The sequence below is a fragment of the Heptranchias perlo genome, chromosome 6, assembly GCF_035084215.1.
Source record: "Heptranchias perlo isolate sHepPer1 chromosome 6, sHepPer1.hap1, whole genome shotgun sequence".
Lineage (NCBI taxonomy): Eukaryota > Metazoa > Chordata > Chondrichthyes > Hexanchiformes > Hexanchidae > Heptranchias > Heptranchias perlo.
Genome location: NC_090330.1, coordinates 97,089,497 through 97,161,585, shown reverse-complemented (window position 1 = coordinate 97,161,585; position 72,089 = coordinate 97,089,497).

Here is a 72,089-nt window from a genome sequence, read left to right as displayed (position 1 = left end):
CAAAGCAACAGTTTATAGATGATGTGGTTTCTGCTTCAGATTCTGTATCCACCGTTAAAACTCAGTCATCGTCCTGTTCTTTTTATTTATCATACCTATTACCAGGCTAGACAAATATTTTTCCTATAAAAAAAGCTGTAAAAATATTTTAAAAACAGGTAAGATTCATCCAAGTTTTTTGGCATGATATTACAATATTGAGACATAATGAAGAGCAGAATAGTTTTACTGTAGAATTGTCAGGGTTTTTTTGTGTCAGTAATAAATATCCCAAGAGTGGTATGAACTTTCCATGGAGTTTTTAATAAAAGTAGCATCTATCCTTTACTCAAACTGCACTTTGATGTTTTGTTTCATATTTTGGCTATATATAAACAATAAAGAAAGCATTAAAATACTTGGGGCTTTCAATGTATACTTTGTAAGGATTTCTTTTTTCAAATAAAGTTCAAATGCTTCATAAAGTAATGACTTCAGTGCATTGTACTATTTATTTTCCAAGCATAATGCAAACTGTAGAAAACTAAATTCACTTTTCCAATAAATATCAATGTGTTCTTCATTTTGCCAGTTCATAGCTACCTTGTGTAATAAACTGCCAAGGAATAACATTTTGGAGCTTTTTTCTTTATATCTATTGCGGCACTCCTCTGCTTTAATTTCTACACGTCCATGGCTCCAAACACTCTCCATTAAATTTCTAGACAAAGACCAAGGGGCTATTTTTAATACTTTGAGAAGCAGATTTACTGCAGCATGAAATCATAGAATCATACAGCATGGAAGGAGGCCATTTAGCCCATTGTGCCTGTGCCTACTCTTTGAAAGGGCTATCCAATTATCCCACTCCCCTACTCTCTCTCCATAACCCTGCAATTTTTTTCTTTTCAAGTATATATCCACTTCCCTTTTGAAAGTTACTATTAAATCTGCATCCATCGCCCTTTCAGATAGTGCATTCCAGATCGTAACAACTCGCTGTGTAAAAAAAAATCCTTATCTCCCCTCTGGTTCTTTTCGCTGCCGGATTTCCTGAGCCCTGGGAAACCCATGCAGCAGCTGTTAAATACGTTAATGAAGTGTCCTACCTCTCCAAGGTGGTACACTCTTACGGCACATTACTCGCTGCTGTAAAAATGCCGACAGACATGTACACGGCGGGTTGGGGTTGCGTTTCTCTATTTTAGTGTTAACACCCACCCCCCCAGCCCAGTCCTTCTCCCGCCCATCGTTGGGGGGGGGGTTAATATTCAGGCCTCTGTCTCCATTTATAAAGCCCAGGATTCAGTATGCGTTTTTAATAGCCTTATCAATTTGTCCTGCCACCTTCAAAGATTCATTGATGTGAACCCCCAGGTCTCTCTGTTCCTGCAATAAATAAATATTTTCACTGAAATATGCCTTAGGATTTGGTTGTGCAAGATTGCACAACCAAGATTGGTTGTGTAAGATCTAAAATCATAACTTTGGAGAATGCAGTTAGCTGGACCAAAGAGTAATGGATATGCAGCGGACCAGGCTGCATCCCTGTTCCATAGACTCCGTCTCAAATTGCAGCGATGGAGTCATTAGCATTGTCAGGGTGGGCTGCAAGTCCCTGCAAGGATACTACAGCAGTGTCTGCTCTGATCAACCCTTAAAAAGCAGAGAAACCCACAGCCAATTTGCCATATGTCTCCCTGAGGCCCTCCCCAGGCCAAAGAACCTGCCAGCTAAAAAAATCTTCAGCTCGCAGCAAAGGCCACTGAATTCCTCCAGATCAATTTTCATTGTCTTCACAGCTTCAATGGCCTTTCCAAAGGTTTTAGCAGAGCTCTAGCCAGATTTCTGCAGGCAGGAATTCTGCTGAGGTCTCATAAGGGTGGAATAGGTAAAATTTCTGGGCTAGTTCAGGAACACTCCCGGATATACTTCTTGACTTGGGGGTTGTGGGCGAAAGATCCGTCCATGCCACCACCTCCGCACTGGAAATTAGCAGGACCTAAAAAACAAGGCGGATTGCTGGCAGGACAGGGCACCCCATTTTACGAGGATTGGAGATTTGTTGGCTTTCAACCTTGAACCTGACCAGAATTTCAGGGCCACAAATGTAAGGTTCAGAAAACTAATTTCTAAACACACTATACTTAATGGAAATGAACAAATTCAAAAATTTAGACAGCAGTATCAAATCATGCTGCATAGTTGCTTTTCTCAAAGATTAAGGGTGTGCAAAATTATTCATACAGGATATTTAAGTGGTACATTTGGACTAACTTTTGAATTTTAATATTCTAATCATATTAAAGTAACAACTTTACTGTGCCAGAGAATTGAGGATAGGGAGGTCAATTACAGAATGAGACCTTCAATCTTCAATCTGTATTCTCCTTCAATTCCTAGAATAGAACATAAGGGCCCTGAATTTCCTCGGGCTATCTGTCACTGTGCCACCGTCATTCTATCATCCAGTTAGATTTATTTATTTTAACAGCATTTCTATTTACCAACTTGGCTGTCTCAGCAATATTGATTCAGATCATGCTTTGATGTTAAAATACACTCCATTAAAATATTATCCTAAGTGGAACACAAAATCACCATATAGACAATTGGCATTATGTTTGATCATTTCAGCTGCTCTGAAAACAAAACTTACATCTCTGCTGCATTTTCTCTCTGTGTTTGCAGAGCTGGAAATTCCCTAGTCTTATCACATCTGCAAACAATGCCGCAGTATGCTGAAAATATTTAGAAGGTCAAGCTATTTTTACAACAAAAAACAGGAATGATTAAGAAATGGTGCACAATTAGAGTTCATTATCTTATTCTGGGAATGCATCTTGCTAAATGAGTTAAGAGGTCAACTTGCCTGATTTGTGAGGTACCAAATTCAACAATGTTAATATTTTCTAAGTGTTTGGAGATCTTCCTACCAGCCTTCTTATGCTCCCTGATTTGAAACAATCGCATGCATCTTAGGCCTGTACTGATGAGCAATATTTTTTTCATCTGTTCACTCCATTACCACCGCTCATCCATATAAAATGGACATGGAGGAATTTAATGGTCTAGTCTTTGGAAATTGGCTTCTTAATGGTGTGTTATTCTTGCTACTGTTGGTTATAAACTTTGATATTTTTTGTTGCGTTATTGAATAACTTGATGTGCATTTTGATTATTGTATTATTTTCTGCAATTATTCCACCCTGATTTTTGCATTGCAAGACTTTCTTTTACCACAGCCTTTCCTTCAAAAGTCTTACTCTTGGCTGCTTACTTCAGTTGCAACAAGCAAAATGGGTCAGCATCTCTACCAGGAGAATCTCCAGGCTGTCAGCAGTTCTGTCCATGTTCCCTTTTACAACCTTTATTCTTCTGCTTGCAGGTTTTGAGCCAAAAGTATGGATTCGCTTTAAGTGAGAGCAGTTAACAGTTGATGCCCTTTGCCAATCATAGTGCACTCTCTGCTCATGAAAAACGTACGGGGAGTTTATTCCAATTATATTCATAAACTCCTTGCAGATTCTGCTAAGTGGTCATTTAGCCACTTCTGTTGCATGAAGTACTGAGAGAGCACAGTGATCAGGGTGACATTTTAGCTGTGATCATTGAATCAACCCTGACATTTATTTAGTTCAAATGTTATAATACAGTGCAATCCATTAATTCTATCCATCAGAATACTTAAACCATGTACCACTTCAACATAGACCTTTAGATATCAGCATAATTAAACGATGAACAAGTAAGTAGCAATTATCAAATTTCTAGGTTTAAAAAGTAATCCTTTAACAGATGAAGGCTGGGTTTCTCTTTGGGGCAAAGTTCTGGTGGGTCAGGACTTCTGCTCGCCCCTCCGAATCCACTCCAACTTCGCCTATTTCCCTGGGTCGGTGTTTATCTTGTATGCACAGTGGGCTGCTGGAAGGATTCCTGCCGCTAAGAGGGAGTCCACCTGTGCTTTGGGATGTCACTGCTGCACCAGAAGAGCTGATGAAGGACCTTAAAGGGACAGGTGCATCCCGAAGTGCAACTCTCCCTCCTTATCCTCTCATAACAAATTGAATGTCCTCAGAGGGATGAGCTATCTTCCACCAGTTGCATTATTACTAGATAAAGAGCACTACCGGCATCTACAAAGCAACATAGGCACAAGGTGCGAAATATGTGACTTTCATGGGGAAATCATGAAGTACACACAGTTCCATCTGTAAAATGTTCAAATCCCGTCACAGCAGCTGGGGAATTTAAATTCAGTTAATTAAATAAAATCTAGAATACAAAGCTAGTATCAGTAATAGTAACCATGAAACTACCGGATTGTCGTAAAATCCCATCTGGTTCACTAATGTCCTTTAGGGAAGGAAACCTGCCGTCCTTACTTGGTTGGGCCTATATGTGACTCCAGACCTACAGCAATGTGGTTGATTCTTAACTGCCCTTTGAAATGGCCTAGCAAGCCACTCAAGTTTACAAGAAGATGGCTCACCACCACCTTCTCAAGGGCAATTAGGGATGGGCAATAAATGCTAGCCTTGCCAGCGACGCCCACATCCCATGAATGAATGAAAAAAAATGTACTATAGGCACGGGGCTATAGGAAGGAGTAAGTTCAGACAATGGGGATGGGTACTAGTACAACAAAACAGAAAAGGCAACCTGTCTTATAGCAGTTAATTTATTTTATCTTGCAGTCATTATATACAGCATGTATATACCAGCCAGATTGGTTTCTCGTTGTTACACAGGAGATTCAATTAACATCGGTGGGTTTCAGATTGTTCCTAACATTCAGTTTATTCCATTCCTCCTTCAAAAAGACAACACAAAAGAAAATGGCCTGTTGCTTATCCTATGCTGTATTTGATCAATTGTGAAGTTAGCTGTGGAGCCAACTTCTGCTGTTTTTGTGTGCAGGCCATTGCAGGAGTTATATAAATTATTATTTGAAAACTGCATTGTGATTGCAAATAATTGGATCCAGCTACTGAATAATGGCCCTAATTGCTATTTTTGCAACACCAGGAAATCCTTGTCACTATTTTCAAATCCATGTTTGAAGCTGGCAAGCTCAACCCACACCAAATGACATGACACTGCTTAATCCAGGTGTCAACTGGTATCACTTCAGTTGTTGATGCTTCACCCCCACAGATGTGACCAGTTTATACTCTTAGGCCTAGGGTTTCCAATCGAGATACCATTTATTTAATGGGTTCCCATCAGCATTATGATCAAAAAACCTAGGCCTTAGAATATATTATATGGTACAGTATGACTGTATTGTGTATCAGCTAGTTCACTTGATGACATATCTGCTTCTGGGCCAGAGTTGTGACTTCAAGTCCTACACCACGACAGCAATTCCTAGTCTAGGCTGACAATCCAGTGCAGTATTGAGGGGATACTGCATAGTTGGTGTGCTTTCCTTCAGATGTGACTTTAAACCAAAGGCCTGCTTGCTTGGTCAGGGGGGATGTTAAAAATCTGATGAGGTTATTTGAAGAAGATCAGGGAGTTTTTCCAATGCCCTGGCCAACATTAGTCCCTTGTGCAACAGTACCAGAACAAATAGATTAACTGGTCACTCAAGGAATTGACATTTGTGAGATGGTTCTGGCACAGAACAGCTACCAAATTTGCTTACATAACAACACCCACTGCACTTCACTAAGTAATTCAACGTGTGAAGTGCTTTGACATGTTGCGACAAGGAGTTATGCAAATGCAGTTCTTTCTTCTTTGTACCAAAATATGCTTCCGCTATTGAATCTCCCTGAGCTCTTTTGCATGGAAATTAAGCAACTAAGTAAACTGACACTGCTCATAATAGTTTTGGCAAAGTCAGCTTCACATTCTATTCACAGGTGCTTCAGATTATGGACTAAATACCTTCCTCATTCAGATTCACATTGATGGGTCTGAACACACAATTCTGTTTGATTGCTACACACTAATTAATGCAGAAATAAAATATGCCATTTAGGAACAAGAATCTTTTCCCTTTGTTTGGATCAGAGAAGGGTTATATATGGATAAGGGATAAAAGAAATATCTTATATAATGCTGATCAAGCTTCAACAACTCTATTTACCAGAAGTGGCAACACTGGTGCTGGAAGGCATATTATACAATGGTTGGCTCAGTAACTGGAGTGTTTATGATGTTTAATATGGCAAAGTATCGCAGAATGTTATTTTTGATTGTGTTCCCTGATTTTTTATTTTTTATTTTAAAATGCTGCGCAATAGGATGCTGCAGAGACAGTTGATATCATGATTCGTGGCGTTGATGCCATCTCTGCTCACTGAGGAGAAATTGTGAATTGTTAGCACTTCATGTTCTGTACTTACAAAATTACATTCATAGCTGCTGAAGAAGTTGTCAGTGAGTGAGTCACAATCAAGTGGATTTTGAACTGTTGCCTTATCATTATGTTTGTGATGAACCAGCAGTTCAAGATGATTACATTTGGCATGGTTTTCTCCATTTGATAGTGCTGCCTTTGTTCAGAAGAAGATTATTGATCTTATTCATGAAAGTCACTATTGTAAGAACAAAGCAAAGACATATCAATCCCCTAGAACCAATGCTCACATCAAAGAACGTGTTGCTTGTAGACCGTGATAAGCTTGCAGCTACTCCATTTCTCTCTCACTCCCTCTCTCTTCCACTCTCCTTCACTTCTGTTTCTCTCTCATTCTCCTTGTACTGTTTTGCTCTTTCTCTCCTCCTTCATTTTTCTCTTGCTCTCCTCCTTATTGCTGTTTCTCTCTTGCTCTCCTTTTTCACTCCTATTTCCCTTTTGCTGTTATCCTTCACTTCCTTCTCTTTCTCTCTTCCTTCATTTCTGATTCCTTCTCACTATCTACCTTCACTTCTATTTCTCTCTCCTCCTTCACCTGTGTTCCTTCTTGTCCCCTTCACTTCTGGGTTCTCATGATCGCACTCACTTTTGTCTCTCTTTCCTTTTGCTGCTCACCTCTTTCACTTTTGTCTCTTCGTCTCTCATTTTTCTTCTCCTTTTATGGACTATTAATTTTCCCTCTTGTTGCCTTTTCACTCAACTTTCTACAGCACTGGAGTTGCCACATTTTTGTTATTCATTCATGGGATGTGGGCGTCGCTGGCAAGGTCACCATTTATTGCCCATCCCTAATTGCCCTTGAGAAGGTGGTGGTGAGCCGCCTCCTTGAACCACTGCAGTCTGTATGGTGATGGTACTGTCACAGTGCTGATAGGTAGGGAGTTCCAGGATTTTGACCCAGCGACGATGAAGGAACATAAGAAACAACATGGGAAAAATGAGAGAAACAGCCAGGGACTGATACTTGGAAAAAGGCATAATTATTGGGAGACTTAAATAAAGCATGGGGGAAACAAAAAAATATGGGAAAGAAAGAGACTTCAAAAATCATGGGCAAAGGAGGAATTTAAAAAAAACAGGAGATGGAGACTTTATAGAAAGAGAGAGGGAGTTTTCAAAACAAAAAGCATGCACAAATATGACTTTTAAAAAGCACCCGAGATGAAAGCATGGAAGAGAGACAAGCACATTCTCTGCCAATTATTGCTGGAATTGCCCAATCATCCCAGGGGCTGTGTGCACCAATGATTACATGAAGTGTTTAGTCATTTCCTGTGTTCTGTCTTCAACAGAGAGGGATAGCCTAAGAGACATTAAAGGCACTACATACATTCAAGTTGTTGTTGTTAGGCTATAGGTGTCAATTTGGACTCAGAGGTAGCACTCTTGCCCCTGACCTAGAAGTTCATGAGTTCAAGTGCACAATCTAGATTGATATTTCAGTGCAGTACTGAGGGAGTGCTGCATTGTTGGAGTTGCTGTCTTTTGGATGAGACTTTAAACCGAGGCCCAATGTGCCCTGTCTGGTGGACATAAATGATCCAATGGTACTCTTTGAATAAGAGCAGGGGATGCCTCCCACTATTGTGGTCAATAATTATTCTTCAACCAACCCACAAAAAACAGATTATCTGGTCATTTATCCTATTACTGTACGTGGGACCTTGCCATGTGTAAATTGGCTGCCCTGCCTCTCTACATTACAACAGTAACTACACCTCAAAGGTATGTCATTGGTTGTGAAGCACTTTGGGATGTCTTGAGGTTGTGAAAGGTCTATAGAAATGCAAGTTCTTTCTTTCTATTGCAAGCTGTTTTGGGCATCGTAGGAAGGATGTGAAATGTATGGAAAGGATACAGCAAAGGTTCACTAGAATGATACTGGGAATGCAAGATTATACTTATGAAGAAAGACTTGAACATTTGAGACTTTTTCACAGGAACCGAGAAGGTTATGGAAAGGATCTAGTAGAGTTTTTCAAAATTATAAAAGGTTTTGAGAAGGTAAATAGTGATTTGTTTTTCTCTAGCTGGTGAACTATAGACTCATTAGAACAACAAGTGTTGAAGTTAGAAAGTTTTTTCACACAGAAGGCCATTAGAACCATATGTAACTATTGAGGCAGAGACTATACCAGAATTGAAAAGAGAATTATTTGAAAAGAATATAAAATAATGTGGGAAAGGACAGGGAAATATAATAAGAGTATTTAGTTTCAATTGAAGAGCTAGCACTGGCAAATATATCCTTCTGTGCTGTCATTTCTATGTTTCTATGAACGGTCAATCTTAATTGTGCCTAAATACTGGATAGCAACTAAGAAATAGTTTTCTACAAGTATAGATATGCGCTTAATCCAGAATTGCTATTGTCATAGTGCTGCTGCTGATCACAGAGAAACTGTACAAGAACTGGAAAACAAGACGAAACATAAACAGTGCTGGTCCAGTAGAATTGGAAGGCCTGAGGATCACCGTTCAGGCCTTTTCCTAACAGCTTCCTTGTACTTACGACTAGGTTACAGTTCGTAAGAAGAATGAATCTCTTATAAGCTGAAACCTGCATCTTTATTCTCTGCTGGGTAGGAGCTAGCCCAGATTTAACAATTAATCCCAAATCATGGTAAATTGCTCACTGAAGAATGAGTGCATTGTCCGTCATGTTCTGCCATCATCTCAAAAGCAAAGAAGAACCACACCACTAGATTACCGTGCGCAGGCTAAATCTACAGAAAAAAATATTTACAGAGGCAGAAAAATAAATAAGATATGCTTTGGGCAAAAATAACAGACTTGTGTTAATATAAACTAGATTGACCGTTTAAATGGATAGAATAGTTCTTTCAGATAATCTCAACAAGTCCTTATAAATGCAAGATTGATTTCTTATGAAGTTGCTAGAGCCCTAGCACACCAAATAGAAAAACTGAACTATGAGAGAGTCCCTGGATTATAAGTGCCATTTCTCTTGAAGGGCAAGCATAGCTCTTGAAGATGACATTGCCCATCATCTTTGATTGGATCAGCCAACAAAGCAATGGTGGCATATTACTCCACATTAATGCCACCAATCCTAAATCACAATACATAATATATTATCTAATTGCTTGGAACACAGAGCTATCTATATCCAGCAGTTAATTAATACATTTGAAACCCATCGCCCGAACCATCAGAAGAGATCCTGTTATCAGCTGTTTTCCCACCGACTGTCTGCTTCCATTATGTAACTTAGCAAAGAGAGAACTGTCTCCATTCTAGATCCATCTATTTAAAAAAAGACAGAAATTTGTCACACTAAGGAGATTTAGGTGCAGCAGACGTTTTAACTGAAATTTGTCAGGAATCAAAGTAGTATTAGTTAGATACTCAATTTGTAATTACTATCAATTTGGCAGTTGCAGTGAAACTGACAGCAGCTGTTAAATTCTATGACACTGGCTCCTTTCAGCCACTGTCTAAAAATTGTGCAGTGATCAGTCAATTATGTTGCATTGCTTAGAGCAAGTTGCAGACGCCTTATTCAAAAGACAGATCACTACATACAAAGTAGGAGCAAACGGAATTTCAGGGTGTTCTATGACATGGTTGATTTAGCAATGATGCTGGGTCCTGCCCACTGCAAACAAGAACAAACATAGGCAAATAGTCACAATATTTTTGCATACCTAAATAGGAAAGCATTTGATTCAATTAAGATCCAAATTCTGTTAAATGCCAAAACTGTAATCACACATGTGTATGCCAATTACCCTGGCCTCTATGCCTGATTCTTCCATTTTAAATCAGTCATTTGTGATATATGAATGTTTGAGAGAGATAAAACTGCTTAAGGTTTAATTTGCTCTGAGGGTTAAAGCTAGCTTTGCGCTAATTTTATGTTAAGTTATAGAGATTTTGTTAGCATTATTACAGTGCCAGCTAAATTTAGGCCATGTTCTTAAATTTAGCTCCTGGGAGTGAACTGTTGCAATATGCATTAATGCACTAACCCAACATTTTTAAAAAAAATTGTTAAGTGATTTGTGAGCAGCAATTCATGGTAAATGTACATACATAGTCAGTATTTAATTAATTTGCATATTGTAGCAATTTATCACAATTGAACCTGCCATTAAATGCCAGAGAGAGCAGACAGAGTTCGAGAGATGCACAAAGCAGGAGATAGGCTGCAGAAGTCTTTCCGTGAATGCAATGGGTGTTGAATGAAGACTGTTTTTACTGAAGATTTTGCAGGAAGGGTAACAGGAGTAGATCACAGGCCAAGTGTTTGAGGGCATAGGAAGCAGACCTTCCTCAGTAAAGAGACTGTACCTCAACAGGAAATGATCTCTGACCTGTCTCAACACTAAATCTGCAAATAAGGATCAACACCCAGATGGCAATTTCAGTGGAAGTGAAACTGACCGCCATATTAAACTTCTACACCACAGGATAATTCCAGGCCTCAGCACGATATCCCACTTGGATAAGCCACCAGATAAAAGAAATAAAGTAGCTGACAAGGAGAAATAGTGTGAAAGAGATGATCGAAAGCCTGTTTAAAAAGATGGGTTTTGAGAAGGTTTTTCAAGGCTGAGAGAAATAGAAAGGTGGAAGGGAGTTCTAGAGAGTAGGCCTGGTGGCTGAAGGTTCTGCAACCAATTTATGGGACAAAGGGAGGAGAGGGTGATCATAAGGCTAAAGTTGGAGCACCAAAAGCTGTAGGGGCAGATATAAGGCTTGAAGAGGTTACACAGACAGGGTGGGACAAGGCCATGGGGGGATTTGAATATGAGGATAAAGAAGCAGGTAGGTCTGCAAGGATGGGAGTGATGAGCAAGCAGGACAGGATTCAGGAAGCTGAGCTTTGAACAAGTTGGAGCCTATAGAGGGTGAAGTATGGGTTCTGGGAAGGAAGGCATTGGAGAATGCAAGTCTAGAGGATGACAAATGCATAAACAAGGATTTCAGCAGCAGTGGGGATGAGGTAGGGACACAGGCGAGCAATATCCCAGAAGTAGCAGTCACATAGTCTGGTTCAACCTGAGTAGGTAGAAAGGAAAAGGGATGGAATCAGTGACAAGGGAACAGAGTTTTTATATAGCAGGAGCTGAAAATTATGGCTTTAGTCTTTGAGCAGAAATGACTTCTACTCACTTAATATTCAATTGTAAACAATTTTACAACACCAAGTTATAGTCCAGCAATTTTATTTTAAATTCACAAGCTTTCGGAGATTTTCTCCTTCCTCAGGCAAATTGTCAACCCCAGTCCATCACCGGCATCTCCACATCATGACTTAATATTCAGATGGTAGATAACTACCAGCAAAAATAATTATGCAAGTTAATGGTTTGTTTTCTGGGACATGCTCATAATGTATATATAAAGTGAAGATTTTCTCTGTTCATTAGTTGTGGCAAAGTCAGAAACCCGTTCTTTTTAAACCTGTTTACAATTTTGCTACAGAACAGAGGAAGTCTCCTGTATTGAAGGAAACAAGAAGTTCTCTGCTGTTTAAACAGAATGGTCCTGACTCCTGGGAAATATGGACAGCCCACCACAAATGCGACTGCTGACAGATGCTTTTCTGTGGAAATAAGAACAGAAGGAGGCCATTCAGCCCCTCAAACCTGTTCCACCATTCAATTAGATCATGACTGACCTGTACCTCAACTCCATCTACCTGCCTTTGATCGATATCCCTTGAAAACCTTATCAAATAAAAATCTGTACATCTCAACCTTGAAAATTTCAATTGACCCAGCAGTGACCCAGTGTGGCTGAGTCAATCATGAACAAGACTCTTGTATAAGCTATACTGGGTAGGGGTGGCTGGTTCCCTTCCCTGAAGGATATTAGCAGCTTTCATGGTCCCTTTCTTGTGATGCCAGTGGACAAATTTCCAGATTTACTGAATTGAACTTGCCACGGTGAGATTTGAACTCATGATCTGTGGGTTGCCAGTCCAGTACCATAATTACTACACAATCAAAATTACTGCTGAAAATATTAGCAGACAAATGTACAATGCACTCATATGATATTCTTCTGCCTGCTATTTTAACAGAAGCATTAACCATTTAAAACAGTACAGAGAGGAATTTCAGATGAACACGTTAATCGTTTGTGGCAAATATTGCCAACACCAATTTCTAGGCTTATGTTAGTCGCATTGTAATTGTAGTAGTAACATTTCCTATATTCACTACACAGTTCATCCTTCTTGTCCAGCTAGGTTATAAATGCATTCTGAAAAAAACCGGTGTTACAATTTCACTAGAAATAGCAATCAGAGGAAATCTTCCCCCACTGTGCTCGGTAGAGAAGTTGACAATCTAGTTCTATCCTTACACTCGTAATTTTCGACCCTGTTCTTAAATAGACATTTTTACAGCTGTTTTCAAAGCGGTAACGAACATAACATTAACTATTATTGATAGGAATATATAAGTGAGAAAAGTATCTAAAGGTAAATTTTATGAATTTGCTCTCTTGCTGTGGAGATTTGTGCACCAGGAGCACACATTGGGATTTCAGGCACCGAGGTCAGTAAGTCCATAGGATTTTCCGTCCATTAAAATTCATCCCAGTTCAGGTCAGTGCATGAATATCCAGTATCTACAACTTTTCCAGTTCAGGAAATTAGAACCCATTAACTCGCTTGTTATCTCCACCCATGAATCTTGTACCTGTGCATCAACAGGACCTTCTAATCTAAAGATAGCCAGCCTCCTTTGTTGAAGCTCTGGCGGCAGGTTCTCCAGCCACAACTCTGAAAATGAGGGCATCTTCATGTCGCTTCCATTGCACATATTTTCATTGCTAAAAAATTGCACACTCTGTTCTCATACCAATGATTGGTATCATTGGATTTTACATCCCCAGTTAATCAGACCAACCTCTTGAAACAAGGAGGAGGACTAAGCTTGCAAATTCAGTAAAGCCCACTCTGCCTGCTTTTGGCACTGGCAGCAGGGCAATACAGCCCCGACTTTGCTGCCCTCACCAAATTGGGGCTATATGCTGAGTTGCATTGGCTAGTGTGATTCTTATTAATCAAGTTGGCCTTGATACCAACTGGTGATCATTCTGATCTGTCTTTGCATAGGATCCAGCATTAGCACAGTTTCAGTTTGAGGCAGCAAAGCCATTTAGTCCTCGATCTCAGTCTACCAACGAATAGTGGGGAAAGGAAGCAAAAACCATAGCAGGTCTACCCAGTCATCTGCTTATTTTCTAAGAAAAAAAGCATTTTTTTAACACATTGTTACATCTTTTTAAAGTCTATCTTTACAGGTTCTGTGTAATGTGGGCTACTGGCTATTTTTTGAAATATTGCACATAGCATCATTGAAAATATAAGACAAATAGAAGCATGTCAAGTGATTCTGACTGATAACCAGATGCTCGATATAGTCAGATTTTAGATGTGGTTCCAATGAGGCATTCTTTTTTATTATTATTCACCATATTGTATTGTCATGGTGGTGCACTCTGATGATGTTTGTTTTCCATGACACACTCCAGAGATGTTCTATCTTGAGTCATAATAGCCAAATAACAAGATAAACAGCTGAATGCTTTACGGGCGGCAGCACGCTCCCAACTTTGCCAAAAAAAAGAACACTTAGCACTTGGAGCATTGAAGCCTCACACATGATAACACAGTAGCATACATCAGTTTCTGAAAATGTGCAAATGGCATTTTGGTTCGAGGCATAGACTTGGGCCTCGAAACAGAACAGATCAGTGGCGTAGTGCCAAGGGGGTATAAGACAGATAAAGTCGGAGGGTAATTTTAACTTTTACGGCCTGGCGTAAAATCTGTGATAGCAAATCAGCAGCACGTTTTACATTTCGCCCGATTTCCTTTGAAGTCACTGGAAAAGAAAGTCGGGCGAGATTTAAACCGGGCTGCCGATTCGCTATCACTCATTTTTTGCTCAGCTATGAAAGTTAAAATTACTCTCAACATTTATTGCGTAACTGTGGTAGTATGTATTATTTTAATCAACATTCACATGTGTGTATTATTTAACCAGTGTTTTGCACTCCTCGAGACATATATTGAATAACAGTGGAAATCGAATCCAACAACTAACCATGCAAGATCAAACAGACCAATGCTTGAGAGTATGTTACAGTTGAACATTCAACTCTGATATATTCTTTAACTGGAGATTTAGGACAAAGAAGTCAAAACCGTCCAGGAAAAATCCAAAACATAAATTGTAAAATTACTTAAGGTTTTGAATAATAACATCTAGCGACAATAAATATGAAAGCATGTATTGAAATAGACGATGCCAAGTGATTGGATCTGGGCAAATAATCTTTCTTGCTCAGTTCTGAAGAACATAAAGAGACTCTGCCATAATTTACATCTTTACCACCCTGAAACACTTTCTTTTTTTTTGAATTTGGAAGACAGTTTATGGCTTTCCAAAAATACTGCTTCCTGTCTGGAGAGAGTAATGCCAGGAGATTTATGTTCCTAATTATCAAACTTTTAGGAATTCTGAGATAAATAATGCAAGGATACTTGGATTTAGGAAATTAAATCCATTATATAAATAAATGATATAAGTTGATGACAAATGCTATATGTGATATTGTATAATTAATCATCAATCAGTATTCCTATCTTCAAAAGCTTAAAATTCAATCAGTTACAACTATTACAGACCCCCTGCAAAATGAGCAGAAGACTTCAGGTAATCAAAGCATTCAGAGACATTTGGGGGGAATTTTAACCCCCCAGGACAGGCGGGAGAGAGGTGGGTAGGGGTTAAAATTTCAAAAATCGGAAACTCAACCCCGACCACTTCCAGTTTTAACAGAGCCCTGTTGGGAGGCGGGTGATCAACCTGTCTCCAGAGGCGGGTCTGTAATTTAAATGTTTTAATGAAGCTGCGTGCCTCAAATTTTAGCAGGCTTTTAGATTTAACGCCTGCAGGCTGGGTTTCCCAAGGCTCAGGAAACCCAGCAGCCGGAGGGAGGTGAGAACAGTCGGATCCTGTAGTTTCTGTGACAAACCTTTAGTCACATCACTTCTGTGATGTCAATGCACAAATCCTTATATCAACAGTGTGATTATGACGTCAGCTTCTTCTGAAATTCATCTCAATAGCGTTGCCAACTCATCTTTAACACTGGACAGAAACTTTGAGGATATGTCTGAGATTCTAGAAGTGTTGAATTAATACTGATTTGACTGTTTTCTTCCATTAAACATTCTTTTAGGGCTCATTAAACTCTCATTAGCCTGCCATGTACTGATAGTTGTGCTCGATTATGACAGTTCATCTTGTGTGTTTAGTTTTCTTTTAACACTACATTCTTTTTGATTTATTCTCTCTCTATTTATAATTACTTCCTCACTGAAACATTGGGCATAATTTTAACCCCAAAGAATGGGTGGGTTGGGGGGTTGATTGGGCGGTTAAAATAACAGCTTTTTCCAGCGCGACCGCAACCCGGCTCCAACGCGCCCACTTCCAGCTTTAACACGGGCGCTTTTTGATGAATGCACGCAGCCAAAACCCGAAAGCCGGGTCCCCAATTAATGCCAGCAGGCGGATCGTTATCGGGGCAATTTACCTACTTGAAATACTTGAGGTAGGTCATTTTTAGTTGATTCTAAACCTGAAACGAATTTTAGTTCACCTGCATGGGTTTCCCGTGGCTTCTGAACCTCGCCATTGAAATAGAGGCGAGATGCAGCCGAAATTGATTTGGCTCTTTAAACCTGTGATTGACACACCTGTGATATAACAGCTCAGGTATTTCAACTGGTCTCTCAGTTCTCTCAGGTAAACATTTGGCTGAGAGTTCTTTGCGTTGGGTCTCTATTCACTTTTCCAGCCATTTAGCACCAACGTTCTGGCCATTTTTATGAATCATATTTTAAATCCAATAGCCCCCAAGAAAGAACTGTACTGTTTGGCAAGCTTGTGGGAGTGGTTTAGGGAATAGGATTGACTGGCAGGAGTTTCGAGCCAGGCTAACCTGACTAAGGTGCATTCACATACAAACGGGCATTTCACACTGACAGACTGGGTGGAAGGGAACACAGGCCGATTGACATCATCACCATTTAACATGATTACTGGGAACAATACTCCGAGGGGTAAGTCAGAGACTCTCAGTCCCAACCGAAACTGGTGGAAGGCAGGAGATGGCCGGGCCATTGTCTTCCAGGTGAAAAGTCAGTTAAACAAAATTGATTTGAGATCGAAACCCATTATCTGCTAATGGGGGCCATCAAATCAGGAAACGACAGACACCCAGTAATCAACATCCATTGTCTCTCCAGGTGCAATGCCTGGAAAAATGAAATAGCATTTTTCACAAAGATTTCAAAGGTTATGAGTCACTCCAGGCCACGGGGGGGGGGGGGGGGGGGGGCTCCCGAGACAGATCACCTGAATCAATACATCGATCAGTATTGGTGGGAGAAAAGGTGATGGGTTTTGGGGATATAGGGAGCTGTTTGGCAACGTTTCCTAGCTCGGCTCTGCACTCTGCTCTCTTCTCTCTTCTCCTCGGCATCAATCTACAGCGAGTCTCCCAAGTGGGGCTCAGCTCAATTCAACGGAACACCATCAGAAGCTGAGTGCTGCTCTTCATCCCTCATCAACGGACCTCGACTCAAACTGGAACTTGGATACTGCGTCGGCGGTACGGAACCAGGAGCGAGACGTGCAGGAAGAAACTTCAAGCAACAACGGGCAATCGGGGTGAGCGTATTGCCTGCGCCTACACATCCACAAGACCACTTAGCTGTGTGAGGGGGTGATTGTAAGTCCCAACCAAACCTTAGAGGGTTTTAGTGCTGGGGGGGTTGGGGGGGGGTGGTGTCCTGTGTTAGTTTATTTCACGGGAAGGTTCTCTTATTAGGCTGTGGTAATTTAGCACGGTATGGCTTATTGGACAAGCCAGGGTTGTACTGTTTGTACTATTTACTAGTGTTATTGTTAATCTTATTAAACACAATACGGTTGAGCCCAAAAACGTGTGTCCAAGTCTGATCTGTCCTTATAATCCCTATCGTTCCAGAACTTATAGTAAGAGTTGTGTTTTCGGTACGCCTGAGAAAACCACTTACAGCCATCACTCAAATTAAATATTATGAAGATAATCAATTTTTAACATCCTGAATCAATCTTGAGTATGTGCACAAGCTTATATTTTTAAGAATGATGACAAAATCTGAAATATTGGGTTATTCTTCAGTCAAGTTACTTGAAAGAATCATAAAATTTTATAAGAACTTGGCTCTTTTGCTAATATAAATTATAGCACTCCAAATATGTTTCCAATTCTCATCGATTCTTTACCTTTGTGTGGTCCATTTCTTCCTTCTTTTTCTGGCTTTCTCTCTCACCATCTTCGGCAATAGGCTTTCCATAGATATATATTACAAGCTTGGACTCCCACAACTATTTGGATTGTGTTTCTTCCCACCCCACTTCCAGTAAATTCTTCATCCCTTTCTCTAATTTTCTCCTTCTCTGTCATATCTGCTCTAATAAATCTACTGTCCACGCCAGAGTTCCTGAAGTTCCTTCTTTTTCCTCAACTGAGTCTTCCCTCAGCAGTGGTTGACAGGCCCTTTGATTGAATCCACCACATTTCCCATATGCAGCAGAAAATAACTGCCAGGGACATCTGTTATGCTTTTCATCTTTTAATGCTAATGCTAGTGCTGGTGCTGTTTGGAAGGTCAAAAGATGAATGTCACTTATATTGCTCGGATCATGAAATCACTTCTCTCCTGCTCACCCTGGTTTATGTTCCTTAATCCTGGCCTGAATCTGGAGCCAGCTCTTCATGCCCTCCTCCCCATGCAGCCTCAATGCTGACCGGCATGTAGTGCAGTGGGTGCGAGATGCTGGTGGCTCCCATTGACTCCCTGCTCAATTTCAGTACATTGGCTGCAGGCCTTTCCTTGTTTAATATTGGTATATGTTGTCTGCTGGCTTCTCCCTACAAATATACAGTCAGTAATAAAAAAAACTAAAGTCGTTTGTAAACATAAGGAAGTACCTTAAAAATACAGCAAGGTTTGTAAACTGCAAAGAGTAAACATCCGTGGAAATCCAAGATGGTGGCAACACACACAGAATCAACAATAGAATCCTCAGAGCAATAGGCAACCCCAAAGAACGAATCCCAAATAACATAAAACAAAGAAGCCAACCAAAAATGATTGAAAAAGTTTGTTAACAAATCTACTTGAATTACACTTGTGGCTGGTGGTGGATGTACATGTCCCGCAAATAACTCGGCAAACTTCTAACCTGTCAAGGAAACTACCAATCAGACTTGTTACTAAGTTCTTGGGAAGCACCAAGACACCCCATCCAGAAATTGTATAAATCTCAAGCTCCTGCCTCGTTGCCCCTTCCCCCATTCGTCTATTTCTCCCTCTCCTCCTCCTCACCTTCTTCTCTCCCTTTCCCCTCCTCCTGCTCCCTCTCTATTGCTCCCCTCCTCTTTCATTTTCCCTCACTCCTCTCCCTTACCATCCTCCTCTCCATCATCTCTCCCTCACCTCACTTCTCCCGTCATCACCCTCTATCCGCCACCTCTCCCCTCCCCATTCCTCTCCCTCGCTGCGTTTTCCTTCCCTACCCTTCGTCTCCCCTGAAGGGATTCGCAAAATTTCACATGTTCCCCCCACCCCGAAGATTTATTGGAGTTATTAAAGAAACCCTGGTGTGACTGTTTTAAAAAATCCAAGGTCTCTCAAAATGGCTGCAGTCAGACACATGGCCGAGGACCGGCAGATTTGAAATTGCATTCTCAACAACTTGGCAGGTTTCGTGTCTCAGACAGGTTTCTTTAAACAATGCAGCTGCATCCTAGCCCTGAGGCAAGCTATCAACATGGCCGGCCAACACATCAAAATTCGAGCAGGAAGTGATCGCAGGACAAAAGGTGAACCATCAAGGTACATTCGGAACAATGGTAAAGCAGTTAGCATACGGATCGATACAGGAAACGGCCATAATGTAAATGGGCCAGAGATGGGGTCCTTTGTCTTACATTTCGTGCTTAAATCAAACAATGAAGCAAGCTGATAAGGTATGAAAAAACCTGTTACCAAGAGGGTATAACTGAAGCTGCCCAGTATATTTCTGGCTAGGGGAGCTGCTCTCTTCGCCTCTTGGCCCTGTCCTGTCTGTCTGCTAGCAACTAAGAAGGAAGCCATCCAGTAAACCTCGCAACCACATGTCGACGGCAGCAGCAGGCACAGGGGCCAGGCCTTTTCATCTGTTTTCACCGGTGAGCATTAATTTTCTGGCTGCCACAAGACAACCTAGCATAAGTGTAAGGTTGGGGGTTAAAGGGGATATTGCTAAACTTGTGATTTTAGAATTTTCCCTCGATGTGTCTGTTTCTTTCAACCCGATAAGTGTAAGACTGTATTACATCCATAGCGATTTCTTTATCTTCTGTATTATACTGTTTACCTTGTAGTTTTAGTTTTCTTATTAATAAACATTGGTTTTCCTTGTACCAATCCACTGGTCTGTTTGTCTGTCTTTGTTACCACTCGATAAGTCCTCAGCTCAGAATCAGGAAGGGGTAAGCGATTCGCAACCGCACTGCGGGCGGGCAGCTCAGGAAAAACATAACTGGCTGACCTATTATAAGCCCGAGAAACAGTAAAAAAAAGAAACCCCTTACACCCCCCTCACTCAGTCTGCCTTCACTGTTCTCACCCTCTCCCTTTCTTTTACCCCTCCCCTCCCTGAATTGGTTCAATTATCTCCCTTGGTTGACCTGAAAAGTTGCATTGGTTTTGGCTCCCCATGTGCAATGCCATGGGAGATCAACTAGCATAAACTGCGACCAAGAAATCTCTCCCCCTTAACACCACCACTGCATCACTTTCTACATCCCTGGTAGAATAATAAAAGTGGCCCCCACTCAACTGAGCAAAAAACAAATCAATCCCCACCCAGAGAGCAAAAATTGGAGCCCAAGCCAATGAGTATATATCCAAGAACAACCCCCCAAAAAATGACCATAAGCCCAAATGCACCCCCATAGCATTGGACCACAAACATGTAGCAGAAATTCCAGGATAAGACAACAAACCTCCTCCTCCCCACTACTGAGCAGAAATTCTGGCATAGGATCACAAACTCTCATTCACCCCCAACCACCCCATCTCAGAAATTGCTAATTAGGATTTAAACCGACATTCACCCCAAGATCCCCACCGATGGCTGAGACCCCCACCGATGAGCGAGACGCCCCAGATGACCGAGACCCCCACCCAAAGGCCGACCCCCCCGATCTCAGACATACCTGGCATCCTCTATCAATCTGGCTGGCTGTCGCACGGGAAACCCGGAAGCAAAAATAATTGCCTTCAATTGAGTTGCGATTGCAGATTGTGACACACTTACTTCACTTCTGGGTTTTCCACGTGTAAATCTACCTACCCGTTCAGTTCCAGGCTCCAAGTAAAAATCATGCCCATTCTGTCAGAAAAGCCTCCAGATCTATAGCAAGCTATGTCACTGTTCTACCATTTTTGTAAAGAATTATTTTTGCTTGTCAGTATTACATATAAACACCATTGTACATGCATCATACAAATGTTCACCTTAATGAAACACTGGAACATTAATGTGAAGCTTTGGATCAGTGCTATGTGGGTAGCATAATTCAAGTGTAAAGTTACCTGAATGACACAGGCTGGCAGTGCAAGTGATGCCTCGCACTATTTTGGCTTCACCTCAGTTTCAATACATCTAAAACCAGTGTGAAGTAAGATTTAAGGGGATGAAATTCCTTTGGAGTTCTGCCAGTTTTTCACCAGAGTTGCAGTGGGAGATTGATGGTACAATCCAGAAAACGACAGAGACTCGGATGCATCGGGTTTCCACTGTTTTCAGGATTTTAAACTTACCTTGTAAGATAGAGAAACTCTGCCTGGCCCTTACAAGGCAAATGTAATCAGGGAGGTGGAACAAGGGGATGGGTACTCCCTACCCTAGAAGTTTAAGCTGCAATAGTCTTGGTCAGAACCTGACATATTTGTGGAGGCCAGTGAGGAGAGGTGTGCCATTTTCCAAATGGAAGGATGTGGGTCTCACCAAAGGGGTCCAGGCCAGAAAAGTGGATGCGATGGGGTGGGAGCCTTGGCAATTCCCTGCCCAAATGACAGGTGGGTACCAGAGTTTCTGGCCACATCGGACAGGTGGGTGCTGGAGATGTGCCCATGTTTGCACCTGTACCCACCTGTTCCATCCTAATTAGATTGACGTTGCAAACTCTAGCAATGTCAGCACTGAAGAATAACGGGAGCAATCCTGGCATCACAAGGAACTTTGACTTCTAAATGTTCCTTGTCACTCTATTGGACCATCTAGGAAATTTGAAAACTTCATGCTTAATCCTTTTAATGCTAGCAGAGATGGGTCTATCGCAGCTTGGTTAACATTAAACATTTTTGTTTTTACTTGTTAATTTTCTCCTTCCTTCTTGAAGCTTTTGATTCCTTGCTAGATTGCAGTTCTACAGGTTCCAATTGCAGTCCAGTACTTCGCCCCAACTGGTCATCATTCACATAGGAACCTAAACAGTAGATTGCAGCAAACTAGTTGACCATAAAGGAGCATCACAGCCAAGCCCAATCATGTGATTGTCTGACTTCCAAACACAATCACTTTCAGTGGGGTTACTGGATAATGGCCATTGGTAGGAGCTCCAGGACAATTTTCTCTTTCGAATTTAGGCAATTGTGATGCTTCCACTGACTCAGATCAGCTAACTCAGCATAGTCAGACATCAAACCTGGGACCTTTCTGCTTTGTATGGCTCAGCTATTCACTGGATCAATTTGCTGAGCTGACAGAGAAGCTAATTTTAAACCTAAACTGTGAAGCAGCATTATGCTTTGCTTGGACAAAGAGTTACGTTCGGTCAGCAACGTAACTCAAATCTGTTAATCCTTTGTGGCTGCAAATAGGTACAGGTCTTGCAACCTTTGCCTGTAGTGAGACAACGCTCCTAGCTTGTATAACACTTCAGGAATAATCATTGCGTTTTATTTTGCCAAACCTGTGCTAAATGTTTTCTAGTGGTCTGAAGATGAGCAAGTTTTTCTCTTGAGTTTTTCTTTAAATATATGCATAACCTTTGGATAAACTCACTGTTTCTGTGTGTCACAATCCAATAACAAGACAGTTTAACAACACTCCATTTGGTACAGATATCACATCCTAATTTGTCCACTAGATTTTGATGGAAAGTAAATCTGTCCAGAATGTCCAGCATAGCCCAAAATAGGGTCTCACTATCACTTCAAAAGTGGGACAATTTAAACCTATATTAGTTGATGTAAGATGAATTAAATTATATTTATATAGTCAGATATATTGCTTTGATGGCATAGTACTCTATTCAGTTATAGATTGCTGTTCATGATTAAGATAAGACTTTTAACTTGATATTCTATCACTTCAGTCATAAGCTTCAATGAGATGATAAAATGTGCTGGGGAAGTCAACATGCTTTTGTTTATCTGTGATTTCCTTTGTGGGAGAGGAAATCAATATTATTGTTGACGTACAGTGACCAGGCCATTAAATGAGTGATCTGCTTTTCTAATGCACTTAATTCATAACCCTAACCCTAACCCTAATGCAGCACCTTCATTTGGCTCTGAGCTATGTATTATCAGTTCCCTAGTTCATCCACTTATTGTCCATTGTTACAAAAGAAAATTCTTTGTCTGTTTTGCTCACACCTCTGTGAAGCGGTTTGGGATGTTTGTCTACATTATAAAAATGCAAGTTGTGGTAAAAGGACTGAGCAATTCTAACAGATCCATGAACTGACCGGTATAAAATTTGATTCATTTTGTCACGTGTTTAGAATTGGTGTTTAAATTCTAAATGTGACTTCTAACTGTATTTTTTAAAATTTAGATTGTGGACATGTACTTTTTTCCGACAACATTTAAAAATATTGGTCTCCTACAGGGATATAGAACAAATATATATCATTCCTTTCAGTAGTTAATGTAGAGCTTGTTAAGAATGAGTACTCACCCCCAGTCTTGTGTAACCTTTATTACTGTCAACTCGCATGATTTTTGTCTTTGCTGACTTTTTTTAAAGAAAGGCAAGAGGAGAGCATGTAGCTAAAGTCACCAGTGAGGGATTGTTTCTAAAGGCATGGGGCAAGTGTTTAAAACAGTTCATTTACAATAACCTGGAAATTACTTAGAACAATGTTGTACCAATTTATATTAGCACCAAATTCTTATTTCTGGCTCCATTTAAACAGACGATAGAGAAATTTGATATGAGTGCACTAAACATTTGTATGATAACATCGCTAACAGTAACTTCTGGGCTACTGTGTTTTTTTAATTCAAGGGGGGAACATTTAGTAAAAACTGCCATTGTGATTTTAAACAAATTAAAAGCATGCCTGTTCCGCAAAGTTCATCTTATTTTTTTAAAGGAAAGGCGACAGTTTAAAGAAAATTCCTCAGTCTTGATAGGCCACAGAAAATAACAAGCACGCCAATTCCATCACATTTGTTGCATCAAAAGTTAATTTTTTAAAAAGTTAGTTAACCAAAAGTACTGCAGTCTTATCTCAGCTAACTTCTCATCTAAAATTTTTCTTCACTTTCTGTTTCTATCAGTGTGGGTCTCTTTCAATTTGTCACTGATTCCCCTATTCCGTTGGTTATTTTTAAACATTTTTCCAAATCAAAATTATTTATTTTAACCCGGTCTTCCTACATTTCCCAATTTTAAGATCGCAAGCTTTAGGTTTCATTCAGAGATAAAGTTAATCATTTACACATATTACTGCAAGTCAAAATTTGTGCATGTATTAAAGGACTTTGCTTTGTTCTATAACTTCTATCATGACAATCCAAATGGCCATAATATGGAAAGAAGGGGAACTCAAGGAGACAATGTAGTTTAACGGCCATTTTAACCTCTTATTTCTTTCAAGTTGATTCTAGAAAGAGAAAAGAATATTTCAGCAATATTTTACTGTCCATCACAGTTTCATAAATGTATTGTAAACAATTTTACAACACCAAGTTATAGTCCAGCAATTTTATTTTAAATTCACAAGCTTTCGGAGATTTTCTCCTTCCTCAGGCAAATGTTCAGGATCTCCTTGAAGCCTACGCATTTATACATATAGAACAATACATGGTGTTTACAGACTGCCCCTGCAACTGCCCGTTGCCAAGGCAATCACCGTGTTCAGACAGAGAGGTGTCACCTGCAGAACCCCCGAATACACATTCAACAAAAAAACAAACAGGGAAAAAAAACAGAGAAAAAAAACACAGAGAGAGGCAGAAACATCCGGAAGGCAGAGAGAGCCAGCAAATGACCCATTATATTAAAAACAGATAACATTTGTTCGCTGGTGGGGTAACGTGTAGCGTGACATGAACCCAAGATCCCGGTTGAGGCCGTCCTCATGGGTGCGGAACTTGGCTATCAATTTCTGCTCGACGATTTTGCGTTGTCATGTGTCTCGAAGGCCGCCTTGGAGTACGCTTACCCGAAGGTCGGTGGATGAATGTCCATGACTGCTGAAGTGTTCCCCGACTGGGAGGGAACCCTCCTGTTTGGCGATTGTTGCGCGGTGTCCGTTCATCCGTTGTCGCAGTGTCTGCATGGTCTCGCCAATGTACCATGCTCTGGGGCATCCTTTCCTGCAACGTATGAGGTAGACAACGTTGGCCGAGTCACAGGAGTATGAACCATGCACCTGGTGGGTGGTGTCCTCTCGTGTGATGGTGGTATCTGTGTCGATGATCTGGCATGTCTTGCAGAGGTTACCGTGGCAGGGTTGTGTGGCGTCGTGGACGCTGTTCTCTTGAAAGCTAGGTAATTTGCTGCGAACGATGGTCTGTTTGAGGTTGGGTGGCTGTTTAAAGGCGAGTAGTGGAGGTGTGGGGATGGCCATAGCGAGGTGTTTGTCCTCATTGATGACATGTTGAAGGCTGCGGAGAACATGGCGTAGTTTCTCCGCTCCGGGGAAGTACTGGACGACAAAGGGTACTCTGTTGGTTGCGTCCCGTGTTAGTCTCCTGAGGAGGTCTATGCGATTTTTTGCTGTGGCCCGTCGGAACTGTCGATCGATGAGTCGAGCGTCATATCCCGTTCTTACCAGGGCGTCTTTCAGCGTCTGTAGGTGTCCATCGCGTTCCTCCTCGTCTGAGCAGACCCTGTGTATTCGCAGGGCCTGTCCATAGGGGATGGCCTCTTTGACGTGGTTAGGGTGGAAGCTGGAAAAGTGGAGCATCGTGAGGTTGTCCGTGGGCTTGCGGTAGAGTGAGGTGCTGAGGTGCCCGTCTTTGATGGAGATTCGTGTGTCCAAGAAAGAAACTGATTCTGAGGAGTAGTCCATGGTGAGCTTGATGGTGGGATGGAACTTGTTGATGTTATCGTGTAGTCTCTTTAGTGATTCCTTGCCGTGGGTCCATAGAAAGAAAATGTCGTCGATGTATCTGGTGTATAGTGTTGGTTGGAGGTCTTGTGCAGTGAAGAAGTCCTGCTCGAACTTGTGCATGAAAATGTTGGCGTATTGGGGTGCGAATTTGGTCCCCATGGCTGTTCCGTGTGTTTTGCTGAGGTGCCCGTCTTTGATGGAGATTCGTGTGTCCAAGAAAGAAACTGATTCTGAGGAGTAGTCCATGGTGAGCTTGATGGTGGGATGGAACTTGTTGATGTTATCGTGTAGTCTCTTTAGTGATTCCTTGCCGTGGGTCCATAGAAAGAAAATGTCGTCGATGTATCTGGTGTATAGTGTTGGTTGGAGGTCTTGTGCAGTGAAGAAGTCCTGCTCGAACTTGTGCATGAAAATGTTGGCGTATTGGGGTGCGAATTTGGTCCCCATGGCTGTTCCGTGTGTTTTGCTGAGGTGCCCGTCTTTGATGGAGATTCGTGTGTCCAAGAAAGAAACTGATTCTTTCTGATAACATCAACAAGTTCCATCCCACCATCAAGCTCACCATGGACTACTCCTCAGAATCAGTTTCTTTCTTGGACACACGAATCTCCATCAAAGACGGGCACCTCAGCACCTCACTCTACCGCAAGCCCACGGACAACCTCACGATGCTCCACTTTTAGACCTCCTCAGGAGACTAACACGGGACGCAACCAACAGAGTACCCTTTGTCGTCCAGTACTTCCCCGGAGCGGAGAAACTACGCCATGTTCTCCGCAGCCTTCAACATGTCATCAATGAGGACAAACACCTCGCTATGGCCATCCCCACACCTCCACTACTCGCCTTTAAACAGCCACCCAACCTCAAACAGACCATCGTTCGCAGCAAATTACCTAGCTTTCAAGAGAACAGCGTCCACGACGCCACACAACCCTGCCACGGTAACCTCTGCAAGACATGCCAGATCATCGACACAGATACCACCATCACACGAGAGGACACCACCCACCAGGTGCATGGTTCATACTCCTGTGACTCGGCCAACGTTGTCTACCTCATACGTTGCAGGAAAGGATGCCCCAGAGCATGGTACATTGGCGAGACCATGCAGACACTGCGACAACGGATGAACGGACACCGCGCAACAATCGCCAAACAGGAGGGTTCCCTCCCAGTCGGGGAACACTTCAGCAGTCATGGACATTCATCCACCGACCTTCGGGTAAGCGTACTCCAAGGCGGCCTTCGAGACACATGACAACGCAAAATCGTCGAGCAGAAATTGATAGCCAAGTTCCGCACCCATGAGGACGGCCTCAACCGGGATCTTGGGTTCATGTCACGCTACACGTTACCCCACCAGCGAACAAATGTTATCTGTTTTTAATATAATGGGTCATTTGCTGGCTCTCTCTGCCTTCCGGATGTTTCTGCCTCTCTCTGTTTTTTTTCTCTGTTTTTTTTCCCTGTTTGTTTTTTTGTTGAATGTGTATTCGGGGGTTCTGCAGGTGACACCTCTCTGTCTGAACACGGTGATTGCCTTGGCAACGGGCAGTTGCAGGGGCAGTCTGTAAACACCATGTATTGTTCTATATGTATAAATGCGTAGGCTTCAAGGAGATCCTGAACATTTGCCTGAGGAAGGAGAAAATCTCCGAAAGCTTGTGAATTTAAAATAAAATTGCTGGACTATAACTTGGTGTTGTAAAATTGTTTACAATTGTCAACCCCAGTCCATCACCGGCATCTCCACATCATAAATGTATGGCATGGCTCACATTTATTTTTAACTGTTGTCTGACTTACACCCTGTTATAAGAGCTTTAAATTTGTTTTAGTACAATACAATATGGTTTAATCAAGTTACTATACTGCATTTTTGTAAACGACAGTTATGTAATTATTGAAAGCATCTAGAAAAGTATATAGGTTCTAGTCAATTATTTAATAGCAGTTGACCAGTGCTGTAACATAAATAAAGAACTCAGCTCAGTTTTGGGATATCCACACACAGTAATTCCTTGCGGGTATGCCATGCTTGTAGTTTTGCATAAATTATAATAAATTAAAATCAAATTTAAAATGAAGTGCATTTATATATTAATTTACTTTATATTTATTCATATTTATATACTTTTATTGAGGTGTATGAGGTGAGTCCTAAAGGTAGAACCTCTGCATGACAAACAATCGTACCCAGAAGGGTGGTTTTACCAGCAGTTGGTCCCGATGACTCACCCAGCTCTCACGAATGGCTCCAAGCGCCATACCACAGGACTTTGCTTCAGTTAGCATGCTAAGCCTAGTGAGAGTAGCCAATGAGTAGTGGTCGAACACTTGGCGAACTCCAGACCTCTGATGGTGATCAGCCCCATCGTCGCTGCTGATTAATCGTAGTAGTAGTATATACCTTTATTATTTTCAGAGAATATTTCTGTTGGTTTATGCTTGTCAAGGTGAAGATGTCAATGTCATAAAATGGTCTGTTTTGACATCCAACGTTAGGTCTGAATATATGGGTTACAATTAGATTTGCCATTTCCACACGCCCCCATCAATGACCACCATCCAGGACAAATCAGCCCACTTGATTGGCACCCCATCCACCACCTTAAACATTCACTCTCTCCACCACTGTGGCTGCAGTATGTACCATCTACATGATGTACTCCAGCAACTCGCCAAGGCTTCTTCGACAGCACCTCCCAAACCCGCGACCTCTACCACCTAGAAGAACAAGGGCAGCAGGCACATGAGAACAACACCACCTGCAAGTTCCCCCCCAAGTCACACACCATCCTGACTTGAAAATATATCGCTGTTCCTTCATCATCGCTGGGTCAAAATCCTGGAACTCCCTATCTAACAGCACTGTGGGAGTACCTTCACCATGCGGACTGCAGCGGTTCAAGAAGGCAGCTCACCACCACCTTCTCGAGGGCAATTAGGGATGGGCTAGAAATACTGGCCTTGCCAACGACGCTCATATCTCATGAATGAATAATAATAAAAAAATCTGAACTCATAGCAGCATCCTTTTCTAGAGCATCTGAATTTCTCACATCAGTTTTCTAATGGCCTCTATGAGCAAGACTGCTAATTTACTGTCATTTGCACAGAAACATGGACAGTTTTGTGCTTTGGTCTTGCACACAATAGGAACTGGATTAAGATTTTTCAAACTCATTTTAATAATGAAATTACAGCCACTGCAGAGGGGAAATCTTTTATCCATCACTCCCAGCTGGATACTAAACCAGGTCCCAGTGGTGAAAGGACAGTGTGGGGATTAAATTCAACTTCAGCAGGGAAAGGAAAATCAGGCAGGGTGTATATGCTACTGCCCATTCCATGCCCCGCAGAAGTTGAATTTTACGCCCGTCTTAATCCATTGTCCAGATTTATGAATGTCCTTTTTATGGATCAACCATATTAGCTATTGACACTTTGTTGCTTTTCTTTCCTTCTTATTATCCACCCATGTTCCCACATTACATGTTAGCAAAAATGAAACTACTCCAATTTAGAAATGATTTTCTTTTTAATCTGATTGCCCCTTTCGAACAGACAGCAGAGGACTGTTGTTTAAAGGAACTGAAATGCACAATATCACAACAAGAAAGTGTCTGTGCCTTTTGCGATAAAACTGGGCAAATACAAGTGCTAGGTTACAATTCATGGTTCAGACTGGAAATATGTTTCTTGTTTGATCTCATTGAGGTGATTCTTTGGAAACTAGAACATCTCTGGTTGCTGCAGTTGCCCTTTAAGGAAATTGCACCATTGTAGCACATATAATTTATTTTAATATTATGCTCATGATGAAGAAAAGTGAACATTTCTTATGTCACCTTACTGACATTCTTAAGCACACCTGGATGAACAACGACTTTTTAAAAAAAAGTTTTGTTTTGTTTTGTGTCCATATCACTAAACTGAAATTTCTAGACTCTGCTGAAATGAATCATCCTTTTTCAGTAGGCTGGATTTCAACTTAGTTCTTCAAAAGGTAAAAGAACGGGGCTTAGATAAAGTAAACCCAATCTTATCAAAGTTCCTTTGTAGAAGTAGATGTTCGCTATGAATAATATGTTTTTGATCATCTTGAATGAAAGACCACGTTTCATGCTGGAAAGAGAGATGGAAAAATCTGGAAACTAATTTAGCTTCACTTCAGAGTTCACATCACTCATGTCAGATGAGACTTTGAAAATTAGAAACTTTGGGGTAAATTTTAACCCCACAAATGGGTGGGTTGGCGGTGGGTGGGAAGGTAAAAATTGCAAAAAACTAAAACCTGACCCCGACCCCCCCCTCTAACCCGGCCATTTCCGGTTTTAACGGAAGCTGGTCAAGGGGTGAATGACCAACCCGCTCTTTGGAGGTGGGTCAGTCAGTGAAAGCCTTTAAGGAGATTGCGGGCATCCATTTTGACAGTTGTTTTATTTTTAACTCCTGGAGGCCGAGATTCCCAGGCCTTCTGCTTCACGCCACGTAAGAGGAGGCGAGAAGGCCCGGATCAGTAGGAAAGTGCCTTTATTGCTCTGCTTGTGGGCTAGGAGGAGCAGGAGTACTTCCTCCAGGCCCAACCAGCCTACCTGCCACGACCCCACAAACATGATCGACTGACCTCCCAACGACCTCTGACCCCCCCCAAGATCTCCGATCCCCTCCACAATCTCCGTCCCCCGATGACCGACCCCCTCGAGACCCCCAACCCCTCCGATGATACCCAACCCTGATGATTCCCTTGATGACTGACCAGCTGCAATGACTCCTGACCTCCCCGCGATGATCTCCAACCCTCCCGAAGACCCGTGCCCCCCCTCCCTCCCATCTAAGACCAATCTGCTGGCGTTCACTCCCTGGATGCTAACTGACAGCCAGCCTGTCAATCTGGCTGGCTTGTCTAGCAGGAAACCTACAAAAAAAGATGAAAGACGTCCTTACGGCAAAATCGTAAGGACGTCTGGGAAACCCATACTTCCGGGTTTCCCATTTGGAATTGCACCCCTCCACCGTCCTCCTCCTGGCTCCAGGTTAAAATTTACCCCCTTATGTTCATGATCGAAAACAAATGTATACTGTCAAAAGTGAGAATAAAACAAGTTACATTTACATCAATGTTAAACAATTAAAAAATATATAGATAAACTAAGCCATTGGAAATGGTCTGTATTACACTTAACAAGTCCTTAGGACATAGATTTTAACTCATGCCAGTTATATGTATACAGGTTAATTTGATTTTGTCAGAAGTGACACCAACATTATGAACAACCCAGGTCTCACAAAGTTCAATCATAACTCAGACATATTAAAAGACACTATGATTATCTTATGTATTAACTGAGCTAAATTGGTAGCTGTCATAAATGAATCACTCCTACGAATTATAATTTGTACAGTGTGCGATAGGTAAGTGCAATGCTTTAAGTGTGAAAGATTTTTCAGGAAGGCCAGGAAGGACCCACAATCACTCAGTCCTACATATCTATCTGTATGTCACATATATAATTGCCTGGAGTCATTGGTATATTAAATGATGAACTGAATTCAAAATGTACCACCTCATGCATCATAGGTGTAAAATACTTATTTTTTCTTTTCTTTTGCCAATTTTTTCCCCTTCTCCTCTCTTGACTCCACCTGGGAACAGCTCTTGGACATTGGGTTCCTTTGGTACCTTGTCCAAGTGGCTGTTCTGAAAATAGAAACAAAACATATGTCATAATTATGGTTCCAGGAGACAATGCAAGATACATTTGTGATGTTTTATGGTCTATGGGTGAGTGAATAAAGGGACAAGACATGACAAGATCAGCATAATACAAGTTTTAAGGTTATGGAGACCTCCAGCTTCACCTTCCCTTACTCCCTGAATGCCCTTATATCTAAAAATGCAAAGATGACCTCCTCAAAGAGAGTTGAGTGCATGATATTTCTGGGCCCTTCTTCCATATAGGCCTTGTGGTGTTTTAGGATTTCTGACAATGCTCTCCTAGGAGGATCTTGGTGAAATTTATGTTAGAAATGCTACTATTCAAAGGGTTAAATTTGCAGAAATGTAGATTAGGATTCAGATGAAGTGTCCAAACCAGAATTCTTTAAACAGTGAAAATTAGTTTAGAGATTCCAGTGAACGCTTCTATCATCCAAAGAGAACATTCACACTTTTTATCATCCATAACAATGGAGCAAGTGAAGGAGCAAGGTATCCACCTGGGGAGAGAAATGAGCAAAGTGAAGATAAGGAGCCAGAAAAGACAACTGTGAAGCCACTTTGCAGGCAGCTAGAACCATACATTGGCCTCTGCATTAACAACTATCACTTATCCCATCCTTCCATCTGCTAAAATCTTGTATGACACCATCCCAAGAAAAATCTCTGGAAGCAACTGAAACAAGTGGCAAATAAATTAATTTCCTTCCAGGTATTCAGTGCATGAGTGCTAACTATATTTTATTGTAGTGTTTCCCCTTGGTAGTAGTGTATGTTCCAGTTCCTAATTTTATGCGCCTTTCAAATGCTCCCCCGTGGCTTGAGTGAGTGAGGTACCTGGATACTATGTCTCTTTGGGATCTCCTTGGGATTAAGATGGCCCTCTTCCTCCATATGCTATGTCATGAGGTATGCCTGTAACTATTTCTGCCATGTCCACTACTGCAGTGGATGCCTGGTCCTACCTGCTTACTTTTACATCCTCTGCCATTTGTGAGGAGGACGATTGGCTAGATGGACCACATACGGAATCACTATGAGAGACAACAGCCTCATCTGTGCCCTCTTCAGCCATGACCTTGCTGCTGGGCATCAACTCAGCATATCCACTGATCTGCTTGGAAACAGACCTATGGGTAGCAATGAGGTCTACAAATCCCTGTCTCAACATTCCCTCCACCCACTACCCAAGCATGCTGAAACCAGACAAGAAAGCCTCTATCTCAGCATTCGCAAGAGATAATTTTAATGGGCTTAGGATCTTTATCTTTTGAAATTCTATGCGTTCCATAGTTACTATGATGACTGCACTGACAGGAATGGTAATGTATGAATGCACAGATATGGCTAGTAGATTCATCCACACTCACCCACAGATTGTACAGCCTGCTTGGCACATCCTCTAATGATGATAGAAAACTGATGCTCCGATAGCACTCTTCTTTTAAAATAAGAAAGACTTGTATTTATATAGTGCCTTTCATGACCTCAAGATATCCCAAAGTGCTTTACAGCCAATGAAGTACTTTTGAAGCGTAGTCACTGTTGTAATGTAAGAAATGCGGCAGCAAATTTGCACACAGCAAGCTCCCACAAACAGCAACATGATAATGATCAGATAATCTGTTTTTCAGTTATATTGGTTGAGGGATAAATGTTGGCTAGGGCACTGGGAAGAACTCCACTGCTCCCCTTCAAAATAGTGCCATGGGATCTTTTATGTCCACCTGAGATGGCAGATGGGGCCTCGGTTTAACATCTCATCTGAAAGACGGCACCTCCGACAGTGCAGCACTCTCTCAGTACTGCATTGGAGTGTCATCCTAGATTTTGTGCTCAAGTCTCTGGAGTCAGGCTTGAACCCACAGCCTTCTGACAGCAGAAGCAAGTGTGCCATCACTGAGCCACAGCTAACAAGATCCTGTGAAGTCCAAATCCAAAGCTCAGTAGCTGAGCATTGAGGCAAACTGGCCTTCCACCTAGCAGATTCCTATTCCTCCACTGGCACCACTACTCATTCCTCCTCATTTATGCTCATACGTATCACCCAGTGCATCCTCCAGTAACTCACTATCAGTCCATCTTGCAGTTAGGAGAACTGTCAATATGACAAGAGTTTCAGTTGTAAGTCGTTGCTTGAATTTGAGCCATGATGCCGATTTTGTGGCATGGAAACCCAGGGGCAGCTATTTGGCATAGGAAACTTTTAGGCAGCCTGATCTTAGTAGCTATCCGAAAGTCTGTCACCTTTCTCCTTAGCAATCATGTCCTCTCAGTATTGTAAGCTAACTTCTACCTGACATTTTTTTTCTGGGGAGGATGCCCTTGAGTGCCAAACAAGGCAGCCTTTATTTCACTTTATACAGCAACCCCTCAAGGGCTTGATGCGCAGTGTTTGGAACCCTCCATTTTACTGCAGTTGTTTACCTTCAATTCCTATGGCTTGCTGGTCAGCTGAAAATACAGCCCTTTAAATGGCCATTGCAGATCTTTAAGTAGTTGTCAACGAACCAAGTGCTACCATTGTGCTCACCATGAACAGAAATAAATATGCAAATACAGGATTTTAGGTGAGAATGACTGTGTGAGAAAATTTGTTGAGAAGTTTTCCCATCATGCCCCAACAGGAATTTATGAGATGGACTAAAATGTGACAAATAACAATTGGAAGATAACTGTCTATTCGTTGTTTTGTAAAATAATATTTGAAAAGCCTGCAATATTCTCAGAGGATTTCTCCAGTAATTTATACAATTATTTGCCATTTAAATATTGCACATAACAATGTTTTCAATGATAGTCATATATCAGTGTCTCTGACAACTTCCATTATAGGGGGACTACTTTCTGAAAAATAAGGTTTGACAGCATCTCAATTGTTTGGACAACAAGATGAGTCAAATGATTCCTGCATTTTTTCACCATAATGTTGTATATGAATAATGACATGATATAATCAATGTGATTCATGTCATCATGTTGCATATTTGCAAACAACTCAAACTAAGTTTTGATGAATGTATATGTATATGGCAATTTACGTTATAACTTTGTGACCTGTAATATCTGCCAAGGGCTTTCTGACAAAACCAAGAAACACAAACTCCAGGGACCCAACATCGTATTCAATTTAAAATGACTAATACAGCCTCTACACTAGAGGAAAAAGGCTGAGGGAAAGGTTGACGGGAACAATGTCCCCAGGTCCTCTGCATGTAAAGATAAGACTGCTGAGAAAACTCCAAGGAACGGACGGTAAAATGCTTTAGTTCTAACTACTCAAGGTCATTTGCTGACATAGCACCTATTGCAGCTAGTAATCACTTACTTAAAAAAATTAACACCTTGAGGTGTGTTGGCTTTTAATGCATGTGGAAGGACAAAAGGTGATTGCCCAAGTGCTGCTCCATGTGCTAGCTTCTGATGCAATCATCTTTATCTAAATTGTTGTTGCCCTCGTATGTAATCTACAGCCCTGAAAATAAAGGTGAATTACAACTGACCATCCCTCGGGAGAAGTGGGACATGATTCTACCAAGGTAGACTGGAAGTTAACATACTCCATTCTTTTAGAAGGGGTCTGGCAGTTACCATTGGTTGTCTTGTGACTAATGAGATTAGCTCATAATATTAACTGACTTTTTTTTTAAAAAAGCAAGCACAGTAAAGGATAAGACCAACGAAGATAAGACAAAACCAACTAAGACAAGACCAACAAAGATGCCCGTAGAATGATTCTGGATAGGACTCCTTGGCTGATGCCATCCCGGAATATTGCTATGTAGTGGTTATCAAAGATAGAGAATTGTAGGCTACATAAAGAAGACCAGTAAGTGAAGATAATTCAAAAAATATGCCTGCAATAAAAGTACAAGAAACAGGGAGGACAATTCCTGCCCATAGCACATCACAGCTCAGTTGAATTGATTGACCATGGGGGGTTGTGTTATCATTATCTGAAAACAGAATTTATTCTGAAGGAGATGGTGTAATTGTCTTCTGTTGAATATCTGTACCATAATGTTCCTTAATAGTTAGCACTGTATAACTAAACTTTGATCTGGTTATGTTTTAACATTCAATAATATGGGCAAATTTAATCCTGCCTGCCCAGCCGAAACCGAGGGGGCAGACATTTCAAATCACTCTGAGACTTACTCACCAATGTCCTGCTCTCTTCTTGTAATCTTCAATTTTAATCTATTCTTCTGAGCAGGCAGGAAGGACACTCGCCGCAAACTGAAGGGGTCCTTCTATTAATATGCCGATCAGGCTCCAATTATGTCATCAGACCCGACTGCTATTTTAACCATGGACCTGTGCAAGGAAGCAGTTTTGGCTTTCCCACCAGGTTAGCCGAGCGGGAAGAGGAGCCGGGACCAGAGGAGGCCCAAAGAAGTGAGTCTTTTTAACTCTTTTTAAAAAAAAACTTTCCTTGTGAGGCCAGGAGGAAAAGGAGTACTCCTTCAGGCTCCACAAGGAAAGTTTAGGCCTCCCCTGCCCCAGGCTCCCTCCCCTTACCCCCGATCGTGAGTCCCTTCTGAAACCTCCTACCTGTTAACTAGCTGGGTTTAGTGTTTAGCCGACTGCTTGGGAAATCTTCTCCCTTGAGACAACCACTCCATGGACAATGATTACTTCATCCTAATTAAAAAGTTAATTAGCGGGAACTAAAGTAACAATACTTACCTTCTACATAGGAATACAGAGGAAGAATGTGTCAAAATGCAAGAAGACATTAATAAACTTGCAGAATGGGTGTGGTGAGGTGGTGCATTTTGGGAGGAAGAATAAGGAGACCATATGTTGCTTGGATAATTAGGGTCTAAATGGGGTAGAAGAACAAAGGGATCTTGGGATACAGATACACAAATCACTAAAAGTAGCGATATAGGTCAATAAAATCATAAAAAAGGCAAACCAAGTACCGGGGTTCATTTATAGAGGGACAGAATGGAAAAGCAGAAAAGTTATGTTAAATTTGTATAGAATCTTGGTTAGACCACATTTGGAGTTCACAGTTCTGGTCTCCATAGTATAAAAAGGATGTAAAGTCATTGGGGAAGGTTTAAAAAAGATTCACAAGGATGATACCAGAACTGAGAGGATACTCTTATCAGGAATGGTTGTACAGGCTGGGGGTCTTGTCTCTAGAAAAGAGAAGGTTGAAGGGTGAACTGATAGAGGGCTTCAAGATAATGAAAGGGTTTGATAGGGTAGACGTAGAGAAAAGGGTAGACCTGGAGAAAATGTTTTCATTTGTGGGGGAGTCCAAAACTAGAGGTCATAAATATAAGATAGTCACTAATAAATCCAATAGGGAATTCAGGAGAAACTTCTTTAGCCAAAGAGTGGTAAGAATGTGGAACGTGCTATCACAAGGAGGAGTTGAGGCAAATTGCATAGATGCATTTAAAGGGAAGCTAGATAAACAAATGAGGGAGAAAGAATATGCTGATAGGGTGAGATGGAGTAGTGAGGGAGGAGGCCCAGCCATCACTTCTAGTAGGCTGACTGAAAACACTTTAGTGAAGTGATGCCAGATGTGAATCATTCAGCTGCTTTATGTTCCAGACAGCAAGTGGAGGTATAGAGTGACAGTTGCAACCAAAACTCGATTATTTTGCTTAATTTCAAATCCTTCCTCATGAATAAGAAAAATAATAACCCACGATATACTATCCCACATTAGTGGGCTACCTTAACTTTTCCTGGTCATCCCTTTCTTTCTGACCAACTGTGAGCTGAAAATGAACAAGTTTCCCTTGCTAGGCCAAGCTCCCTTACCAGACCTAACTGGACGCATTGACACTTGTCCCTTTTTCCTTTTACTCCCTGTGTTCACAAATGGAAGGGCTGTTCCCCTGACTTCTTCCCCATTCAGGGATTCGTTGAGATAACCTTTTGCCGTTTCTCCCTTAACCTTTTCTGCTCCAATGAATGCGACACTGGTTTCAATTATCTCTCATCGTGACAATATCCTTTAATTATTAGTGGCATCCTAGTGAATCTACATTGCACCTTTTCCATGGATCCAACATCCATTTTATAATGAGGTGCCCAACACTGCAGTCAGCACTGTGGCCTAACCGACATTTTGTCGAGATTAATCATCAGCTCCTTGCTCTTGTATTCAACGCCCCTGTGTAAGAAATACAGAATCCTTTGCACTTTTCATAGCTTTTTCCACTTAAATCAAGCAGCGTTCCTACTTCTGAGAGCTCTCCAATTACCCCTGCTTTCAAAGATCGGTGTATCTGTTTTCCTAGAGCCCTCTAGGTTTCTACTCCATTGAGAATATTACTATTTGGTGTATAGACAGCTTATGAAAAAGAAATGAACTTCAAGAGAAGCACAGCATTGTTGCTATAAGGCCTATATTGACTAACATTATATTAACTAATTTTAATGTAAAGTGTAAGAAATAATTCTGCTTAAGTGGCTGGGGGCAGTCAAATCCTAAATAACTTTTATGGATCCTACTTACTTCAATTACAATATTTCTTGAACAGAAACTTATGATAGCTGGTAATATACAGGCAGTACATTTGATTAAATATGTGCTGCTCAGCAAGCATTTGTTCAGTAGATGATGAATATGTATGACGTTTATAAGGGGCAACTGTAAATCAATAGTTTATTGCTCTAGTTGGTTCAGCATTGTGGCACAACTTTCATTTGTCAGTATAATGTTGAAAACATACACTACTAGTGTCAATAAGTCAGTGCTGGGTATGTGTCCTATAATGTGGCATTGTTATGATACTGCAAAATCTGTTTAAATGGTATTGACAACTAAGTCTAAAAGCAGTAATAAGCAGAAATCCAAGATAATCCCAATTTGATCAGATCGATATGGCTGACTTAATTCTGGGCTTTGTTTGAACAGGGTTCAATGAGAGGTTTAGATTCTCCATCTGTTTGTCTGAAATTTGCTTTCAAGCTGCTTTCTCAAAAAATGGCCAAAATTTGCTAAAATAATTCCAGAAAATGAGTCTGGATGTAGCTTTTGACTTTGCTTTGAAATGTAGTGAGTCTGTTAGGAGTTCAGTCAATGGTTTGATGTGGTCAAAGGCCATGCAGACTTGAAAAGTCCCAGCTTTGATTCCTGAGCTGTGCTGAGTTAGCTGAACTGATCCACGGTGGCATCTGGGGCACGATCATTAGCTTGGTGAGCCCTAGGCCAAGATCAACAACACAATAAAGAAGAATCAGCCAGGGTTCCTACTACTACAGAGCGGCGGCGGACCTGAACGGGAGCAGAGGAGAGAGACCGAGAGCGGGGATAAAAGAGCGGCGGACCGAGGCCCGAGACCAGAGCGGCGGCGGACCTGATCGGGAGCAGAGGAGAGAGACCGAGAGCGGGGATAAAAGAGCGGCGGCCCCAGGCCCGAGACCAGAGCGGCGGCGGACCTGATCGGGAGCAGAGGAGAGAGACCGAGAGCGGGGATAAAAGAGCGGCGGCCCCAGGCCCGAGACCAGAGCGGCGGCGGACCTGATCGGGAGCAGAGGAGAGAGACCGAGAGCGGGGATAAAAGAGCGGCGGACCGAGGCCCGAGACCAGAGCGGCGGCGGACCTGATCGGGAGCAGAGGAGAGAGACCGAGAGCGGGGATAAAAGAGCGGCGGCCCCAGGCCCGAGACCAGAGCGGCGGCGGACCTGATCGGGAGCAGAGGAGAGAGACCGAGAGCGGGGATAAAAGAGCGGCGACCCGAGGCCCGAGACCAGAGCGGCGGCGGACCTGATCGGGAGCAGAGGAGAGAGACCGAGAGCGGGGATAAAAGAGCGGCGGCCCCAGGCCCGAGACCAGAGCGGCGACGGACCTGAACGGATCAAAAACAACAACAGAAAACCAAGGAGTGATGTCACAGGGCAGCAGGTAAGTGATTGGTTGGTGAGTATTACTGTTTTTTTTCTTCTCTAAATTAGGGCATTGGTTTAAACTAACAGCTGGGAAACTAAGCAGCTTTTATAGCAGGTAGTGTGTTTCTTTTTAGTGTACCTAGGTCCCTGGTATAGTTAACATTTTCAAATTTCAACGTAATTTAAAAGGGGTAACTAATCTAAGGCAAATCATGACAGCAGACCTCGCACCCGTGATATGCCCCTCCTGCAAGATGTGGGAAGTAATGGACACTACCAGTGTCCCTGCCGACCATGTGTGCAGGAAGTGTGTCCACCTGCAGCTACTGACCGATCGTATCTCGGAGCTGGAGCTGCGGGTGGACTCACTGTGGAGCATCCGCGATGCAGAGAAACTCGTGGATAGCACGTTTAGCGAGTTGGTCACACCGCAGGTAAAGGCAGTACAGGCAGGAAGTGAATGGGTGACCACCAGGAAGAGTAAGAGGTGCAGGCAGGTAGTGCAGGGGTCCCCTGTGGCCATCCCCCTCTCAAACAGGTATACCGTTTTGGAGACTGTTGTGGGGGATGGCTCACCAGGGGAAGGTGGCAGCGGCCAGGTTCATGGCACCGTGGCTGGCTCTGCTGCACAGGAGGGCAGGAAAAAGAGTGGCAGAGCTATAGTGATAGGGGACTCGATTGTAAGGGGAATAGACAGGCGTTTCTGCGGACGCAACCGAGACTCCAGGATGGTATGTTGCCTCCCTGGTGCAAGGGTCAGGGATGTCTCGGAGCGCTGCAGAACATTCTGGAGGGGGAGGGTGAACAGCCAGTTGTCGTGGTGCATATAGGTACCAACGATATAGGCAAAAAACGGGATGAGGTCCTACAAGCTGAATTTAGGGAGTTAGGAGTTAAACTAAAAAGTAGGACCTCAAAGGTAGTAATCTCAGGATTGCTACCAGTGCCACGGGCTAGTCAGAGTAGGAATGACAGGATAGCTAGGATGAATACGTGGCTTGAGAGATGGTGCAAGAGGGAGGGATTCAAATTCCTGGGACATTGGAACCGGTTCTGGGGGAGGTGGGACCAGTACAAATTGGACGGTCTGCATCTGGGCAAGACTGGAACCAATGTCCTAGGGGGAGTGTTTGCTAGTGCTGTTGGGGAGGGTTTAAACTAAAGTGGCAGGGGGATGGGAATCGATGCAGGAAGTCAGTGGGAAGTAAAGTGGTGACAGAAACAAAAGGCAGTAAGGGAGAGTGTACAAAACATGACTGGACAAATGGTCTGAGAAAGCATGGCAAAGACCAAGGGAAGTCTAGATTAAACTGCATTTATTTCAATGCAAGAAGTCTGATGGGCAAGGTAGATGAACTCAGGGCATGGATGGGTACATGGGACTGGGATGTTATAGCTATTACTGAAACATGGCTAAGGGAGGGGCAGGACTGGCAGCTAAATATTCCAGGGTACAGATGCTATAGGAAAGATAGAGCAGGAGGTAAGAGAGGAGGGGGAGTTGCGTTCTTGATTAGGGAGAACATCACGGCAGTAGTGAGAGAGGATATATCCGAGGGTTCGCCCACGGAGTCGATATGGGTAGAACTGAAAAATAAGAAGGGAGAGATCATGTTGATAGGATTGTACTACAGACCCCCAAATAGTCAACGGGAAATTGAGGAGCAAATATGTAAGGAGATTACAGACAGCTGTAAGAAAAATAGGGTGGTAATAGCAGGGGACTTTAACTTTCCCAACATTGACTGGGACAGCCATAGCATTAGGGGCTTGGATGGAGAGAAATTTGTTGAGTGTATTCAGGAGGAATTTCTCATTCAGTATGTGGATGGCCCGACTAGAGAGGGGGCAAAACTTGACCTCCTCTTGGGAAATAAGGAAGGGCAGGTGACAGAAGTGTTAGTGAGGGATCACTTTGGGACCAGTGATCATAATTCCATTAGTTTTAAGATAGCTATGGAGAAGGATAGGTCTGGCCCAAAAGTTACAATTCTAAATTGGGGAAAGGCCAATTTTGATGGTATCAGACAGGAACTTTTAGAAGTTGATTGGGAGAGTCTGTTGCAGGCAAAGGGACGTCTGGTAAGTGGGAGTCCTTCAAAAATGTGTTAACCAGGGTTCAGGGTAAGCACATTCCTTATAAAGTAAAGGGCAAGGCTGGTAGAAGTAGGGAACCTTGGATGACTCGGGAGATTGAGGCCCTAGTCATAAAGAAGAAGGAGGCATATGACATGCATAGGCAGCTGGGATCAAATGGATCCCTTGAAGAGTATAGAGATTGCCGGAGTAGAGTTAAGAGAGAAATCAGGAGGGCAAAAAGGGGACATGAGATTGCTTTGGCAGATAAGGCAAAGGTGAATCCAAAGAGCTTCCACAAATACATAAAGGGCAAAAGAGTAACTAGGGAGAAAGTAGGGCCTCTGAAGGATCAACAAGGTCATCTATGTGCGGAACCACAAGAGATGGGTGAGATCCTAAATGAATATTTCGCATCGGTATTTACGGTTGAGAAAGGCATGGATGTTAGGGAACTTGGGGAAATAAATAGTGATGTCTTGAGGAGTGTACATATTACAGAGAGGGAGGTGCTGGAAGTCTTAACGCGCATCAAGGTAGATAAATCTCCGGGACCTGATGAAATGTATCCCAAGACGTTATGGGAGGTTAGGGAGTTAATTGCGGGTCCCCTAGCAGAGATATTTGAATCATCCACCGCTACAGGTGAGGTGCCTGAAGATTGGAGGGTAGCAAATGTTGTGCCTTTGTTTAAGAAGGGCGGCAGGGAAAAGCCTGGGAACTACAGACCGGTGAGCCTGACATCTGTAGTGGGTAAGTTGTTAGAGGGTATTCTGAGAGACAGGATCTACGGGCATTTGGAGAGGCAGGGACTGATTAGGAACAGTCAGCATGGTTTTGTGAGAGGAAAATCATGTCTCACGAATTTGATTGAGTTTTTTGAAGGGGTAACCAAGAAGATAGATGAGGGCTGTGCAGTAGACGTGGTCTACATGGACTTTAGCAAAGCCTTTGACAAGGTACCGCATGGTAGGTTGTTACATAAGGTTAAATCTCACGGGATCCAAGGTGAGGTAGCCAATTGGATACAACATTGGCTTGACGACAGAAGACAGAGGGTGGGTGTAAAGGGTTGTTTTTCAAATTGGAGGCCTGTGACCAGCGGTGTGCCTCAGGGATCGGTGCTGGGTCCGCTGTTATTTGTTATTTATATTAATGATTTGGATGAGAATTTAGGAGGCATGGTTAGTAAGTTTGCAGATGACACCAAGATTGGTGGCATCGTGGACAGTGAAGAAGGTTATCTAGGATTGCAACGGGATCTTGATAAATTGGGCCAGTGGGCCGATGAATGGCAGATGGAGTTTAATTTAGATAAATGTGAGGTGATGCATTTTGGGAGATCGAATCGGGCCAGGACCTACTCCGTTAATGGTAGGGCATTGGGGAGAGTTATAGAACAAAGAGATCTAGGAGTACAGGTTCATAGCTCCTTGAAAGTGGAGTCACAGGTGGATAGGGTGGTGAAGAAGGCATTCAGCTTGCTTGGTTTCATTGGTCAGAACATTGAATACAGGAGTTGGGATGTCTTGTTGAAGTTGTACAAGACATTAGTTAGGCCACACTTGGAATACTGTGTACAGTTCTGGTCACCCTATTATAGAAAGGATATTATTAAACTAGAAAGAGTGCAGAAAAGATTTACTAAGATGCTACCGGGACTTGATGGTTTGACTTATAGGGAGAGGTTAGATAGACTGGGACTTTTTTCCCTGGAGAGTAGGAGGTTGAGGGGTGATCTTATACAAGTCTATAAAATAATGAGGGGCATAGATAAGGTAGATAGTCAAAATCTTTTCCCAAAGGTAGGGGAGTCTATAACGAGGGGACATAGATTTAAGGTGAGAGGGGAGAGATACAAAAGGGTCCAGAGGGGCAATTTTTTCACTCAAAGGGTGGTGAGTGTCTGGAACGAGCTGCCAGAGGCAGTAGTAGAGGCGGGTACAATTTTGTCTTTTAAAAAGCATTTGGACAGTTACATGGGTAAGATGGGTATAGAGGGATATGGGCCAAGTGCAGGCAATTGGGACTAGCTTAGTGGTATAAACTGGGCGACATGGACATGTTGGGCCGAAGGGCCTGTTTCCATGTTGTAAACTTCTATGATTCTATGATTCTATACTGATTGCTATCGTGTGTGTGTGTGTGTGTGTGTATGCGCGCTCATGTGTGCTTGTGTGTGTGTGTGATTTTAACTTTCAACACCGGGCGATAAACGGGTAATAGTGAGCCCGTTTTACACTTTGCCCTATTTTTCCATTGACTTCAATGAAGAGCTGTGATGTTCTCTGCAGTCAAACAGCATACCGGCACTCAATGTGTAGGATCACATCTAAGGTTAGGAAGCACTGTTGTCGATAATAACAGACAATACTTAACATGTTTGTATGGCATTTCTCTGTCTCCTCTTTTAACAGGGATGTCAACCCATTTGGATTAATGCCTGCATGAAAACCGCCACAGAAATATCATATGAACCTGGTGAGCAGCCATCTGTATTATTGACAAGTCATTTCTAGTTTACAGTACCAAGCGCTTTGTACCTCTGCTTTATAAAGCCTTCATTATGGCTTTGATATGAAAATAGTGCAGTCATTGATGGGAAATTTTATCCTTTATCTCCAAATATATAATATATATGGTTCTTCTCCCATTATTTTTCAGTGGAATGTTATGGTGATAAGTCTGCAATGGACACCAATACATTTTAAATGAGGCACATCCTAGGATATGCTTGAGTGCATTAAGGGAAAGTTGCTCCAAGGTTAATGTGATGGACCAAGCCAAAAGTGTATGTTTGTTTGATCTCCTTCTCACCAACAGCAAAAGGCATGGGGATGAATTTTCCTGTTTCCATCGGGCGAGTGGAGGGCTTTGCGAACCCACCGCCTGCCCGATGGAATCGATGCGGGGCCTGACCAACTTTCGTGGTCGGGCCTCATCTGAATTATTTGGATGAGCTGTTAGCGCTGAATGGGTGCTGACAGACAGCTTGCTTAAAGGTGGGTAGAAATTCTGGTGAAAGCTTTTTGTGGGGCCCGGAGTAGCATTCATGCTGCTCCTGGCCCCAAAACAAAATCAATGGCACCGTGTTTATGTTGGGTGTTTCTGAACAGTCTGCAGCAGTCTCCTTTTAAGGATTGCTGTTTCGGTCACTCAATGCTCAGTTTTACTGGGTGGAGTGCCTGCTCCACCCAATGGTAAAACAAAATTCATTAGGGTCCGACAGATGGGATAGGCCCCCGACTTAAGCAGGCTCCTACCTGTTTCGCAAAGGAGCGCTGCTCGCCTGCTTCCCGGTCCGTCCTAAAATCATGGCAGGATGGAGGCTGGCAGTAATCCGAGATTGGGGATGGAAATCAGCACTAGAATTTCCTTTTTATTCTCTCCACATTCTCCAAACTACTACTCTAGCTATGAGCTCAGTTCATAAAAGTAACAGAAAAGGCTGACATGGCATTCAAAAATGGCATTTCATCTTAAGAACACATGAAAGCCCGGAAAGAGAAAAGGCCATTGAGCTCTTCAGACTCACGCTTTCCTAAACCAGTCATGGACTCAAGATCTTTGTACTCTTTACTCTCAAGTCCCTTTCTCAACAGCTTTCAGTTAACATTTCAGTCATTAATTGCTTTTTCTGCTAGTCTGTTCCACATTTGGCAAAAAGGTTCTGATTTCTAATCTTGCACAAAACTTGTGAATTTTATAATTGAGTCTTTGAGTTCCATTTTCACTCTCCAAGCTACTTAAGCTGCTGACCTCAAACCTATCTACAGCTTGCATTATTCTAAGGCCTGAATCATGTCTCCTTTTAGTCTTTTATCCAGAGAAAATAAGTTCAATCTCCTGAATCTTGAAGGATGAGCATACAACTTATCAACAAGCCTGAATATGGTAACATGATACTGGCCCTAATAGGTTTTAAAGTGATATAAATGAAGGCAGCTATTATTAAACTATTAAAAAATCCTGATAAGTTTTCAAATAGTGGAACTGAGTGCTCACTTTTATAATAGGTTTGTTGAGCACAACAAGTGTTTAATCCTATTTGTTGTGAACAGCCTAGCTTGAGTCAGAAGATGGTTGTAATGCTTTAGCTTTTGTCATAGTTCCATTGTTTACACCTGTAAAGAACAGTGTAGCAATGGTTATAATCACTGGTTCTAATAACAATGCTGTTCTTCTTGGGAGTTACTGCCAACATTCCAATGCGAACACGATAAATCAAAGAGGTATACAACATTTTTCACACACACTTAATGTTGTGGCGTGTCTCCTTTGCAAACTTCCACTGGAAATGTCTTTCTGATGTAACTGGAGGATCTGGCTGCATTTCTGTCACTAAGCCATCAAAAAGGAACGACGTGTCAGAAAACAATATCCAGCATTTGTGAGCCACTGTACTGAATGCCAAATGGAAAATTCAACGTGGCTGCACTCCTGGAGCAGAGCCTTGGCAGACAAGTGTACAGGTCGGAGCTAGGACTATAGCACTATACAAGTCATTTTATAAATTTGCCCTTTTGTCACAGAGGATCCCCACTGGGTATACGTATCAGGAATTCAGGCACATAGTCCCAATGAATAGAATGAAAATCATGGAGAGCATGTGCCTGAATTCCCGATTAGCGCCCTGACAGGTAAAGTTCTGTGATGGGCATTCTAATTTATAAAATTGTCTCTTACAGCCTCAGTTCTGCAATCTGTGCTCCCGTATAGGGAAGCTCTGCTCTGGGAGTGCAGCCTCATTGAATTTGCCATCATGTTTTTGATGCTGGATCAAGCTGTCAGACTGACATAATGATTAACGTTGGGAATTTCCTCAGGGATTCTCCTGATCGGCTGCTGTAGCTTCGGCGGAAGATCAGCAGACACTCTAGATAAACCACGTAAATGGGGTTTCCATTTACAATGAACTTATAATGGCCGATCGGGAGAACTCCAAAGAAAATCTCCATTGTCAGTCTTTAAGTGAAGCCGAGTACAGGACAGGACCAAGCCAAGATGGGATAAAAATGATGTAAATGAGATCCAAGGATTATATGGAACAGGCATTACTCAGTGGGAGACCAATGGGAACCCTGATACAATTTCTCCAAATCTTTGTACTCCCAGCATCCAACAGGGCTAACATCATGAAACATCTGTCCTAAAAACAAATCTCTCAGGCTGCACTCTATTGTCATTCTACTGTGTCTATATAGATATATATATATTTATATACATCTATAATGTAGCAAAAATCTAGGGCATGATTTAAATCGGAAAAATGGATGGGTTGGAGGCGGGGGAGGGGGGTGGGAGACATTACAAATTTTAAAAATCTAAAACCCATCTGCAACCCGCCCATTTCTGGTTTTAACGGAGGCGGGACGAAGGGCAGACGACCAACCAGTTCTTAGGAGGTGGGTCGGTCACTATAAGCTTTCAAGGAGGCTGAGGGCCTCCATTTTAACAGCTTTTATGTTTTTAATCCCTGGGGTCCGGGGTTCCCGTACCTTCTACTTCACACCACATGAGAGGAGGCGAGAAAGCCCGATAAAGCAGATTAGTGCCTTTATGGCACAGCTTGTGGGCCAGGCAAAGCAGGAGTGCTTACCTGCAGCGAGTCACTCCCCCCACAGTCTCTGCACTCCCCCCCACAATGATCTACGACCCAGCTCCCATTATCTACGAACCCTCCACGATCTACGACTCACCCGACGATCTCCGAACCCCCATGACCCAATATCCACAGCCTTTTGAGGGAGGGAGTTGCAGATTTCCACTGCACTTTGGGTGAAAAAAATGTTTCTTGATTTCACTCCTAACTGGAAGATCGGCACAGAGACCGGTGTAATGTTAAGGATAATTTCTGCGTAAGAGCGATCCAGGAGAAAACGGGCCTATTCCCTCAATTCTCACCTGGCCAGTTCGTCTGGGTTTCATGGAGCATAATCATAATCAAGTGTTTTCATGATGCAAAAATACACCAGACCGGCAGAGAGTCGTAAAATTTAAAAGGAATTAGATAATTTTTCCACAAGAAAACTAAAGGGTATGGAGAGCAGAGAGGATTAGACAAGGTGGCTGAGACTTGATGAGTTGAATGGCCTGATTCTTTGCTGTCACACTCTATGTGACTACATGAACATACCAAAACGATGGACAGGAAGAAACCAGCTGGTCTATCAAGCCTTTCCCATACTTTCATATTGTAACTCATGCACGCCATGACCCGCACCTGCCCCCTCCCACCACCCAGGCACGCTAGGAGAGGCAAAAAATCCCAGAAAAAAACAGAGAACACCCCCCATAGGTCAACGATGGTCTGTGAAAAGAAAAACCTTCCGACATCCGATCAAGTTCAATGCTTACGTCATTTATATTCTGTGCCCTGCTCCTGCCTAATCTATCTAATTCAAATAGCATATCCACATGGACCAAATCGAATGCTTTCACCTCAATCAAATCTCCTCAAAATCTATGCTTTTCTACACTAAAAAGCCCCAGCTCCCTAAACCTATCATGGTAATGAAGCACTTTTAAACTATGTATCAATCTACTGGCCTTCCTATACGATTGTATAGTGTTGCTTTCTCATCTCTTCCTTAATAACCCATATCCTTGGATGATAAGGACTATAATTAGGGCGGTTGGCATTATACTCATTATGATCCAAGTAAATAATTTATTAAAGACTGGGGAGATAGGAAATTGATACTATAGAATCATATTAAAATTAGTAGTTTAATTTCACCGGATTATTCATTTCAGTGAGATGTGGAGGGGGGAAGGAACAATGAGAAGTGGGAAGACACACCATTTTGCCATGGCCTTGAAGATGGTATGGTACAATAAATATGTAAATGCCAAACTGAGTGCTGTTTCATTATAGTAATTAAATATACATTTTGCAATGATTGTATTCCAATTCTTTAAAATAAAGTCTAAATTCCAATCAATTTCTTCATACCTGTTGGCACTATAGGATAAATTTTAGAATTTGCACCCTTGGAGTAATCACATGGATGGAAGATCTTTGCTCACCAGAATAATCATTCCTGGTGAGCAAAGATCTGGGGCAGGAATGCAAATTCATAAAAGTACCCCTTGTAAGTATCATCATCTGATTAATAAGATAACTTTCATGAACTGGAACTCCTAGCAGTGAACTTCAACTGGTGGGAACTCACATCGGGCATTCAAGCAAGGAGTTAGCAAGCTTCACAAGATTTTTCATCCATTAATTTTAATGGATAGAAAAACCTATGGGACTCAGTTACCTCCATGCCCAAATTCACTCCCACACTGATAATGTTACAAGTCTGTGCTGCCGGCGAAGATCTGGACCTTCTATCACAACATATCAGAAATTTATGTGCTTATTATCTATGATTTTTTAATTATAATACAACAACAACTTGCATTTATATAGCGCCTTTACTGCAGTAAAACGTTCCAAGGCACTTCACAGGAGCATTATCAAGCAAAATTTGACACCGAGCCACATGAGGAGATATTAGGACAGGCGACCAAAAACTTGGTCAAAGAGGTAGGTTTTAAGGAGCATCTTAAAGGAGGAGAGAGAGAGGTAGAGAGGTGGAGAGGTTTAGGGAGGGAATTCTAGAGCTTAGGGCCTAGGTAGCTGAAGGCCAATAGTGGAGCGTTTAAAATCAGGGATGCGCAAGAGGCCAGAATTGGAGGAGCACAGAAATATCAGAGGGTTGGGGCGGGAGGAGGTAACAGAGATAGGGAGGGGAGAGGCCATGGAGAGATTTGAAAACAAGGATGAGAATTTTAAAATCGAAGCGTTCCTGGACTGGGAGCTAATGTAAGTCAGCTAGCACAGGGTTGATGGGTGAACAGCACTTGGTGCGAGTTAGGATACGGGCAGCAGAGTTTACGATGAGCAAGTTTATGGAGGGTGGAAGATGGGAGGCTGGCCAGGAGAGCATTGGAATAGTCAAGATTAGAGGTAACAAAGGCAGATGGGGGTTTCAGCAGAAGGTGAGCTGAGGCAGGGGTGGAGACGGCCGATGTTACGGAGATGGAAGTGGGCGGTCTTGATGATGGAGCAGATATGTGGTAGGAAACTGATCTCAGGGTCAAATAGGATGCCAAGTTTGCAAACGGTCTGGTTCAGCCTCAGACAGTGGCCAGGGAGAGGGCTGGGGATGGTGACTAGGGAACGGACATGCCCAAATTTCCACTATGCCTTCCCAGCCACAGAGCTTGACAAGAACAGTATGATTTTTTAAAATTTACCCTATAATCTTTAGCGGTGAATAAAGGAATTCATATAGAGGAACATACGTCACATATTTGCCACCTTTGTCATTTCAGTATAATTTTGAATATATATAAATTTATATTCTATATATTTGTGTCTGCCTTGCTTGCTTTGTATATTTCTTTTCGGCTGGTTCAATAATACCTAACAACCATATATGTACATTCAGAATGTCATTTTACTGGGACAAAGTATTCTTATGTTTTGGTTCTAAGCTTCTGAGTAAATTATATTTTGAGTGGAAGTTAGTCATTGTTGCTACTCCTTAAATGGTCTTATACTTTGTTTCATAGTCATATTTTGTGTTTAATCTCCAATGGTTGCTCAATTTAGTGGTCAATTAAATTTTACTGTGCAGTGACGAGTGTTGTCCTTTGCTGTAAAAAAAAATGTCCACTTGAGAAAATCTTTGACAAAATAATTTTTTTCAGTGACAGTAATTGCAGAAAGTATAGTTTGTCAATTGAAGGCAAAATATATTTTAGTCTTTTATTATTTAACCATTTCAGTTAACAAATATATATTTCAGTAGTAGTTACAGTCTAAGTTAAACAATGTTTAGAATCTAAAGGTGCTATTATGCTACTGGTACTGGTTTTAAGATCAATATTTGCTTAATGTAATGCGGAGATGGCAGTATTGACATATACTGGTATTCCATGACCCCCTTTGACTGGGCAGTACTCAGGTCACAGGCATGCACATACCATCTAATGTTTTTGGGAATAGCGGATGGGATGCTTGGGTCTTTGCCAACATTAAACTGTTTAGAAAAGGAAGATTGAAAAGGTTCCAGGTGATCAATTTTACTGCAGCCAGTGCAAAGCCAAAGCAGTAGCAGACTATCCTCAAGGTGATCTAGCATCCAGAATTTTATCTCGCTGGCTTTAGTCTATATTTTATTACACAGTTTGTACTGATGCAATGCTGAAACCACCTTGCATCAATATAAACTGTGTGGTATGGCAGGCCTGGAAATGGCTAAATGTTTAAAGGAGGTAGTCCAGTAACTTTGGAGCAGAACTGCATTTATTTTGCATGAAGTTGGTTAAACCAACCAAAGGAAGGTGTGATCTATTTTATCAGCTCTCCCACAAAGGAAATGTAATGTTAACTGTCTTACGCATTGTTCCAAGTTTCAGGTTTGTCTTACATATTCTCTCAGGTTCAGGAGCGCTGGTCACTCCCATGAGTAAGTCTCACATCTCTTACATTCAGTTGCTAACTCGTTCTTCCCAGTATTGTAGTTATATAACAGTGTAATTCAGCAGGGTATAACAATGGGACCCCCTTATTATGTGAACTGGATATCATGACTGTTGGACATGCCCTCGTGTGCTTTTCGAATCTTCCATAAGGCCGACTGATTCACACTTTAATGAGACAAAGTTGGATGTGAGTTCATGAACTAATTTATTTTGCAGTTAAGTGAACAAATAGATTAACATTTGGAGTAATTCTCATACATTACGGTTTGATCTTGTATCACTTATTGGCTAACAAACAAAATAACAAAGTGCACCATGCTAACCATTTCAGATGGCTAAAAACATTGACTTTTCTTAGACAGCTTTTTTCTCTGAAACTTGACCAGCTATCTCTGCTTAGGCCAGTTTTTTTCTGATAGGACACTTTTCTCCACCTTATGTAACTTGTAGTCTTTGCTGGAACTGACCTTGATCATGTGTTTCACTTCTTATTTCTGGTGTCCACAGGAAGTGGGTGGGGCTCGAGTGCCAACTCTTCCCTGTCCAGGATTAGTCAGCAGAGCTGCCAATTAAACCGGCTACCCTCCCCCCTCTAACCCATCCCCACCTGACACATAGAGGCAATGGAGGGGTCGAGAAAAGCCCATGTTATGATCTCAGATCTTGGAATGGTCCTTGATCCTACAACCTTCTGACCCAGAAGCAAAAGTGTTACCACTGAGCCAAACTGATATTGTAGTGAAGGCTTGGCCAGACCACCTCATGCTGGGTATGTATGACTTCAAATTCTCCCAACCTCGAGTGCGAATGCCTACAGGAAATGTCTGATATGAGATAACAAATTTCCTATTGTCCCACATCATTCCGGTTAACAGTTTCGGTGGCTGCTCATTTGCCTCTCGGATGAGTTCACTGATATACTAATCCCAATGGCTCAGCCGGTCGCTGTAAGGTGGATTTCAAACCATTGTGAACTCACTTTAACTTAAAGCAACACTGCAACATAAATTATATCCAAATCAAAAATAATGAAACACAACACTTGCCAATAACAGTGCCTTTTGATGCATAGTCATATATTAGCATTGACGGTAGGCATGGAAAGAGCCATGAATTGTGCATAGTGATACAATATCAGTTTGGCTCAGTGGTAACACTTTTGCTTCTGGGTCAGAAGGTTGTAGGATCAAGGACCATTCCAAGATCTGAGATCATAACATGGGCTGTTCTCGACCCCTCCATTGCCTCTATGTGTCAGACTGCTTGCCCAACATCAGTCTTGCATGAGCTTCAATTTCCTCTAACTAAACATTGGGGAGAGTGAGGCCATCACAAATTCTGCACTGTCCCTACTGATTCCTTCCTGCCCCCCCCCCCCCACCCCACCCCACTCCACCACTCCGGCCCCCACTGCATCAGGCTGAAACAGACTGTTTGTAACTTGGTGTCCTATTTGACGCGAGCTGAGCTTCCTCTCCATCACAAAGATCGTCTATTTCCACCTCCATAACATCGCCCACCTCTGCCCCTGCCTCAGAGTTCGCAATTGAAGAGGAAATGGCAAATCTTGCTCTCCAATCTTACATTATTGATTTCTGAGGACTGACATTTGTAATGTTGATAGGCAATGCTTTCTCTATCCAATTATTCCTACCTCCTATCAAATTGCAGAAAAAAACAAGTTACGTTTGCTCCATAAAAGATGCATGGGCCCTTTAACGCCCAATTTTTAGGCGCTTCGTGGCTAACCAAGCCTCGAAAATGGGGTCTGAGATGTGTACGCACACTTCCGACAGGAAGTGCGCGGGACACCATCTTGGTAAAGGAGTTTGCGTGCGTGCGCCTAACGACCGTCAGTAGCATGTAGATTAAGGAGATTATAATGCGAATCAGTGTACAATGCTGATTAAAAGGGACTGCGGCTATTTTGGAACTCCACACTTCACCCAACGCCCTGTCTTAACCTCGCACAGCTAAAGATGACATTAAAGGGCTAGAAAGACCCCTCACCAGCGGTATTTAAAGCAATCATGCAGGAGTTACAGATAGATTGCTGGATTATTACTTTTGGCTGCTACTCGACTTCTAGGTGTTTTTTGCTGAGTTGTAGCTTTCAGTAATTTACAGAGAGGTCTGGCTGCTCTTGCAGTCCTATAGCTTTTAACTACTGCACAAATCAGTTGCTTTCAAACATGGATGGCCGGTTGGGTCTACCTCTCGGAATAAAACATGACTGGGAGCATGAAGGAGGACACCACAGAGCAGGACAAGCTGCCAGAAGAGGGAGGAGGAGGAGCAGGGCACTCAGCAAGAGACCATATCCACAGAGGGTCTTCAGGGACCACTTCTCCTGCCTCACCTTCAGTGAGGCGCAGTGCATGAGGTGCCTCAAAGCAGGACATGGACAGCACTGCCTGTGGCTGTCATGGTTGAATAGCTGCCAGTGTGTGTGAGCTGTGAGTTATGGGTGTGAGGCTTGCAACAGTGCTAAGTGTGTGAGGGTGAAGCAAACAATGTGATTGATAGAGATTGTTGGTAGGTAGGTGATGGGGGTGTAGTGAATTGGGCAATGTATGAGGCTAATGGTGCAGTTGGTATGATATGTCATTTAAAGATTGAACTCATGTTAAATCATTGAACTTCTTCCTGCACTGCATCTATGCTCCTGGCATTGACCTCCTCCGCTACTTCCTCCCACTGCCTCTTGAGCATATGCCTGGAGGGCCCACTGTGGATACAGGATGCCCCTCCTTCTCTACATCTATTGCACCAAGGCCTCCAGTGCATTATCAGAGAACCTTGGTGCACGCTCTCTCACAGGTTAAAACATCTTCACAAATCTTCTTCCAAAACAATTCACTTCCTGACAACAATTCCATCAGCCACACCTCCCCTTTAAGAGGTGCAGGCTATCTTTAAGTAGCATCATCATTGTATATTCTAGGAATTTTTTGGAGTGGTATTTTCAGGAAGATCTTGGGGCACAGCCTATTTCCTTCTCTCCTAGTCGTACTTATAAGTGATCTTAAATAAAGGGCAAGTTAGCAGATTTGATTTTAAGAACTGTTTTCATTGTGTAGTTCAGCAGTATTTTCCTGCATTAAGTGGAGATGTAGGCATATCTCTTGATTCAAACTGCACATCCATCATTCATAGTGAAATGGAGTGGTCAGCAATTGATGGGACAGGTCTGTTAATTGACTGACTAGTTGATGTTATCTTGAAGCACAAAATAGTTTTTACTCATATAACTCAATTTAACGTGCTGCCTGCATCTCAACAAAGGGCGCAAGTTAATCGGGTATACCGATCCCCATGCCCGTTTTCAGGGGTTATCCAATTTAACCCCCACAGTGTTTTCTTTATTCTCTTCACAACTAGTATATCTAATAACTACATATGATGCTTACTTATTCCTGACTGTACAACGTGTCATATTCTGGTCAGAGTCCATTGACTGTTCTGGTGATAATTGATGTAGTTTGTCACTGAAGAATGCCATCCAGTTACACAGTAAACACTGCTTTTAAGCCAGTGCAGATCCGGGGAAAAGATGTGGGGGGGGGGGGGGCATGAAAAGAACAAAGGGAAAAGTCTATGATAGAGAAGAGGTGATTAAATGATATGGTAATGATGGTGCAAGGGAAAATGAGATGATAATGAGACAAATATAGAACAAAAGATGGGTCCAGAGGAGGTGAAAATGTTTACAGCAGATTAACAGAGGAAGAGGAGAGCATGGAAAATCTGGCAAAGAGAAGGCTTCCGTGACCCAGGAATAAAGGGGCACAGGTGTTTCTACCGAGCTGCAGACAGCAGTGGCCAAAATGTCAGAGAGTGCAGCAGCCTCAGGAGTGTCAGCAGCTGGTAGGTTCTTGAATGTTTCTGTTAGGTTCTCTTGTCTGCTGGGCAGCCATGGGAGGTGGAAGCCCCATTATAAGGTGATTCATTTGTTGTGTGGAGGGAATATGTGAATATTATTCTGCACGTTGATCTTCTTTTTACTATTAGCATTCAGTACTGTATTCAGAAAAGTACTGTGATTAAATGAAATCTAGCAACATTATGTTGAAGTCAGTCACAGCATCATAGTGAAAGCTTCCTTCAATTATTAGTGGGGACATGCACTGTGTTTTCTGGCATTAAGCCATACAGAGCAAAAGGTTTCAGGTTCGGTTCCTGATCCTGAATGAGAACGCTGAGTTAGGGAGGGAAATATCAGCCACAGTTTCCACTCCTAATCACTTCCGTCTAGGCTCCCACAGAAGAGTGGCTACTCGGGTGAGATACTGGAGGACTGCTGGCATTCATGGACCCATACTCTGGCAAAAGTCAACGGGCGCTAAATTGGGCCATGCAGCACCCGTTGTTTCGACGCCACAGAGCGTGACGTGCAAGGGACGCCATCTTGGTATAGGAGTTAGCGGCTGGAGCAGGGCACCACGCACGTGGGTGCAGTGCCGAAAGAAGTTCAATGATTTGACACGAGTGGTCAAGGTGAGTGAATGCAAGTGTCAAGTGGCACATCCTACCAACCGCACCATAGCTCCATGCATCACACTCCCTGTCACCCACCCACAACAAACACTGCCCATCCATACGCAATGCTGCACTTGGCATGCTGCATCTCACTCGCACATAGTACCTCACTTGCAGGCCACACAACCACCACACACACTGGTAGCTATTCGACCACGGACAGGTACATCAAATACACACCTTGCAGGATTCTCACTAAACTTTGTTTTGCAGGAGAAGGTGACGCATAACAGCCGGCAGCAGGAGAGATCTGAGGGTGGACGGGGACGCTTACACGTCCTCACTCCCCTAAAGGAGACAATGCTTTATATCATTGGGTGGGCCGGCGCCCACATTGGTACTGGAAGGTCCTCATTGGATCCTGCTTCATGCTCAGTGCCCTTTGCCTCCTTGTCCTCCCTCTCCTCACAGCTTGACCTGCTATGCTTGCCCTCTCTGCATGCTCCCAGTCATGCTCAATGTCCAGTGGGAGCCCTAGCAACCCACCCATATTTGCCAGCAATGTTGTTCAACCACGGTTGTAACTTTCGAACCGTATGGAAGTACCTGCCAAAATACTCTCAGATGTACTCTAGGAACTCCCAGTAGGTACAGGGAGCTTCAAAATACACTTCCTTTTCCCCCAGCAGCCAGAAGCAATAATCCAGCAACTAACCTGCAATACCTGCATGGTTCCTTTAAATAGCGCTGGTGGAGAGGTCCTCCAGGCACTTTAAGACACGTTCAGGTGGTCGGGTTTAAGACTGTACGTTGAGTTATGCGTGAAGTGCCAAAATGTTGTCTATCACTTTAAATCAGCGTTGCACAATGATTGCGTGCTTTTTCTCCCTCCTTTACATGCTTCCGGCATTCGGTATTTGCGCATGTGCTAACTCCTATGCCAAGATGGCGTCCGGTGCATGTCACGCTGGAAACGTGCGTGCGCAGCCAAGACGCCATCTTGGATCTTCGAGAGGCCGTGCAGCGTCGGAACAATTTGCACTACACGGCCCAATTTAGCGCCCATAATATCACTAAATAAATTGTATATTTTTCTATTAAAATAAGACGGAGGGTGCATTTATGAATGGCTTAGCCTACCTACAACAACAAATTATTGAACGTTTAATCAACTTTTACTTTAAGAGAAGGTGGTATGCAGAGATTTATCCACATTTTGAATGCAAAGGAGTAGAATTTCCATGAGCTTTCCCCCAACAGCCACTATAACCTCGGCAAAAAATCGGCAGAAACTTTAGCGAAAGGGCTCTTTACAACATTTTGCTGGGGTTTCCGCCAAAGTTTCGGCACACAGTCGGGAGAACCCCCACAGAAGTTACTGGTGACGGTGTTTAATAGATTATGAGCTTGGTGTCATTGTATTTTATTGCCACAATATTATGGTACTGCCAGCCTGGAGCAGAGTCGCTGTTTTGCTTCTCACCGTGTTTGTCCCTCCTTTCTCCTACAAAAGGCATTGAGGTCTTGCTGTCAACCTGCAGTACTTTGCCCAAGCTATTTATTCAGATGCATGCCTTGACAGTGAATACCAACGGGCTATTCAACAAGCCAAGCTGCATCCTGCCATCATTCATTTTTGACTGGCAATTTTACAGCAGATATCACCGGACTTTCTCATCCCTAGCCTGGGGCTTGGGAGTGGTGGGAGAGGAGGTGGTGAGGACATTTTTAGCACCCTTTCTATAGCTTTACATCATATGTGTTAGTGCCACAATTTTAATCTAACTTCACAGAACCCCACAATGGCTCAGCAATTTTTTTCCAACCGAGATCAATTTCATGGAAGGAAGACATAATTCAATATCTTTCTGTCAAATATTATGTAATAATTTGATATCAAAATGTCATTTAGAATAAAACCAATTTATTTTTCTGGTGCATGCATTATTAATAAAAGTGGAGAAATCAACCGAATGCTCTCCCATTCATACGACTGTTTGTACTGTAAATCAGTATATGCCTTAAAATGTTACTTGCCTATTGGTTATTTGTCTGAATCTCCATTGTATCTGACATTATTGCAATATATACAGAATAGGAAATATCTTGGTAAATCACGGTGTATTATTTTACACTAAATCTTCCTCTTTTTACTAGAAAACAGATCACATATTTTGGTTTTCAGAAGGACTCCTTTTATCTATGGAACGTGAAGTCACACTTATCTACTATAATGCCAGTGATTAGTTTCATAGTAGTAGTTTCACAGTATGATGCAGCACAGAAGGAGGCCATTTGGTCTATCGTACCTGTACTGGCTTTTTGAAAGAGCTATCCAGTTAGTGCCACTCCCCTGCTCTTCCCCCACATCCCTGTAAATGTTCCCCCTTCAAGTATTTATCCAATTCCCTTTTGAAAGTTGCTTCCACCACCCTTTCAGGCAGTGCATTCCAGATCATCATAACTCGCTGCGTAAAAAAATGTTTGCTCATGTCGCCTCTGGCTCTTTTGCCAATCACCTTAAATCTGTGTCCTCTGGTTACCAACCCTTCTGCCACTGGAAACAGTTTCTCCTTATTTACTCTATCAAAGCCATTCATGATTTTGAACACCTCTATCAAATCTCCTCCTAACCTTCTATACTCTAAGGAGAACAACCCCAGCTTCTCCAGTCTCTCCACATAACTGATGTCCCTCATCCCTGGTACCATTCTTGTAAGTCTCTTCTGCACCCTCTCTAAGGCCTTGACATCCTTCCTAAAGCCCAGAATTGAACACAATACTCCAGCTGAGGCCTAACCAGTGTTTTATAAAGGTTTGGCATAACTTCCTTGCTTTTGTACTCCATGCCTCTATTAATAAAGCCAAGGATCCCATATACTTTTTTAACAGCCTTCTAAACTTGTTCTGCCAACTTCAAAGATTTGTGCACCTACACCCCCGGGTCTCTTTGTTCCTGCACCCCCTTTAGAATTGTACTATTTATTTTATATTGCCTCTCCTTGTTTTTTCTACCAAAATGTACCACTTCACACATCTCCGCGTTAAATTTCATCTGCCATGTGTCTTCCCATTTCATCAGCCTATTTATGTCCTCCTGAAGTCTGTACTATCCTCCACACTGTTCATTATATTTCTGAGGTTTGTGCCAACTGCAAACTTTGAAATTATACCCTGTATACCCAGATCCAGGTAATTTATATAAATCAAAAAGAGTAGTGGTCCTAACACTGACCTGGGAACACCAGTATGTATTTTCCTCCAGTCTGAAAAACAACCATTCACCATTACTCCCTGCTTTCAGTCCGTTAGCCAATTTTGTATCAACGCTGCCACTGTCCCTTTAATCCCCTGGGCTTTAATTTAGTTAACAAGTCTATTATGTGGTACTTTATCAAATGCCTTTTGATTAGCAGAAGTAAACAAAATTATTAGTGGTACTGAACAACATATGTGTCAACTGTGGCTCAGTTGGTAGCACTCTCACCCCTGAATCAGAAGGTTGTGGATTTAAATCCCACTCCAGGGACTTGAGCACAAAATCCAGGCTGACACTCCAGTTCAGTAGTGAGGGAGTGCTGCAGTGTCAGACGTGCTGTCCTTCGGATGAGACATTAAACCGGGGCCCTGACTGCCCACTAAGGTGGACATGAAAGATACCATGGTACTATTTTTGATGAAGAGCAGGGGAGTTTTCCTCGGTGTTTTGACCAATATTTATCCCATAGCCACTAAAAACAAATTATGTGGTCATTACCTCACTGCTGTTTGTGGGACCTTGCTGTGCGCAAATTGGCTGCCGCGTTTCCTAATTACAACTCTTCTAAAGTACTTCATTGAAAAAAGGTTGAGTAGAGTGGGCCTATACTCTCTGGAGTTTAAAAGAATGAGAGGTGATCTTATTGAAACATATAAGATTATGAGGGGACTTGACAGGATAGAGGTTGAGAGATTGTTTTCCCTGGCTAGAAAGTCTAGAACTAGGGGGCATAATCGCAGGATACAGGGTTGGCTACTCAAGACTGAGATGAGGAAGAATTTCTTCACATAGAGGGTTGTGAATCTTTGGAATTCTCTACCCCAGAGGGCTGTGGATACTGATCCATTGAATACATTCAAGGCTGAGATGGATAGATTTTTGGACTTTAGGGGAATCAAGGGATTGGGCGGGAAAGTGGAGTTGAGGCCGAAGATCAGCCATGATCTGATTGAATGGCGGAGCAGGCTCGAGGGGCCGTATGGCCTACTCCTGCTCCTATTTCTTATGTTCTTATGGGCTGTAAAGTGCTTTGGGACGCCCTGAGGTTGTGAAAGTCGATATATAAATGCAAGTCTTTCTTTTCTTGATCAAGATAACTCAAAGGGTGAAGTTCATCAATATGAGAAAAATGAATGAGTGGTTTTGGAAAGTAATACACAAAAGATGATTGGCAGTATGTTGTGCCTTGCACAGTTTTGGAATTCCCATGACTTAAAATGTTCAAGTTTCATTCTCATGTCATCAGAGCTTTTCATTTAGGGGTTTAATTTCCTCTTATTCACTTTGAGTATGTTAAATGGAAAATAATTGTAGTTCCTTTGGGCACTGTTCCACATACTTTTATTTAGTGGGCTGCCTTTGAGCTCTTATGAGTTAGTAGTAACACAGAATGGTTTACACATTCTGGTATAACCTGCTGTTGAGTTAGAATTAGTGTGCAGTAGGTAAATACAGCCGCAGATTGAGCAAACTTGAAGCATAATGCAGGCAACAAGGTGCAAAAAATGTGGAAGGATCTGTACCTGAAATGTTGACATGTTCTCTCCATAGGGGCTGCCTGACCTGATGAGTGTTTCCAGCATTTTCTGTTTTGGTTGTAAAAAAGACAGATTTAGTGATGATGTCCTCCGGGTTATAATTGGCAGCTGAGGGAGAAAAGGAATGAAGGGCATCTAACAAATAAGCAATAGATCCAGCTGGCATGGGAATCAATCACCAGCAAGGTCATTGGTGTGTCTTCCACCCATTGTACATGGGAAGATGTACGGATGAAAATGTCTGATTTATAGAAAAGTGTCAATGTAGGGAAGAAGGATGACTGTCAATCATCTTCCAATACTACTGAGGTACAATTAACTTATCTAGCAATATTTAGGTCTGAAGGAAAGTTAACTCACCTTGCAATATATGAGTCTTATATAGTTTTATATGGGTATTAGACATTGTGTGATATCAATAGCAATTCAAGGAGGTATCAGCCAGGGTTTACAATGTTGTTAACGTGACTTTATCCCCTAATGTGATGGAGGTGCAGCACAAAAGACAGGTAACGAGGATAGTGTATAAAGAGAAATACTGACTATAATAAATATACAGGCCAAATTGCAGCTTAGAAAGCTTGGTGCCTTAACTATCTAAAAGGAGCCTGGTTCCAATATCTGCAGCTAGCCAGGTATATCACATTGTAAATATTGCTAGGCTCCAAAGATGTTTCAACAGAGATATCTCCTGGGTTATCGTTAGGGTCTTATCATGCCTTAGCTGTAGGCACCCTTCTCCTCTTCTACCTGCCCGATGGTTAGGACTGTCTGGTTGGCAAAGTTATGCAGCATGGAGAATACAATGATAATCTTGGCAAAGCTGCAGTTTAATGTGCTCCAGATAGGTCCAGGTTTATAAAACATTGATTCAAGATGCCTCAATAATTACCCTTGTGGCTGCATGAGCGTATCTTCACTCAGCTCGTGTTCTTGTTTGTCATAATGTAGTCATGACTATGGTTGAAGAGGGCATTCTTGTCTCCGAGGGCTTCTCCTTGAAATAAGCCAGGTGCAAAGGATTGCTTCAATGTGAAGCAATCACGATTTCTGTCTGGAAAGTAAGTATTGCCCTGCATGATCTTGAGTTGTTTGTCACTGGCCACTTAAACATCAATGGATTGAAAACCCCTGTATGTGATTGTATGTATGTTCCCAAATGGCCCATTATTTGCCATCCGTAAGGCCCTGGACTTTGGTAAATCCTGCATTGCAGAAAAATTGCGTTAACCTCTAATTTTGTTGCTGGTTTTCGATGTGGAAATTGATGTAGGTGTCTGCCCTGGTGAACAACACATCAGTGACCTGCTTGATGCATCTGTACACTGTCATTTGATTGATGCTGTTGTTGTCGCCTGAGGTAACTTGGATTGAAACGAAGGCAAAGCATTGCTAGATTGTCTGATCCACCAGGCTCACAAGGGAACCTTAGAAAAAAATAAAAAAAACAGCCTCATTTAAATACTATGACCATACATTCTACTGTTAAAGTGAGGCTTTTTGCGCAGAATATATAAAAAAAGACTTCAGGCTGGTCTAAAAATCCAGCCAGAAGATTACCCACTGCACAACTCAGCCAAGCAACCTTCAATGTGGATCTCCACTTGATTTCTGTGCCAGCACTAATGTTCCTTCGGGTGGAAAATCCAGCAGATTATATTCAGTGAAACTTTCTCCTCCAGTCATGCAATTAGACCAGTCATTTTTCTTGTAGATCTCAATTCCAATCACATAGGGTTAAGATTTGTCTCGACAATAATTTTAGCAAAAAAGTCATCATGAATACTAAATTTCCAATATTGTACTCATGCAGATTTTTTACGACCAGCAGAAATTTCATTTCAATGATGTAAAATTACATGGCAAAAGCTCAAACTACTATTTTGCAATGAAGGGCAAATTGATTGTGGTTAATGGAGCATAAAAATCAAATGGTAAAACTTAAATGAGGCAGATTAACAATAGGAAGGCATAAGGCTGTGAGCTGAATTTTCTACTTTAATTGCAAATTTACAATGCAAACACTTTGAAATCATACTGAGCAATATTAGTGTGTGAATGCTTAATGCATTTGTATGAAATTCTTTTATCTGCTATTTTAAAAGAGGCATTAACCCAGTCACAAGGTTTTATAGGAATGTGTTAATGTTCAGACATTAGTACCACACAAGATAATTTCAAGGCTTTTGTGTTCGTAATGATGAACAAAATTTGGTTCCTCCTCCCCCCACACATTTTATCTCATCAAATTGCATAGGTATGCAGCCATGTTTGACTCAGTATTGGAAAATAGTTGGAGATCATATCTGTCACAGTCCCACATGTCAACCTTGAAAATTGGGTCAGGCTGCAAGTGGGCAGCTATATATGGGTCGGTTTTAATGTTACCCACCCGGGTGGGTGAGTAATTAATAACCGGCAGGTTACTTACCAGCTCGGGTCCTGACCATTTCCAATATTAACCCATAGAGTTTTGCAGGCAGTTGGAGTGCCTGCTAAAAGTAGGCGGGCTCTCATAAATGTATGCAAATCGGGGTCCTATTAAGTCAATAGGACCATCTTGCAGTTTTACCTGGGGTCTGAGTGGGGAAGCTGCCATGGCTTTCCTGTGAGGCAGAGGCAGCTCTGTAGTTGGTCTATAGACAGAAAAGGCTCTTCAGTTAAGTCTAAAACTTTTCTTTGTGGGGCCACTTACCTGCCGGGAGCCAGTCTATACATGCTTCTAGCCCGTTCTCGGTGAGAAGTGGATCAGCAACATTTAAATGAGGCCCAACAGTTAAAATCGCCATGGTCTCCTGCTGCTTCTTGCCCGAAACCTACTCTAAGTTAAAATCCGCACTATGTAGCTGTGCTCTGATCAACACTCTCACATGCTAAGTGATAGCAGGCAATCGTATTATGACTGTTCTTAAGTTTAATTTAAGCTGTACTTACATAGAATGTATGGCACAGAAACAGGCCACTTGACCTAGCAGGTCCATGCCAGTGTTTATGTTCCACACGAGCCTCCTTCCACCCTTCTTCAACTAACCCCATCAACGTATCCTTCAATTCCTTTCTCCCTCATGTGTTTATCTAGCTTCCCCTTAAATGCATCTATGCTAGTCGCCTCAACTACTACTTGTGGTAGAGAGTTCCACATTCTAACCACTCTGGGTAAAGAAGTTTCTCCTGAATTCCCTGTTGGATTTAGTAGTGACTATCTTATATTTACGGTCCCTAGTTCTGGTCTCCCTGCAAGTGGAAACATCTTCTCTACATCTACCCTATCAAACCATTTCATAATTTTAAAGACCTCTATCAGGTCACCCCTCAATCTTCTCTTTTCTAGAGAAAATGGCCTAAGCCTGTTCAATCTTTCCTGATAGGTGTAACCTCTCAGTTCTGATATCATCCTAGTAAATCTTTTTTGCACCTTCTCCAGTGCCTCTAGTTTCAAACTATACACTTTAATTACTAATTGCTAATGCTGAAATTGCAACATTAATGATTCTGCTACTATCAAAACTAAGCAAAGAATATAACTCTTAAAACAAGCAAATAAATCAAGATGGCATTCTTGGCTATGATGCAGGGCAAAGTAACCTACTTAAATATTGACAATTTAAAAAAAATATTTTAAGCCTTGAGGTACATCAGCACTGATTCTTGGCCAATGTCATTTGCACTAAGCCCTTTGGTTGAAATTTGGATGGGAAAATTGGAGATAGAGACTTTGGGAGAGGGATTTATAGTGACATTGTAAATCTGTGCATAAAGAACACATTTAGGATTTTGCTATTAGTTTCAAACAAAGTGAATCTCCTGCTCAATTCTATGGCTGATGACCGAATGTGAATTTGACAGCCTTGCTCTTCTTCCACAATGTAAACGTTATGCCCAAAAATTTACTCCGCCGTTCCATCAGGCTCCCACACTGGAGGTACGGTCGGAGTCCAGTGGAATGGCTAGAAACTCCATCAAGACCCGGACATATTGAGTCCTGGCCTTACACAGTGGTTTTCCACCCATTGGGTGCACTTCGCCCATACAAACTGAGCACATGGCAGTACAGCATCCTAGATTGCTTAAGCAAACTTTCTGAACAGCGATGACAGTTTTTGACTTCAATGAAAAGGAAATTCGGGCGGGGTGCAGAACTGGTGGCTGATCGGCTACCACCTGCTGAAGTTGAATTTCACCCCCACTTTCCATTCCACGACCATTAGCCTATTCAAGTTAAGGGAAGGACAGGAACTCTAGCGTGGCCTACCCTCAAACCCATTTTTATCATTATTGAAAAATCAGGATTATTGTATTCACAAAGCCTTTATTAGAACCATTAGGATAGATATTCAACTTGCTGCCCGAGCATAAAACTGGCATTGTGGATTAGTCACCCATCATAAAAACCATCCGATTTTTGATTCCATCAAAAATCTACCCCTTAGTTTCATGTATAAACCTTAGCAGAAAGCTTTTCCTTTAATAGCACCGATTATACGACAAAGCCACTATAGAACAGACCTGCTGAAATATACAACCTCTAACCTACCACATGTAGTACACAGCAGTTCCACTTATACTTGGATACTTGTTCTAAATTGAATTTGATGTTTGTTAAAGCCTACTGCTTCAGCTGTCTTAAGGCTAATGTAAGGTCAAGGAAAGCAAGACACCACAACTCCACTTTTAGTGCTGTGTAAAAATAAGGTTAAATAAGAATAAAACAATTGCTCATGGTACATTTCTTTAAAAGGGCTGTTGTCTTGCTACAGAACCTTGGAAGAAACTCTTTTTATGTCAATATGTAAAGTTATGATTCATTATTTTTGTTTGTAGGAACTACCAGGTATTAATACTGCTAACATTTCAAAATAGTAAAGATGCATACATTTGATTAATGTTTAGATTTGTTAGTCAATAATTGACCATTTATAAAAATTATAATAGTGAAACTATACATCATTAAAAATCTTGCATCCTCTCCCAATCCTTTCTTCCTGTTTAATGATCTTTGGTCACACTTTTATGTTCACATTTAACACTGAAACGGTCTATCTAATGGAAATATTCAATGCAAACAGGTACCTGTTATGGTTTGTAGATGAACCAACTGAATCACTCAAAATGATTTTTCCACAAATAAATCTGCTGTGTTTTTCCAGTAACTTAAAGTTCTATGTCCAAAATAAGGTTTTAAAAAATATTTAATACAAAAATCAAAAAAATTACATATTTCACAACACAATTAAGTTTACCGACTGAATTTCCTTTTGTGTCTTTTAAAGCTTTCCTTGAAGTTTTAACTTCAAGATCACAGCCTGTCTTAAAAGCCTGGGGTTCAATGGGAAATTTTTACTTCAGAAAAGTTGCTCATCTGTTTATTCTAAGTTTATTCAGTTTGTAGAATTTCCCATCATGGAATCTGTACATCAACAGGAATTGAATGGTAGAAGGGTGTGTTCTGTCATCTGATGCTTATTTGTAAGATTCTTTGCTTTTTTGCCAGTAGACTTTCAAATAAACTGGAGATTAAATTCTCGAAGATTTATTTCAGGCAGGTCTTATTTACAATATTAATAACTTTTCTATTATGAAGTGCTCAGTAAGACAAGACCTCTGCATAGCATGCCTGTGATTAGCGCAGATGTGATTTCTTTGTTTTCCTAATTGCCAACAATTTTATTTTAATCAAGAATAGATTTATTTTTCCTCAATTAAACAGTTAAAAATATTATTAAAATAATTTCCCTCCTGAGTAATTTTTGGGGGTTGTCGGATTTTTAAAATTAAAAATGGAAAAACTGCTTGAACAGATTAATTTTAAACATCTTTTGAGGTAATCTTAATTTATTTTGTCTCTGAAAAGGTAAAAGAAACATTCAAACACTGCATTTTATTTCAATTTTAAATCAATAACATTAGACGATGGTATTATTCTGACATCAGTTTTCTAGATGCCCATGCTCACCATCCAACAATATACCATGCACATTATTGGAAAAACTTAAGTCTTAATCCATAAATGTATTTAAATGTTCAAATAGGAAGTATCTTATCTATCTGTCTATCTATCCATCTATCTATCAGTCTGATGTTGACCAGAAAAAAGACAGGAAAATAACAGTGAGTGGTAAGAATACATGCCAGACAAAAAGGAAGAGCGTTTTTTTAATTTGTTCTTGGGATGTGGGTAACACCAACAAGGCATTATTTATTGCCCATCCCTAGTTCCTTTGAGGACAATAGAAGTCAACCATATAATGTGGGAATGGAGTCAAATGTAGGGCAGATTATGTAGGGTAGGCACATTGGTTCCTGATGGACCTTGTCTTTACGACAATCCAGGAGCTTTGATGATCATTTTCTGGTGACAATCCACAAAAGACCAGATTTTTAAAATTAAATTTCACAACTTACACAATTAGAACTCACAACATCTAGTCCAGTAACATAACCACTAGGCTACTGTATCCTACAATAGTGCCAAGCTTGGCTAATGGGAACCAGGAAGTATCAAGTGGAGTCCACTACCTTAGGGCCAGAACATATGGTACAAAGAAATGTGCCTACCCAAAATAATACCACCTTAATTTACAGTTTGTCTTTACCTGATAAACTGTACTGCATGCAACATGATACATTAACCAACTGTGCAGCCAAATTTGTGTGATTAAATAATTTTATAAAAACATAGATTGAAAGAATAGAGCCAGCAAAGGAAACAGGGGGCAGGAGTGCATTTCAATGGAATTTACTTTCCCATCTGATTGCCCCCATTGAGGACTGGCACTTGCCGGAAGTGCTGATCTGGAAATCATCAACCCATAAACGTCGACATTCTGTCCAACTACATGAATGAAGAATGAAAAATGAAAAATCAAGGGCTGCAGGCCCATGATTTCCCGTCCAGCATTCCCAGGAAGCAGTATTCATTGCTGGGTCTGCCTGATCGGGGAATCAGCCCCACCTTGTAATGATAAGTGAGCTAAAAGGGAGCGGGAACAAGGGAGGTAACTGACCAGAAAGAATAGGGCGTCCCAACAATTAGAAATGAATGAGTTCAAGTAACAAATCAAGGAATTAGCTCGTGGACCTTCAAATTCACATCACAGCTACGTGGCAGACGTTCTTTCCGGGATGTTAAAAATAATAACCATCTAGAAATTGCAGTTGGTGCAATTTAGAGGTTAACAATTTAGTGGGTCACTAATAAAATTCTGGTCATTAACTCCCGATATTGGTTTCCTCCTGAAGCAAGAGTGAGTCATGCGCTGTAACAGCTACACAGCATGCAGACCAATGGAATGACAGAAGTAATAACAAGGCTGAGCAGCTGCTAATTGTATTAAGGAGGCATTTAAACTACTGTATATGTGCAGGGTAGGGTTTACTCAGCGATACTGCTGCAAAATGCAGCTGTCCAGAAATTATAAAAGTCATTTTGGGGGCTCACTATGGGCAAATTGACAGTGATAGAACATTTTTCCCAGGTCATTTTGCGCTGCCAGCGCACAGAGGGGTTTCCCACTATCCCCTCGTTTAAATACCGACTGTGCTTTCTCGGTATAATTTGCGTAGGCAAACAGGCGAACAGCTGCCTGACACTGAGTAGTAGTAATGAGCTGCCCAAAGTAGTCAGATGCTACTGACGAGGTGGTAAGATATTGCTCCAAAAATAACGGCGAACTGCGCTCAATTATTTAAGGGCAAATGGAAGAGCAACTTCTGGCAAGCGCACATGCGCAGTCAAACGCGCAAATCCGGAAGTTGCTCTACAAAATTGCCTGTTCGTTTAAAGCTGTGGAGGAAGGACAGTTCGTCGGTGGAATGAATGGATCAGCTTGAGGTTGCTACACTGCCCAGCTAGAAACAAACTAATCTGCACAGAGAAAGGTAGCCTGGTCTAAACTAACTTTTAACAGCATGGTAAGTCTCAATGACTGCCAAACAAACTCTCTGGCATTGAAAATTAACTTTTAAAAATGTGGAGTCACATTCCTTCTGATTTTAATTGTTGGAGATTCTACTTTTTATTTCAGTCTCTTATATCTCTGTCTTTAAATTCAACATTTCTTAGCCTCTCCTTATTTCACTTTCTCTAACTGATTTTACATTGAATTTACTGTTGTAGCTTGCACTTCCTGGTTCTGACTGTGTGGCTTGTTAAGGATACTTCAATCTGATTGATTGGGGGAACAGAAAGATCCTTTCCCCGCTCACAGAGTTCACATGTTCCCAGGAGAGGAGGATGCATTTTTTGCAGCGCACCATTAGAGAAAGCCCATGGATTGTTTGTGGGCAAGTTTAAATCGCGCACCCAATCCTCTCTTCACCCCTCCTCCTCTCTGCTCACCAGGGCACCAGCAACGACCAACAAAAAGTTTAAATCTAATTAATGGCGGGAGCCATTCGTTCGCCGCTCAGAGCAAATTCCGGGCCAATGTCCACTAAAGTTCCTAAGAAAATTAAAAGCAAAAAGAAAGTTGGACTCAAGTGGGAGAGAGAGGGAGAGAGGCACAAGGAGGTAGAAGAAAAAGAAGTTACTGGAAGGTGGGTTCTGTGCACTGATATTCGGACTTTAGGGGCTCGATATTAGGAGGGAGGCGGGTTGGCAGCGGGGGGTTGACTGGGCGCGTGAGTAATGCGCCCAGTGAATTCGGGGTGCTCCGCATGCGACCGCAGCCTAATTGAAGGCACTTACCTTGGCTACCGGGTTTCCCATTCTAGACCTCCGCAGCGGGGGCACTGCGCACCCGCATCACAGGCTGTCAGCAGGAGGAGCCCTATTTAAAGGGGCAGTCCTCCAAAGCACCTCCTGCAGCAAAGAACCAATTTAGGATCATGGAGCAGGCCAGAGGCAAGGCTGCTCCAAGGTTCTCTGACTCCTCACTCCAGGTGCTGCTCGATGGGGTGAGGAGGAGGAGGGAAATTTTTTTCCCATCGGAAGGTAGGAAGTGGCCTCCCTCTGCCACCAAGAAGGCCTGGCTGGATGTGGCCGAGGAGGTCTCTGGCAGCGCCAATGTGTCCAGAACCTGGGTGTAGTGCAGGAAGAGATTTAATGACCTAACCAGGTCAGCCAAGGTGAGTATACTTACCCATTCTCGCACACTCCATCTTCCACATCACCTCCACCACCACATAACTTCTTCTGCGCTGCCACCACAACGCTCTCGCATCACTCCTCACATCCACTCAACCATCATCCTCACCTTGCCTGCACGTACTCACCGCCCCAGTTCCCATTCGAACACTACCACGCAACCCAATCCTCATACAATCTCATGGCCATGTCTCACACGCATCCTTCCATGCATTTCCCTCATGCTCACCCCCACCCACACCAATGCATGCAGCGGGTTACCATGCAACCATCGCTCAATCACACCTCTGTGTTTTGCCTTGATAGGAGAAGAGATGCCAGAATGCCCGGGAGAGGGCAAGGACCGAAGGGGGCCAGCCACACCAAGTGGCCTTAACAGATGCGGAGCAGCAGGCACTCGAAATAAGCCGGACGCTGGAGTGCCTGTTCGTGGCCGGCGCCGAGACTTTGAGTGCACAAGCAGCTGGTGACAGAAATCTAACACTCAGCACTTATGATAGTGAGTGATCTTAGCATCACTTGGCATCTTCAGCACCTCAGCATCTGTCCACATGCTTAATATGTCTTTCTGTTCTCTTGCAGGGCCATCTGTGACCGCCGTGACTGCGGAGGGCGATTCCTCAGAGGACCTGCCGGCCTCTGAGGGTGCATCGTCACATCTGAGCCAGCCATCCACCAGCGCAGATACACCTCGGTGGGTCCCCGTCCTCACTGAGTTGGGCTTGCACATGGTGAGTCACCACGCACATGTGAGCACAAGCAGACCCTGGTGGCAGGGGCAGCCGTGGAGAGTCCGCGTCAGTGGGAGCACTCTTCTCCAGGCTCTGCTCAGCTGGACCCAGATGCTGAACCCTGGGGGCTAGCTGTGAAATGGAGAGTCATCGAGGGCCAGCAGCACATTGCCGAGGTACTGGAACAGTTGCCACGCGCACTCTCCACAATCGCGCAGAGGATGGAGGAGTCCAACTCCTGCATGAGTGGAATACTGTCACAGGGACGTGAAGCATCTCTGAGATAGTGTCGTGGGTAGATGCAGGAATGTCTGCGATGGAGGAAAGGCTAGCCTCCCTCGAGTGTCAAGCATGGCTCAACAATGAGTCCATTCAGGCCCTGACAACGGCTGTTCGGATTCAGGGTGAGCAACATTCTACTGCTTTAAACAGGCTGACAGATACCTTACAACTGACCTTCCAAGGCTTCACACAAGTCCTCCAAACTGTCTTCCATCAGGGTGGAAGGAGTGATGTGGGCCTGGGCCAGGAGAGGGATGATGGGGAAAGGAGACATGGAAGTGGGGACGCCACTCAAAGCGGTCCCATGTCTCACCCGTTGCCCCCCTCTCAACCAGTACCCGCAATGCTGCCTCCTCTCCAGGTGGACGAGTCTGCCCCTGCACAGGTACAGGTGGAGCAGTCTTTGGAGGGGCCCTCACAGGCACCGAAACCTAGAGGGCGTCTGCGCAAAGCATCTCATCGGTCAGGGCATGGACAAGAGCAACCTGCCACTACCTCTGCTGAAGCCACAGGGGTAGCACCATATAGGGGTTCCCGTAAACGTAAGGCGAAGGTTTTGTGAACACAAAGGGGATGCACAAGGGTGTAAGACAAAATGTCATGTTTTTGACTTATTTTCCTTTGCTTAGCAAAAAATCATTAAAAATTGTTATCACCACTACTGCCACGTCTTTGAAAATCTTGTCTGGTTTGTGCAATAATGCCCTTTCCTGAGGATCACCATGAAGACATCCACCTGATGCCACCCATTGTGTCACTGCAGAATGGGTGTAGGTGTATTTGCAGGGCTCTTTTGTGCAGACGACTGAGAAACGCCGGCAATGTCCCCGGTGGCACACTGAAAGGATGCGGAGAAGTTGTTAAGGGCAGTGGTGACTTTGACAGCGACAGGTAAGAAGATGGTGCTCGGGCCAGCCGGGAGCAGCTCGGCATGAAGGAGGCTGCAGATATCCATGACTACATGTCGAGTGACTCTGAGCCTCCGTGTGCACTGCTGCTCAGAGAGGTCCAGGAAGCTGAGCCTCGGTCTATAGCCCCTGTGGCGAGGGTAGTGCCCTCTGCGACGCATCTCTCTCTGCGGTTGCCTTCCCTCCTGCTGTGCAGGTGGATGTGTCACAGCACTGTGTTGTGGAGCTCCACGTGTCAGAGGTGGACGGCATGGCCGGCAAGGCTGGTGATGCTGCTCATCCTCTGAGGAGGTCATGACTGCAGCTATGGCGGCCCCCATCCGGAAGATATACGTTTGAGGGTGTCCGCAAGGTAGGTAAATGTGTTCGCACACCGGGGTTGAGGTTGTGAGTTTGAGAATTTTATTGTTAAGAGGAGGGTGGTGGAGGCCAAACTTTGTCCAAAGTGACAGAGTGGCCTCCTACAATGAGTGAGGGTCTCCCCCACCACCTGTCAAATGGACCTTTGCAGCGGCCACAGGCTGGTGGCTGCAACAGTCCATTTCAACTGGGAGTGTTTCCCCCAATACGGGAAACAGTCTCAGTTTAGTTGAAAATACCACCCCTCCTAAAATATCCTACAAATCAGGTCTGCTAACGACCTGAACTATCACATTAATTGCCTTCAGTGGGATCCCGCCGGCTGAAATTGCTGGTGGGAGTACCGCATGCAGGGGCTGCGTGCGCATCTAAGCGCATCACTGGGGAACCCGGAAGTGGGCGGGTTGGAGCCGGGCTCCAGACCCGCCCTGGGAATCCCCGATTTTCGGAGCCCCCCGCCATGAATCCACCCCCTTGGACATCCAAAAATTGAGCTCTAGGAATTCAC